The sequence below is a fragment of the Suillus fuscotomentosus genome, assembly GCF_016647785.1.
Source record: "Suillus fuscotomentosus strain FC203 chromosome Unknown F5891scaffold_65, whole genome shotgun sequence".
Lineage (NCBI taxonomy): Eukaryota > Fungi > Basidiomycota > Agaricomycetes > Boletales > Suillaceae > Suillus > Suillus fuscotomentosus.
The window spans coordinates 1-64709 of NW_024539577.1; the positions used below are offsets into that span (position 1 = coordinate 1).

The 64709-nt window shown below is 48.8% G+C and overlaps 17 protein-coding genes across 17 annotated transcripts in view; 10 read left to right on the forward strand and 7 right to left on the reverse strand.

Annotated features, from left to right (window-relative positions):
* Nucleotides 1-846: 846 nt before the first annotated feature.
* On the reverse strand, nt 847-2728 carry F5891DRAFT_1194025 (uncharacterized protein; the record flags this gene model as incomplete). The annotated part of the gene is made up of 6 exons (XM_041367869.1): nt 847-1580; nt 1631-1741; nt 1781-1804; nt 1860-1963; nt 2017-2435; nt 2501-2728. 6 exons carry the CDS (start codon nt 2726-2728, stop codon nt 847-849), a joined length of 1620 nt encoding a protein of 539 aa, XP_041221071.1.
* A 546-nt stretch (nt 2729-3274) lies between these two features.
* On the forward strand, nt 3275-5092 carry F5891DRAFT_895906 (uncharacterized protein; the record flags this gene model as incomplete). The annotated part of the gene is given in 4 exon segments (XM_041373365.1): nt 3275-3937; nt 3994-4172; nt 4217-4576; nt 4588-5092. Coding segments are annotated over 4 exon segments (1707 nt in total), but the record flags the coding sequence as incomplete, so codon positions are not given.
* Nucleotides 5093-5143: 51 nt separating this feature from the next.
* F5891DRAFT_1194026 (uncharacterized protein) lies at nt 5144-6394 on the forward strand (the record flags this gene model as incomplete). The annotated part of the gene is made up of 3 exons (XM_041367870.1): nt 5144-5174; nt 5227-6063; nt 6120-6394. The coding sequence occupies 3 exons, from the start codon at nt 5144-5146 to the stop codon at nt 6392-6394; spliced, it is 1143 nt and encodes a 380-aa protein (XP_041221073.1).
* A 171-nt stretch (nt 6395-6565) lies between these two features.
* F5891DRAFT_1194027 (uncharacterized protein) lies at nt 6566-7380 on the forward strand (the record flags this gene model as incomplete). The annotated part of the gene is made up of 3 exons (XM_041367871.1): nt 6566-6781; nt 6836-7132; nt 7180-7380. 3 exons carry the CDS (start codon nt 6566-6568, stop codon nt 7378-7380), a joined length of 714 nt encoding a protein of 237 aa, XP_041221074.1.
* A 19130-nt stretch (nt 7381-26510) lies between these two features.
* F5891DRAFT_1194033 (uncharacterized protein) lies at nt 26511-26978 on the forward strand (the record flags this gene model as incomplete). Its single annotated transcript, XM_041367872.1, has 1 exon — nt 26511-26978. The coding sequence occupies one exon, from the start codon at nt 26511-26513 to the stop codon at nt 26976-26978; it is 468 nt and encodes a 155-aa protein (XP_041221075.1).
* A 4765-nt stretch (nt 26979-31743) lies between these two features.
* Nucleotides 31744-35495, reverse strand: F5891DRAFT_1130548 (putative aminoadipate reductase; the record flags this gene model as incomplete). Its single annotated transcript, XM_041364548.1, has 14 exons — nt 31744-32205; nt 32257-32330; nt 32378-32454; nt 32503-32682; nt 32728-32765; nt 32816-33097; nt 33155-33329; nt 33391-33455; nt 33508-34038; nt 34090-34203; nt 34254-34426; nt 34489-34786; nt 34837-35039; nt 35279-35495. 14 exons carry the CDS (start codon nt 35493-35495, stop codon nt 31744-31746), a joined length of 2889 nt encoding a protein of 962 aa, XP_041221076.1.
* Nucleotides 35496-37490: 1995 nt separating this feature from the next.
* F5891DRAFT_1057796 (phospholipase B) lies at nt 37491-40416 on the forward strand. Its single transcript, XM_041362754.1, has 9 exons — nt 37491-37844; nt 37896-38095; nt 38160-38364; nt 38424-38664; nt 38717-38818; nt 39127-39305; nt 39354-39578; nt 39631-40008; nt 40058-40416. Exons 1-9 carry the CDS (start codon nt 37630-37632, stop codon nt 40185-40187), a joined length of 1875 nt encoding a protein of 624 aa, XP_041221077.1. The 5' UTR covers nt 37491-37629; the 3' UTR covers nt 40188-40416.
* Nucleotides 40417-42091: 1675 nt separating this feature from the next.
* Nucleotides 42092-43663, forward strand: F5891DRAFT_660516 (kinase-like domain-containing protein). Its single transcript, XM_041372676.1, has 6 exons — nt 42092-42541; nt 42600-42686; nt 42737-43042; nt 43092-43217; nt 43272-43380; nt 43433-43663. Exons 1-6 carry the CDS (start codon nt 42491-42493, stop codon nt 43573-43575), a joined length of 822 nt encoding a protein of 273 aa, XP_041221078.1. The 5' UTR covers nt 42092-42490; the 3' UTR covers nt 43576-43663.
* Nucleotides 43664-44642: 979 nt separating this feature from the next.
* On the reverse strand, nt 44643-45701 carry F5891DRAFT_660541 (uncharacterized protein). The gene is made up of 4 exons (XM_041372677.1): nt 45634-45701; nt 45319-45574; nt 44989-45260; nt 44643-44926 (listed from the first exon to the last, which is right to left on the reverse strand). The coding sequence occupies exons 3-4, from the start codon at nt 45217-45219 to the stop codon at nt 44684-44686; spliced, it is 474 nt and encodes a 157-aa protein (XP_041221079.1). The 5' UTR covers nt 45220-45260; nt 45319-45574; nt 45634-45701; the 3' UTR covers nt 44643-44683.
* A 3449-nt stretch (nt 45702-49150) lies between these two features.
* Nucleotides 49151-51395, reverse strand: F5891DRAFT_1057811 (HAD-like domain-containing protein). The gene is made up of 5 exons (XM_041362755.1): nt 50139-51395; nt 49979-50083; nt 49758-49907; nt 49602-49700; nt 49151-49553 (listed from the first exon to the last, which is right to left on the reverse strand). Exons 1-5 carry the CDS (start codon nt 51198-51200, stop codon nt 49347-49349), a joined length of 1623 nt encoding a protein of 540 aa, XP_041221080.1. The 5' UTR covers nt 51201-51395; the 3' UTR covers nt 49151-49346.
* Nucleotides 51396-51584: 189 nt separating this feature from the next.
* On the reverse strand, nt 51585-53339 carry F5891DRAFT_1057814 (uncharacterized protein). The gene is made up of 7 exons (XM_041362756.1): nt 53211-53339; nt 53066-53162; nt 52934-53013; nt 52552-52884; nt 52334-52501; nt 51947-52282; nt 51585-51893 (listed from the first exon to the last, which is right to left on the reverse strand). Exons 1-7 carry the CDS (start codon nt 53250-53252, stop codon nt 51771-51773), a joined length of 1179 nt encoding a protein of 392 aa, XP_041221081.1. The 5' UTR covers nt 53253-53339; the 3' UTR covers nt 51585-51770.
* An 89-nt stretch (nt 53340-53428) lies between these two features.
* Nucleotides 53429-55641, forward strand: F5891DRAFT_1057816 (leucine rich repeat domain-containing protein). Its single transcript, XM_041362757.1, has 2 exons — nt 53429-55149; nt 55201-55641. The coding sequence occupies exons 1-2, from the start codon at nt 53493-53495 to the stop codon at nt 55512-55514; spliced, it is 1971 nt and encodes a 656-aa protein (XP_041221082.1). The 5' UTR covers nt 53429-53492; the 3' UTR covers nt 55515-55641.
* A 200-nt stretch (nt 55642-55841) lies between these two features.
* Nucleotides 55842-57022, forward strand: F5891DRAFT_660683 (ADP-ribosylation factor family-domain-containing protein). The gene is made up of 6 exons (XM_041372678.1): nt 55842-55959; nt 56034-56099; nt 56149-56199; nt 56252-56503; nt 56553-56628; nt 56680-57022. Exons 1-6 carry the CDS (start codon nt 55932-55934, stop codon nt 56753-56755), a joined length of 549 nt encoding a protein of 182 aa, XP_041221083.1. The 5' UTR covers nt 55842-55931; the 3' UTR covers nt 56756-57022.
* A 266-nt stretch (nt 57023-57288) lies between these two features.
* F5891DRAFT_960033 (pyridoxal phosphate-dependent enzyme beta subunit) lies at nt 57289-58648 on the forward strand (the record flags this gene model as incomplete). The annotated part of the gene is made up of 6 exons (XM_041375697.1): nt 57289-57393; nt 57446-57576; nt 57631-57745; nt 57803-58202; nt 58260-58451; nt 58512-58648. 6 exons carry the CDS (start codon nt 57289-57291, stop codon nt 58646-58648), a joined length of 1080 nt encoding a protein of 359 aa, XP_041221084.1.
* A 711-nt stretch (nt 58649-59359) lies between these two features.
* On the reverse strand, nt 59360-60269 carry F5891DRAFT_660737 (uncharacterized protein). Its single transcript, XM_041372679.1, has 4 exons — nt 60182-60269; nt 59876-60129; nt 59652-59819; nt 59360-59587 (listed from the first exon to the last, which is right to left on the reverse strand). Exons 2-4 carry the CDS (start codon nt 60122-60124, stop codon nt 59444-59446), a joined length of 561 nt encoding a protein of 186 aa, XP_041221085.1. The 5' UTR covers nt 60125-60129; nt 60182-60269; the 3' UTR covers nt 59360-59443.
* Nucleotides 60270-61158: 889 nt separating this feature from the next.
* F5891DRAFT_1175555 (uncharacterized protein) lies at nt 61159-64123 on the forward strand. Its single transcript, XM_041365722.1, has 7 exons — nt 61159-61365; nt 61412-61515; nt 61567-61821; nt 61869-62058; nt 62109-62187; nt 62236-62298; nt 62360-64123. Exons 1-7 carry the CDS (start codon nt 61231-61233, stop codon nt 63961-63963), a joined length of 2430 nt encoding a protein of 809 aa, XP_041221086.1. The 5' UTR covers nt 61159-61230; the 3' UTR covers nt 63964-64123.
* A 62-nt stretch (nt 64124-64185) lies between these two features.
* F5891DRAFT_1151315 (uncharacterized protein) overlaps nt 64186-64709 on the reverse strand; it is a 1749-nt gene continuing 1225 nt past the window's right edge. The window contains exon 2 of the mRNA XM_041365146.1: nt 64186-64709. This exon is cut by the window's right edge and continues 919 nt beyond it. Coding sequence (XP_041221087.1) covers nt 64354-64709 — 356 coding nt within the window. The 3' untranslated portion in view covers nt 64186-64353.

Genomic DNA, 64709 nt, shown 5'->3' on the forward strand with positions numbered 1-64709 from the left:
GACTTCGGATAGATTCCGATAGTCTATATCCTCGGCTCTACCTTCGGGTAGTCTTTACTCTGTTAGTTTCTAGTTCGGATACGTCCGGATTAGCCTTATACGCGTTTCCGATATCCGGAAGACTTCCGGATATACTACGAGACCCGTCCGGACCTTCGGACGCGTTATCGTTAGTACTTTGAAATAAGGGACAGTACTTGGGAAAGGGGCACAGCGTACGAGCTGAGGCCGAAGTCCTTCGGATCCGATCTTACGAGAGTACGACCTTAACACATGGGCTGAAACATGCGACAAGCTGCGCAAAGCAGATGCTGACCTCCGGAGGATGCAAAGGGTAAGGGAGTCAACCTCCGAAATGCTGAAGGTATTGGATACCCTCATTGAGGCCTTTGAGGACTCAAGTAACATGTAAATATTGATCAATGTCTGATAGTAGACACATTGCAGTACTACTCAGTAGGTAGTCCTTGGTACTTGTATATTCTACCTACCCAGTACTCGCTGCCAGGTTTTCTGTGCTCGGTACTTGGGGCTCGGTACTCGGGGCTCGGTAGTGGGGGCTCGGCAGTCGGGGCTCGGTAGTCGGTGCTTGGTACTCGGGGCTCGGAATTCGGGCCTCGGAACTTGGGCCTAGGAACTCGGGCCTCGGGGCTCGGTACTCGGTGTTCGGTACTCGGGCCTTGGTACTCGGTGACCGGCGTTCGGGCTTCGGTATTCAGGGTTCGGTACTCGGGCCTTGGTACTCGAGATTTGGCATTTGGCAATTATAATTTGTTTGTTAGTACTTTGACATATACATAATAGCACTTATGACATTACACATGAGGGCAGGAAGATATATGTACATTAAGTGCGTCCCCGTGCTCTGGTTACTCTAGGTGTACTGTCTACTGGCATTTGCAACTTACTCCGGGTCGTCCTCGTGGATGGTTCAACAGTGACTCGAGTGCCCCTCCTCCTTTTCTGTGCCGGCGGTGTGATACTCTCTTCCATTTCGACATCATCTCTAACCTCGCCCGTCGCGTTGTCAGTTAACCCAGCGAGGAGGTCTCCCATTTGTGATGTCAGTAATGCACCTTTTTTGGCCGGCTTGGCCGGGCGAGGCTTTGGAATTGGACGTGGGACTGCCGGCCCTCTGGGTGTAGGACCTCCCGTCCTGGGCTTCTTCAGCGGAGGTCTCCCGTCAGCCAGGTCATCATCCACATTATGCTCCGTATGATGAGTGGCACTCTCCTTATCACTCTCGGCTTCTGTCGATGACTCCCGAGGCCTTCGGATGGTAACCCTCTGTTGCCTTCTCACTATACGAGTCTGAGGAGAGGGCGAGTTGCCAGATATGACAGATGGTACCATGTCCCCATCTTTGTTCTTCCATGCTTTGAACAGAAATGTGGGCCCTTCGCCTGTTTCTTGCCGAGCGAGCCAAAACTGGAGCAAGGTAGTGGTGTCCCAAATTTGCAGCTTCGAAGGTTCCTTCAAGTCAACATCCGCCGGAAGATACGTCTGGGCCACGAAGTCATCCTGACTTTGTACAATGGCACTCCATGGCACAACCGCCTTGTCCTTCCCGGAGCATATCCCTTTGTCCATGCATTGAACAATTTGTCAGGTGATGCGACGACAAACTCACGATAGTGCGATGTAAGAAAGGCCCTTACTATGGCCTTCTTCTCCTCAAGTTTGGTGTCGGTGATGTCCGGAAGGAGTGGCATACCCTCCCCGTCCATTTCGAGTTCGAAGGCTGGTTTTCGAATTCATTTTCGACCTCCATTGACCTGACGTCCTCCATCCTGTGCCCCGGCGCCTATCATTGTGATGCTCAATATGTTCAATCTGGTATACATGGTTCACACACTCACCGAACTGTTCCTGCGCGTACTCCTGCCACACTGGCTCAATGTCCTCCCAGTCCTTCGTCTTCATGAAGCTGTCCCCATCTCCTAAGGCCTCATTATCATCATGCCTGCATGAATATTTTGAGACGAAAAATCTCCATCTATGGATAAATGTACTCACATCCCGAACAGCACCTCGCCCTTTTCATTCTTCCAAGCTGACATCACGAACACTCTCATCCCACATTGCCTCCACATCTCGTTCGAAAAGTGCTCCATATATGCCGGACCCTTCTTACGAGCCACTTGTGCTTGTATCTCCGGAGGCGGACAGTTGTTGGACCACTCTTCGGCTGTTTCTTTAGCCTTCTCCAACTCATTGTCGTCCAATTCAGCCATGACTCTCTTCACCGCCGCCTGATAATGTTTGAACATACCAGGATCTCCTGGCTTTACCCCGGACTCGTCCTCAATCCTCTTCAGCACTTCTTCGCGTTTTTGCTGGTAGACCACCATCCTGGGAGTCCATTTCCTCCCATACTTGATCATGTCCTTCCTTTCCTTCTTTTTCTTGTTGTTGAACAACCAAGTCTTGTACACCTAAGAGTTGATGAAAGAATGTGACGTTAAAAATTTAGTTTTTCAACACAACAAAGAAGCCTCACCTGCTTCCTCTTTTTCCATTGTTTTTGGTCCAACTTCGGAGCAAACAACCTGGCCGCCCTTGCTATGGCAGTGAAAATCGCTCGCTTCTCACTCCTTTTGGCAGCAGTCCACTCAGGAAGGTAGTTCTTCAACTCCAAAATCTCCTTGTCCGTGAGCTTCTGAGACTGTGGTTGACGCATCCTGTGTCTTCCGGAAGTCGTGTTGGTGGAATGACCTGTTCTTGCCATAGTGAATCAAAATGCAGAAATGGCTAAGGATTTTCAAGGTGAAAGTATTAATGAATTGTGCGAAGTTGAACTTTGAGCAAAGCCTAATGATAGGTTAATCGGCCCATATTGGACCCTGAGCCATTAATGGAAATGAATTTGTAATAAGCCAACAGGACTGCACCGCATCATATTGCAATAACAATTCATTACACCTGAGCTGATGCCTTGCTTGCAACATTAATAAACAAGATGAAGATAGGTAGATGCACCCCAGTGCAAAAATCTCACAGGGTGGAAGCAAGGGGCAGCAAAGGTAGGAAGACTTGGGTCAAGGTCCCACTTGCAAGCACGAGGCGACATGCCTACAGGTCCATGCCTAACTCTCCCCCGGAATCACCAACAATTCAGCCTGTTGAGGCACCGCCTCCTTGGGAAGACTTTCCTGACAATACTTATGAGCAGGACCAAGGCTCATTTGAGCCTTTGCAACTCCCAAAAACCATGGCAAGTTCATGTACAATGTTGGAGTGTCATTCAAACTATGGCTAAGCATTCAAAATACAGAGTCAAAATGACTACCTCAGGCAATGGCTGCCAAGGCAGGAATCATATCTACATCACCTCCTCGATCGAGAAGCTCCACCCGAAGACAGGAGATGCATCATCTGCCAACAGGATGGGGTGTACAAATGTCAAGATTGTCTTGGCGAGCCACTTTATTGCACGGGCTGTTGCAGGAGTCAACATCGTAGCAATCCTTTCCACTGGATCAGTCAATGGAATGGGCGATTCTTTGAGCGGAGTTGTCTAGCTCATGTGGGACTCATTATATACCTTGGCCATGATGGCAAACAATGTCCGGCGGTCACCGATCGGTGGGATTTGTTTGAAGAAGATGAACCCGAAGACCTGCTCGAGCCTGAAGATCTGCCATTTGTGTCCGGACCCGAGTTCCAGCCAAAGGAAAACACCATGGTCATCGTGGACAAGTCCGGAGTTCATCGCCTGGAGGTTCGATGCTGTGAATGTCCGAATGCCATGAGTCCGGACATTCAAATGTTTCGACACAGATTTTTCCCTGCATCTTTTAACAGGCCAAAGACTGTGTTCACCTTCAGAGTGCTCAATGATTTTCTACTGGACAGCCTTGAATGCGGCACCTCGGCGATGAACTATTACAGCAAGCTCCGGCGAATGACCTCCAGCATGTTTCCACACCTTGTTCCGGTAATGCCTTACCCTCATGATATACTGGACATCATATTGACAAAGCACATTGCAAGGACCGATACAGAGAGCTCATGAGGGTCGCTCGACAGTGGAGGCAGTTGAAGACAATGAAATGGCATGGCTTCGGCCATCGTTCTGATAACCCGAGCACAGGAGAACTTGCATTATTTTGCCCGGCATGTCCTCAGCCTTGGATTAATGTGCTGTTGTCAGAGGATGAATCTCTTGATGAGTGAGTCCTATTCTCAACCTATGTGGCCTCCATAATAATACTAGGGATCCAAGCTGGAAATACACCCGGTCATTTGTGATGGACGGAAATTTCAAAGCCGAACATCTGCATCCCATTAAGCCATTCGATGAAGTTTGGCTGTCCGATGGGCTTGGATTCATGGTAGGAAATGACAGGTATAAAATGCACCTGGCAGAGGCTGCTGACACAGTGGAAAAATCAAGCTGCAACAATCACCGGGCAGTAAATCAAGCTAATGCTGCTCGGCACAAGCTGGAGTCCACCGGTATCGGGGGAGTTGCCTGTGCCAGACACGGTTGCTTTGTCCCTCACTCCATGGTGGATTTTCAGAAAGGCGAAAGGCAAGCCACATCCACCATTCCCCATTCACGAGTTAACCATGGGTCACTTGCAGACAAATGAACATGGACTATGCCCTTTGCGAGGCTTCCCGGCACAACATGGAAGGCATCACCAGGGCTGTCACCTTCTATGATATTAATTGTCAATACAACAAACACTTTCGGGTTCGGGTGGATCGAAGTCGATTTCTAGAAATGGCACCACAACTAACCATCATTCCCGGAATTGGGTTGTGGCACGTTCATGGCCATCAGGACAGCTGCTATGTCCGATATGCTTCTAACTTTATTGAAGGCATTGGTCGGATCGATGGAGAGATCATGGAGACGCTATGGGCACGGCTCAATTTGATCTCCCCTGCTGCTCGGGGAATGTCATCTCCCCACCGAAAGGAATGCCTTGATTATCAGATGAATGACTCCAATTTCTGCAAGATGATTCGCATGAAAAGGACTCTATGCCGGAAATACAAACTGGCTAGGAATGGTATCTTAGAAAGTGGAAAGGCATTCGACAGACTCGATGAAGCAGCACCCTCACATTTGAAGACAGAATGGTTAGCCAGGGAGAGGATAGCTTAGTCAAGCAGATTGAATGATCCTTCAGCCATGGATGAATATGAGATCAATATCAAAAAGGGTACGTTGAGTTCCATTGTCTCCGTCGAGGACTGAATTAATATTGCACTCAGCACCTAGCAAAAAGGAGATCGAGCTTAGATTGTTAGAGGAGGGTAACGCCCGCAATGCAGCACCCTCTCGCAGATCTGTGGCGACATGGATATCAACAGGGTTAGCAATTGAAGAGGCTCAGATTGCATTGCTCATTGAGGTCCGAAGGATCGGAAGAAGATCCACCGAGACACAGAGATTAGACATCGCCCGTCAAAGAGATCGGCTCCAAGGCCAGATAGATGGATTTGCTCGGTCTGCTCTAACACATCTCGGGGAGGGATTTGATGCAGATGATGAACCTGAAGACTTGGACGTAGACATTCTAGATGATCTCGATGATGACCTGGCGGATTTCACAGAGACATCTCACACATGGACAAACTCTCCCGAGCTAACTGTAATCCCATTGCCATCAAACCTGGGGGTTGACAGATGCAGACGATGCATGGCAGAGGATCTGATTCCCCTGGAGATGTCGCTTCGTGAAGGGCAGGCCAATGATGCCCTTCACAATCTCCGCATTTACCTTTGCAACAAGGCCATCCTGTTCCGAACAACCGTTAGGCAGGCCAATTCCCAGGCCCTGAAAACTCGAGCTTGGTCCCAGGTAACGTCGGTGCAGCAGGCAGTCTCCCTCCATGCCAGCATATATACAAAGACAAGGAAGCAAATGATGAAACTTGAGCCGGGGCAAGACCAGCTTCAGAAATACAAACCCCTGCTTCGCGAGCAACTCAAAATCAGCACTGCAGTGGGCGACCCAAATGCCCGAGGTCAACAAAATGAATCTTTGGCTTGGTTTTGGTCTGTTGAAGTCGACCTCGGGGGTCCTGATCAATCGTGGAATGAAGAATGTGAGTTCCCGCTTGCATGTCATATCCCGCGGTTACCTGACTGGACCCATGCCAAGTTTACCGAGTCCATTGGCTGAGGGCAAAGGCACTACGGGATCGATGGAGGGAAGAAATGCTATTGGTCACATTCGAGATGGATTGGACATGTAAGTTCTTTTTGTGGAAAACAACCATATGGGGCGAGCACATGCAGGAATCATTGGAGAAACGACTTCTGGGTCACGGATGCTACGCCGGAAGGCAATCCCACATGTATTCATTGCTGGCACAGGATGCGCAGGCAGCTTTTCAAGACCTACAAAATGTGTTGATAGAGGCTGGAGATGAATGAACATTGTTTTCTCATGAAGTCCCTTTTTCCACATACATAATTGACGCCCGGGAATTGTCCGGGTCAGCCCATGTCGGAGTTTGAATTTCGTATCCATCCATCAGTGATTCTTATCTTCACATCTTGACCATCTTTCACTTGTATTGCCAGCGCCATAGTCCTGTATTAGCCATGTCTGCATCTCATGCATCCACTTCTGGCACTCTGAATCCCGGAAGCCATTACCGACCTCTGAAGCTGAGCCTTGCAACTATTTCCTGCACATTGGCAATGGCTGGATCGCGCGTCCGTGCAATCATCTCTCAATATCGGACGGAAGCTGCCAACAATGGTCTATCTGCTGACCGGATCAAGTATTTTAAAGCCGGGCTGCAATGGGAGATGAATGTATGTCACCACTGCCCTGATGACTTTGTTGGTCAATGCTAAGAATTTGAGCAGACATTTGTCACACCACTCCTGCAGTACTCCGCTTCACAGAATATCGTGTCGGTTCTTCCGGTCCCTGTCGCTTATATCCTTAAGTTGTATCCCATGCTGACCTGGAACACTGTTCCGGACGACGTCTTTTCATTCCACCTCCTTTCATTTCATGATGAGCCAATTGCAGGACATCCGTCCCGGATTGTGTTCGCATATACATGTCCATGGTGGATGGGAAACACCACAATCCCTGATCAACCATGGCAGTGGGATGAAATAATGGCTTCCTGCGTCTCTCACTACCAGTATTGGGCGGTAAGATGTCAGCTGAATTACCTTGATTGATGACTTATCTGTTTCAGCTTAATGTTGAGGATGATGCTTTGGTACTTCCAGAGAAGTTGAAAAACACTTCGACTCCACCACTCATGGGACTGAGATTCATCAAAGAACGCATGGAAGCATTGCTGGAGGAGCAAGATCAGGGCATCGAAGCTAAGATGGGAGAGGTGAAGATGTACACTGACATGTTAGAGAAATTGAGGAAAGGCAAAGGAGTGTAGTCCCATTCACTCTTCATTGTATACAAGATGTAACATATTCTATGCATTCAAAAATCTCACATTTGAGTCCCAGACGCCCAGGTCCCGAGTCCCGAATTTCGGAGGTCGGAGGTCGGAGACCCGGAGCTCGGCAACTGTGTTGGCTGTCAGGGTATCCAGACCATTGGAGATAGCATGTGTGAGTATTTTGCGTTTCATGGTTTATGTTGGGTGAATATGGAATCGGGGATCAGGGACTCGGTATTCAGAACAGTGTCAAGTCCCAGGTCACGAGCTCCGAGTCCCGAGTACCGAACCCCGAGTCCCGAGTCCCGAATTTCGGAGGTCGGGGCTCGGAGACCCGGAGCTCAGCAACTGTGTTGGGTGTCAGGGTATCCAGACCATTGGAGATAGCATGTGTGAGTATTTTGCGTTTCATGGTTTATGTTGGGTGAATATGGAATTGGGGATCAGGGACTCGGTATTCAGAACAGTGTTGAGTCCCAGGTCATGAGCTCTGAGTCCCGAGTCCCGAAACCCACACCCAGCAGTTGCCGAGCTCCGGGTCGCCGAACCCCGACCTCCGAAATTCGGGACTCAGGGACTCGGGGTTCGGCACTCGGGACTCGGAGGTCGTGACCTGGGACTTGACACTGTTCTGAATACCGAGTCCCTGATCCCCAATTCCATATTCACCCAACATAAACCATGAAACGCAAAATACTCACACATGCTATCTCCAATGGTCTGGATACCCTGACACCCAACACAGTTGCCAAGCTCCGGGTCTCCGAGCCCCGACCTCCGAAATTCGGGACTCGGGACTCGGGGTTCGGTACTCGGGACTCGGAGCTCGTGACCTGGGACTTGACACTGTTCTGAATACCGAGTCCCTGATCCCCGATTCCATATTCACCCAACATAAACCATGAAACGCAAAATACTGACACATGCTATCTCCAATGGTCTGGATACCCTGACACCCAACACAGTTGCCGAGCTCCGGGTCTCCGAGCCCCGACCTCCGAAATTCAGGACTCGGGACCTGGGCGTCCGGAACTCGGTATTCAGAACAGTGTCGAGTCCGGAGTCCACAATGTCGGGGTTCAGGGTTTTGTTAAATGTGTATGGCAATAACAAATGTTAATTCGAGCGTATTTATACATCTTCCCCCAGTCTCAAATATCACTTGCTGAGGTCCGGGTGTCGGGACTAAGTACCCCGGCACTCAGGACTCCCATATGTCAAGTCCCGAGTTCCAATTATTGAATACCGAGGCTTGCATCCAAATTATTTAGTCCCACATATCACTTGGGAAATGCTCAAAATTGAGTATTGAGGTCCGGATCACAATTGGTACATGGTATTCATTTGTTGGAATGTATATAGGTCACAATGCTTGCTCTTTGTTTGATCTTTCACATGCTGTATGGACCATCCACACTAGCCCATCCACATGATGGAACACCAGCATAAATATGAACAGCATCCCTCATATACCATGCCCAAGCAATCCGATCCCCTTCCACATCATACACTCCATGTCTCACAATCTTTCCAGAAAACGCAATCATACAGCCGGAATTGTACTTGAACTCCAGCTGAAGGTTTGGCATTGTCATCCGAGCATTAGAATAGTCCCCCACGGTGGTGAGAATGTCGAAGCATTCAGCAATGGACATGTGGTCTCGATGATGGGGGGTTTCCCGATTGGAAATGATGGAGAGGGTGTTAAACACGGATGCCCAGTACTGCAGGGCCTCCGGCATCTGTGGCAGATCCTTGCTTACTGCTATATTTCCAAGGTTTGACAAGGTTCTCAACCCTGCCCAGTACTGCTCAGGATGCATGACTCTGAGTGCCGCGGACGCGATGGCTGCTGGCCTTGCAATGGCTTTGAGGATATTCTCGCAGGAAGGTCCCTTCAATGATGCAGATACCTCCGGATCGGACACATTCTTTGGGATTGGTAAGTATGACTGCCGGAATCACCATCTCATCAGATCCTACCTCGTGTCCCTGTTGAAACCATGCCGGAGATAGATTGATGCATCCGGGAGTTGCTCCAACATCTTCCGAGCCCCGGTTGAACAACCTTTGATTAGTTCGCCAATTGCCATCAGCCCTTACACTTTTTTCGAGGCTTGGAGAGAGCAAATAGGTGGCCTCCCTGATTTCCTTCTGTAGGTTCCATTAATATTCGATATCCATCGAGTAACAATGTATATTACACACCTGGGTGGTGTCTGTCAGGGCATCTGGGAGATACCATGCAATGATGGCACTGGATGCATCAAGAATTATTGCAGGTTCATCGACCAACCTTTTGCCTTCATGGCCAGGAGGACACCTCTCAAGCAACCTCGCCTCTTTATGTTCATTATGCCCGGTGTCCTTCGGGGAGATCAATTTGCTATATCTTGCAATATCCATCTGCATCTGAACTGTCATGCAGGAATTTGAATGATAAATAGAATTTTCCGAATCTGCAGGAAGACCCACTGGGATTTTTAGATGCCTTTATGAGTACATCAGCCAAGCGATCGCACGCCATCACCAGATCAGTGTCTAGGTTGGGGGAAGGTATGACTGGGCCTCCTCCAGTCTTCTCTGCCTTGAATTTCTGTTCGGTATATTCCCCTGCTTCATAAGTCACAGTCAGGGCCCAAGTGCGCCAGATGTTTATGCTATCAGGAGGGGAAGGGGAAGAACCGTTCATGCTGGATGTTAATCTTGGGAAATCAGACGCTGAATGCTGGATGTCCGGACTTTGGTGTTATAGGGGGTGGAGATAGAGAGGATCAGATAAGGGAGCGATGGATAATTTTGGCCGCTGTCAAAGATGTATTATTATCCATTGCTCAATGAAATACTACCTGATTGGAAGTGTGCTGGTCATCAGATATTCATTTGTCGACTCCCGGGTCCCGGTACTCGGAAGTCGGTACGGTTGACCCATATTTGAGTGGTCGGAATTTGGCGTCTCATAGGGCAACACAAGCTTCGTACTGCCATATCAGGAGATCACCTGCTGCTCCTGGAACTCGGTAACTGTGATTTATTACCTCCTCTGAGTAAGGTTGACTTGCTGGTCATCAGATATTCATTTGTCGACTCCCGGGTCCCGGAACTCGGAGGTCGGTACAGTTGACCCATATTTGGGTGGTCGGAATTTGGAGTCTCGTAGGGCAACACAAGCTTCGCACAGCCATGTCAGGAGATCACCTGCTGCTCCGGGAACTCGGTAACTTTGATTTATTACCTCCTCTGAGTACGGTTGACTCACATTTTGGCGGTCGGAACTTGGCTTCTCGTAGGGCAACACAAGCTTCGCACCGCGGATTCCATATTCTGCAAGACAACCTAAGCACCATCAGAGGCCATGTCAAGAGAGCACCTGCTGCTCTCTTTAGAAACATCTGAACTTCGGTTGGCCATTTAACACGGAAAGTATTAACTAAATTATGTGTTGAGTTCCGGGTCCCGGAACTCGGAACTCGGAACTCGGTACAGTTGACTCCAATTCTGGTGGTCGGAACTTGGCTTCTCGTAGGGCAACACAAGCTTCGCACCCCGGATTCCACATTCTGTAAGACAACCTGTGCACCATCAAAAAGTATTAACCAACTTATGTGGTGAGTTCCGGGTCCCGGAACTCGGAACTCGGTACAGTTGACTCAAATTCTGGTGGCCGGAACTTGGCGTCTCGTTGGGCAACACAAGCTTCGCACTGCCATGTCAGGAGATCACCTGATGCTCCGGGAACTTGGTAACTTTGATTTATTACCTCCTCTGATTTGGTTGATGTACAACTACCTCAGCTCCATCATGTCTACAATTATGATACACATGGGCCCACCCATCTATATTGTATACCACCCTCGGCCCACCGGTCTAATACAACATCCCATACAACACCCTCGGCCCACCGGTCTAATTAATATGCGTCTGGGCCCACCCGTATAATACAATATTTTATAATACCCTTGGCCCACCCGTCTAATTTAATATGTGTCTGGGCCCACCCGTGAATGTGATAACAAGTACCTACCCATCTATCTCATACCCATCTACCTTAATACACCCATCTGCATAATATCCAGCTACCTCGGCCCACCCGTCTACCTAATATTCATTTACATCAGCCCACTCATCTACTCTATATATTCCCTGCATGGGCCCACCCGCCTCCATCGGGAATAATTTGCCTCCCGGCCCATCCGTCATAGTCGAGAATATTTTTATCATGGGCCCATGGTCCGCTGGCCCGTATCATACGGGATATTATGCACGTCCGTTCCCTCGTATTATACGGAGATAGGTCACTGTAGTATGTGCCCCTTTAGGGTCGAATGCACTTGCCATCTCAAGTATCGCAGACTAGGCAACGCACGACCTACAACTTTTCAGATACAGTCAGGAGCATTTCTTTGTTCCTCTCAGTATTGTTGTTTCTACATCGGTAACCCAAATGACTGGAGTAGACAATGAGAGCATCGACGAACTAGAAGCGTATGAAACCGTAGAACCCAACGAAGACGAGCCAGAGCGCGCGCAAGACGATTAGCGCGCGCGACCATATTCCGCGCGCCCGCGCATCACCCAATCATATTCGCGCAAACGCGCATCCCTCAAAAACATAAAAACAAAAACACCAGATAATACGAAGAACACAAAAATATTCCATTGAGTACATACTCTCAGTTTTACCCCGGGTTTCATCCGGTGATATCTCTCATATCATTTGTTCATATAACGCGCATTGCCTGCACATAAACCCCACAGACTCTAGAATATATCAAATGCACCAAGAAACACGCTAATACCCCGCAAGTACATACTGATCACTACCTTAATTGTATAGCGCACGCATAATCACCTCATTAGACTTTCACTTTCTAACGCGCGCGCGGCGCCGCGCACTTTTTTTCTAACTTTCATTCAAGCGCGCGCACGTCATCGCCTCGGCGCGCGCGGCGCAACAAGGCAGGCATAGATGATGGAAGGCGCATGAAGAAGACAAGACGGGCGCGCACCCCGCAGAAAATTCAGTAAAGTCCATTGCATTACCTTGATCTCATCGCGCGCTTGTCACTTACTTACATACTTATAATTTTAATTTCTTAAGCCCAGTGAATCAGATGGGGACATGGACTTGGACATGGAACAAGACAACACAGGGATTATCATACAGGCACATTGGCGCTTAGAAGACAAGAAAAACAAAAGAGAGGTGCATCTACTTAAGGGAGTCATTGATCTGCCTCTCCAATTCAGCCCACGCGTTGGACATAGCGAAAAACTTGTTGGAATAGTTGAGGAGGTCCGCCTGTTGGGCGCATGCATACTGGCGCATCTGGAGAGTGGAAGTGCGCAAGTGTGCATTTTCCTCCTTCAAACGCGCGGATTCCACCCGCGCCTCTTTCAACTCCACCGCTGGATCCTTGAACTTGTCCTTTCCCTTAGGCGCAGAACCAGATGCCAAAGGACCAACGGCGCGCACAGGAATATCGCGCGAGGCGCGCATGACCTTCTCCTCCACAGAGCGCTCTCCAACAATCTCCACATCCATCTCAGACTCCTCAGATTCTTCTTCATCCTCAACAGCAGTGGAGGAAGCGGTCTCCTTTGCAGACTCAGCAATAGGGCGCTTAGGCATTGGTTTGCGCGGGCGCGCCTTAGGCGCATCAGTAATGTTGCGCTTAGCTAATCCACAGCAGTTAGTGGCGCGCGCCAACAATAGACAAGAGGCGCGACTTACAGAAAGTGCAAGCGCGCTTGGAAACATCACAAGGAGGGCACCGGCGTCCAGGCGCGCCTCCACAGTCTATGTCCTTGGCAATGCAGGCGCCACAGCGCCGCGCCTTGACCACAGACATGCGCCCGACATGCGGCTAGCGCAACCAGCCATGTTAATAGAGTGGCGCGCCAACAGGAAACAGAAGACGCACCTTCTTGCTGACATCAGTACCAGACGCGTCAGTGGTGCGCGCCTCGACTTCGGACGCGCCAGTGGCGCGCGCAGCTTGCATGGGAGGCGCCGGTGGAACTGAGGCAATCGCCTTCGCCTTCCAGTCCTTCACAACCGCCTCAATCTCCTTACAACTCTTCCGTCCCTGCTTTAACGACTCCGCGCTCTTGTCATCCATCTCCAGCACCAACGCCAACACACCCGCGCGCGTGGAACAACCGTTCAAGGTGGCCTAGGAATGTTAGTCCACAATAGACAAATACATGTAAGCGCACTCACCAGCACTGAATACCACTCACGCAACTACATCTCTTGATCCTCGAGGAGTTCCGGCTTGAGATCAGGCGCGGACATCACACATCCTTCCAAAGAGACCAGAATGGAGGCCCAAGCGACAAGGAGGCGGTCGGCATCGGATTCCGCGCTAGCATCACCCATAGGCGCATCCTCAGGAGGCCCTTGTGCCACTGGAACAGGCTCAGGGGAAGGAGTGGCATTCAACATAGCAACATTGAAAGTAGGCATGATGAGAGATTGATAAGGAAGAAGTCAAGAGATCGTGAGAACGCGTCCATCTTCTTATCAACATCTCCTCCGATTACATCATCGATGCTCGCGATCATCAAAGGACGACCCTACTCTCGCGATCACCTGATCCCTGTCTATCATCACCTCTCTAAGTCCAAGATCCCGCTGTAGAGACTAATATCTCTGTGGCCTTGCAGGGGTCTAAAATCCCATTCTTACTACCACTTCCTCACATAGCGCGACTCATACCTCACGCAGCGCGCCCTCGCGCTTTGTCGGCCGCTCGCAAGCGCCAGCGCTCCGGTCGCTTCTTAGTCGCGCATCGGCGCGCACATCCTTGGTTCCGTCGCACGTCCTCCGTCCATCCATTCCATGTCCGTTCGGTTCGTCGGTGCGTATTCCGATTCTATTTTCATTGATTTACCATATCTCCGGCGCTTATGGTCATATTTCGTATGTTTCCGTTATGAACCCTTATTACATATTATCTCGCGTCCGCTTCGCTTCTCGGCTCGCTTTAGCGCTTGACAGCGCTTATCATTACTTAGTATATATAGACGTACATAAACTGTGTAAGGGTATCTTTTCCTGCCCACACGTCGTTGGACTATAAGTCTAAAGTTATCCTCTAAAAACTAGAAAGGGTATCAAAGTACAATACGAGCGCCGTCGCCGTACTCTACTAGAAACTCTGTCAAATTAGTATTCTGACTCATTAAGAGTCGCTGCGCTCTATCACCCCCGCGCGCATCGCTTCTGCTTAAAGCGCGCGCTTCCGTATAAGTCGCGCGCCGATATCTGTCGTCGGCCGCTATCGCTCATCGGCGCCTCACGTCGCTTTCGTTCGCTCGCGCTTCGCTCATTGTCGCGCGCCTAACCAGGCTTGACCAAGCGCCCGGTTCAGTGTTTCCCTCCGTTTATACACCTAGAGGAACCTTCTCAGTAGCAATCCCCTTGGGCCGACGTATATCTCGCTCACCGAGGACTACTTGAGTTATCTCACACCACCTATTTTCACCCACTTCCCATTCCTCTTCTACAACTGGAGCCCACCGCGAGGGGATCATCTGAGAAAACCGGTAGGTTACTCAGGCCTACTAAAGAACGCGTCGCAAGAAACGAAGTCTTGGAAGAATTTCGAAGAGCGGTCGCCTCTTCGCGCTTATCCACCATTCAGGAAATTTTGACTCCGGTCAAATATAATCGGCCGCGAAACTTCTCGGAGCCAATGCGCCCCGATCTATCCCTATTAACACCAAACCCGTTTGCACCCGCATCGCCAGTAACGCCATCGCCCAGAGAATCAGTACACGGCGAATCCTCGGACGAATTCGAATCACACGACCATCCCCGCAACCTGCCGCCCGGCGCATTTGTTGAAACGCCTAAAAATCCCCTAGATCCGAACTTTATTCCTTCATCTCGGATACACGCGCCACCAGCAAGCGCAGCGCCTATCGTGAAAACAGAACAAACGGAACCCCTAATCGGGCCGAACTCTATTCGGAACCGCGCCGCCATATTTATCCCTCAGTTTGGTCATCCTGGACCTTCAAACGTCATACTTCCAACACCCATCATAGCCCAACCTCAACCTACCAAACCCCAATCCCAACCTATCCAAATGGCCGCAACTATCAGAATGCCGATTCGTGGTTCGGACAAAGCGCCGAAGTTCGACAGCACGGCGGAAAATCTTCTTGCATTTATCGAGGATTATGAAGCGTGCGCCGACGACGCGAACCTCGTCGGAGGCGATCGCATCAAGGGTATCATCCGCTACTTGCCTAACAGTGAGCGCGCGCTCTGGTCCGGAATGCCGGAGGCAAAGTTAAGCGACTATAACGCCTTTATTAAGGAGGTAAAGGAAATGTATCCCGGTTGTAAAGGCGAGAAGCGTTACGCAGTATCCGACCTACAGTCGGTAACGCGCAAACACGCGGCTCTACCAATGCCTTCGCTCACCGAGCTCGGCAATTACCGCCGCGCCTTCAGGGAGATTGCTGATTCCTTGATTGCGAAGGATCACATAGGTACGGCGGAACGGAACCGCATGTGGTTAGAAGGGTTTCCGAGCGATATCCAAGCGCTGCTTCGCACGCGCTTAATGATCAAATTCCCAGATCACCACCCGCGCGACCCTTACCCTTTTGCAGATGTAGATGCAGCCGCCAAATTCTTGATTCCAGGAATGGGAACAGTAAGCCCTGAAACCATAGGGACATCGGTATTGACGCCATATCCAAGCGCTACCGCACCGGCGGCAAAAGCACCGCAACAACCGGCGCAAGGTACCGTTGTCAAGCAGGAATACCAAGCCCGACGACCCGGTAGTGGTTCACCATCGAGCGGTTGTATGTTTTGCGGAAAGAACGACCATTTCCTCAGCCGCTGTCAAGAGAAGGACACCTACATTAGCGCCGGCAAGTGTAAGGTACACGAAACCTCGATGAAACTGGTATTAACCAGCGGAGATTGGATTCCCGGTCGCGCGAGCAACGGTACCCTAAAGGACCGACTAGATAGGTATCACTCCAACAAACAGGCAAACGAGGCGCTTCCAAGTTCTAGCGTTACCGCGGCGCTATATGTTCGCGCGGCGACGGATGTCGACGTCGTATTGGACATAGACCCGTCCGCGTTTATCCATACCGTCGCAGAATCTGAGTCTGATATAGACGAGGAGGACGTAGATGTGTTACGTGCCGCACAAGCACTCGCGCTGGCAACCGCCCGACGCGATACCAAGCATGGATCGGCGAAGGGCGAAGGTAAGGGGAAGACCGTCCGGTTTGACAGCGTAGAAATTGCTAGCGAGTATCGCGCCAAACCAGCGCCCGCATCTAGGCAAGCCACTGTAGCAGAGGAGATTGTCTCCCCCGCTGTCCAAGCTTCGTCAAGTAAAGGGAAAGCGCCGGAAGTCGCGAAAGCAATAACCGCGCCAGCAGCGGCCGAATCATCGGCAAACGCACACAGGACAAACACCGCTCCCGCAACTTCATCTTCATCCTCACCCATTATAACACACACTGACCTTACAGACTCGACAACAAACATGGCATCATCTTCGGCAAAAACGGCATCATACCGGTATTCGCACGGCTTAGAGGACAAGGACGCTGATAAGCGCATCCTCGAGCGCCTACTAGATACTCATATCAATATTTCGACACGGGAACTGTTCGCAATATCGCCTGACCTCCGCAAGCAATTCCGCGACCTCACCACCACAAAGCGCGTCACGGTCGGCACAGTATCAGTGAACGAACTTACAGGACACCCGGTTTCGGATGAATGGATGCGCGACTATGACGCCAAATGCTTGCGAAGCGACGATGGCCGAGTTGTAGCAGACCATTTTGCGCCGCTACGCTGCATTCGCGCAACTACCATCGGCGGCAGGGTGGTAACCTGTGTCCTAGATCAAGGCGCCGAAGTCGTGGTAATGCCAGCCGCAATTTGGAAAACGCTCGGTGTTGGTCTGCGGTCAGACCATCGCTTAAACATGGAATCGGTTAATACTAACAAGGACGCGACGCTCGGCGTCATCGAGAATGTGCCGCTAGATTTCGGCGGAGGACCGCTGTACTTCCAAGTACAAGTCATACCGCGCGCAAGTTTCGAAATTCTTCTCGGTCGCCCGTTCTTTAAGCTAACTACCTGTCGCACGTTTGATCTCCCTGACGGGGAACAGGATATTTTGGTTACTGACCCAAACATGCGCAAGGAGCTACGCATTCCAACGCTGCCTTGGGTAAAGCGCTGCGAGCGCTGTACAAGCGGTCATTCGTGTTCGGATCATCCGCCGAAAGTAAAGGAGGAAAAGGGTTTTTAATTTTCGATGATCTGCATTATTCGCGGGGAGACAATACCTCTCATATCCCCCGCTATCAGTATTTTCCTTCGTCATGTCTCATTCATTCTCGCATGCTTCCCGAAGCGCCGCAAAGCGTCCGCGCTTCGAGCGCCCGATTAACGCTCTTAAGGAGTATCCCCGTATCGTTTCCCAATTCTGCGCAAAGTTCTGTTTCTTCATTCTCTCATCGCATCGTTTCCGAACCGTCCGCGCATTATGCGCATTTATCGTCCACCCGATCCGTTATTGATAAAGCGTCTATCGACGCTTTCAATTCTTACTATTATTATGATCGCGCACTTCACGCGCTGGTATATAAGCCAGTCGCGAAGAAAGTACGAACGGTGCCTACCACTATGCCGCCAGAGTATAGGATAGTGCGCAAGTTACCCGAAGACCCGCTCGCCGGGTTACCCGATTTACCAACTCACCCCCCAGAGTTTACACCAGGTACCCGCTTTACGCGCGAGCGCGCAGAAAAGCTAGATTTAGATCCGGCCAATTGGCTGTGGCCCGAAGAGCTCAAGTTGATGACTTGGCTAGTTAAAACTCACGAACTCGCATTCGCTTGGGGCGCCTCTGAACGGGGGCGCCTCGATGAAACATATTTTCCGCCCTATAAGATTCCGACAGTACCGCACACTCCATGGTCGCAGCGCAATATCCCGATTCCACCCGCAATTACCGGCGAAGTCGTTCGCATTATCAAAGAAAAGATTTCATCAGGAGTATACGAGCCGTCAACAGCCGCCTATCGCTCGCGCTGGTTTTGTGTCGTGAAAAAGGACGGCCATTCGCTGCGCTTAGTTCACGACCTACAGCCGCTGAACGAAGTCACCATTCGCGATGCGTCAGTTCCGCCGTTTCCAGATTTCTTGGCCGAAATGTTTGCCGGATACGCAGTATATGCGATGTTGGATTTGTACGCCGGGTATGATCAGCGCGCACTGCACGTAGACTCGCACGACATGACTACCTTCGGAACGCCCCTAGGACCACACCGCTTAACCACGCTCCCACAAGGACATGCTAACGCCGTTCAAGTGTATCAAGGCGACACGGCCTTTATTTTACAGGACGAAATTCCCAAGTACACGTCGCCGTTCATCGACGATGTACCGATCAAATCAGTCAATACTCGGTATCAGCGCGAGGATGGCTCTTACGAGACCATACCCGAAAACCCCGGTATCAGGCGCTTCATCTGGGAACACTGTATAGTGGTCAATCGCATATTACAGCGCCTAGAAAATGTCGGCACGACAGTATCGGCGACCAAGTTTGTATTAGCCGCGCCATCCGCGACCATCGTCGGTCACAAGTGTACCTTCGAAGGGAGGATACCCGACGAATCCAAAGTACAAAAGATTCGTGATTGGCCTGAACCTAAGAACCAGTCACAAGTGTGTGGGTTCCTAGGTACATGCGGCGTCTTGCGCATTTTCATCCGCAATTTCTCGCGCATTGCGCGGCCGCTGATTAACCTAACCAAGAAAGATGTTCCATTCGAGTTTGGCGAGGAGCAACGTCGAGCGATGCAAACATTCAAGGACTCCGTTCTTGACTCGCCCGCGCTTAGGCGGATAGATTACGAAAGCGGCCGGGAGGTCATCCTAGCGGTTGATACCTCTTGCGTCGCGATCGGGTATATTCTGCTACAAGTTGGCGAAGATGGCAAGCGATATCCAAATTGGTTCGGATCAATCGCGCTCAACGAAGTCGAGAGCCGCTACTCCCAAGCGAAACTCGAGCTATACGGCTTGTATCGCGCGCTGCGCGCAGTGCGCGTATATATATTCGGCGTCGTCAACTTAACGGTCGAAGTTGACGCGAAGTATATTAAAGGTATGATCAATAATCCCGATCTGCAACCCAACGCGACCATCAATCGATGGATCGCGGGTATTCTTCTATTTCAATTTAATCTCGTTCATGTGCCCGCCGCGAAACACGCTGGCGTAGACGGTCTCTCAAGGAGACCGCGCACCGACGATGATCCAGAAGAAGATGACGATCACGAGGATTGGATTGACCGCGCTTACTCATTTGGGTTCGCGATCCTGAACGATAGGACGCTCCAAGTAGAGTCGGCCGGCGCCAAATATGATTTAACCGCACATATGATGCCGTTCACGCAGTTACCGAGGAGCCTACCTGTCTTACGAACCTTCCTTGATGTTGCAGAGCCACTACAAGATGACCCGCAGATTCCGCGATCCGAGAAAGCGCAAGCGCTCGATAGGCACATGGTATTGATAGAACGTTTCCTACTCAATCGCAACAAACCCGCTGAATTTACAGATGATGCTTTCACCATGTTCGTTCACCACGCGGCGCGCTTCTTTGTTCTGGAAGATAACCTTTGGCGCCGCGAGGCGAACGGCAAGCACCAGATCGTGGTAAGGCCGCATAAGCGCTACCAAATTTTGAAGCAAGCGCACGACGATCTAGGGCACAAAGGAATATACGCCGTTCGCTCGCGGTTGCTACTGCGTTTTTGGTGGCCGCACATAGATGACGACATTAAATGGTACACGCGCACATGCCACGAGTGCCAGACCAGGCAATCGCTCAAGCTTCATGTCCCGCCGATGGTACCGACGCCAGGAGGATTGTTCCGCAGGGTGCACATTGACACAATGAAAATGCCCAAAGCGGGAGGATATGAGTATCTAGTTCAAGCGCGTTGCGCACTTACGTCATATCCGGAATGGCGCATGTTGCGCAAGGAGAATACGAAATCGCTTATGGCCTTCATATATGAAGAACTCCTATGTCGATGGGGCCCTATCACGGAGATTATTACTGACAACGCGCCCGCTTATAGATTAGCCGCTGATATGCTCGCAGAGCGGTACGATATCCACCCAATCCGCATATCGCCTTATAATTCGCAAGCGAATGGTATAGTAGAGCGCCGACATCGTGATGTCCGGGAGGCCATCATTAAAACTTGCGATGGAGATGATACTCATTGGTATCAAGTCGTTCACTCGGTATTTTGGGCCGAGCGCGTCACCATACATCGCGCAACGGGTTTATCACCGTATTTTATGGTGCATGGCGTAGAGCCGATCTTCCCTTTTGACCTAACAGAAGCAACGTTCTTAGTGCCAACACCAGCGCGCGCGGCGTTTAGTACCACAGAACTCATTGCATGGCGCGCACGCCAGTTACAGAAGCGCATTGAGGATCTCACGGCTATTAGAGACAAGGTAATGAAGGCGCGCTTCGCGTCGGTTCGCGACTTCGAAAAACGCTTCCGTGCGACTATCCGCGACTATGATCACGCGCCCGGCACCTTAGTGCTGGTGCGCAATTCGAAGGTTGAGTACGAGCTCAGCAAGAAGACAAAGCCGCGATACTTGGGACCAATGATAATAGTGCGCCGCACGAAGGGAGGCTCATATCTGCTGGCCGAGTTGGACGGCGCTATCTCTAAATTGCGCTACGCAGCGTTCCGCGTCATTCCCTATTTTCCGCGCAGCAATGAGCGCATTATGGTGACAAGCATCACCGGTAAAGACGACGAAACCCTTGATCACTTAGCCGACGAAGATGTCGAAGAACCCGACGAAGATGAACCCGAGCGCGCATTCGACGCATAGCGCTTATCCACTTCCCGCATATTAACCAACACTCTCACGCACATATCCGCACAAAACCGCTATTACCCCGCTCAACACATCAACAAAAACAACATATAACCCAAAAACAACCGCAAAAACATACCATAGATTTCACTTCTCTCCGTTTTACCCCGGGCTTCGGCCGGCGACCTCAGTTTCCCTTATCATGTCTCATAACACGCGCATTGCATTGAACATACAACCAACAGACTCTATCCTATGCAAAGCCGATCGGCCGATAATCAACCCCATATATATATATATATATTCAAAAGATAAGTTATCATAGAAGCGCGCGCATAACCACCCATAGACCTTCTCTTTCGAACGCGCGCCGCCGCGCCGCGCACATTTACGTTTATAATGTTATATGCCAACAGCACCTAATACCCAGGCAACGCACAGGGATAACGAAGGAATAGACGCGACAGGACGTCCGATGAAGAAAAGACAAGCGCGCAGCTTGCGCGACCGCCGTATTTTCTTATGACTCTATATTATTTCATGCGCTTACTCAGAATTTCCTTACTTCATTAGGCTGGCGAACTGAATCAGACATGGAAATGGAATTGGATTGGAATCGGACCGGATGCGACAGGATACTAATATTAAGACGCACCAGGCGCCGCTCTGCGGGGAGACTCTATAGTACAGGTGCGCTGGCGCCAACAGGGACTCTATACTAAGAAGAAAACATTCTAGCTATCACTCCTTCTTCTCCTCTAGCATTTCCACAATCTCCTTCTCCCAAGCACCCCAATCGCGCCCCATGCTGTAAATGCGATTGCTCATCGCCAATACCTCCGCCTCCTGCATACGGCTATGCTGCCGCATGTCAACAACTACCCCCTTCCACTTCGCCACCTCGGCCTCCAGCTCAGCGTTTCGAATGCGCAGTTGAGCGGCCTCGATACGAGACTCGTCCAACTGCGCCGCCAAGTCAAGGCGAGGGCGCTTAGGCGCCGGCGCAGGACGGGAAGCGAGAGGACGCTTCGCACGTTGAACGACAATCGTCTTGCCGCCAACGGCGGCATCCTCATCAACGGTCGACTCACCGACGATTTCCACGTCCGATGAACCAACATTAGGGACGGTATCGGTAACCGAACCCGGCGCCGGCCCAGCAACAGGAGGAGGCGTTTTGCCTTAGGGGCAGGCGCAGGAACAGGCGTCTTCGCCTTAGGCGCAGCGGTCGACGCGGCCACCTTGGGTTTCGGCGCAGCCGGCGTGCGCTCCTTTGCCTTGTCGCCAACTGAAAGAAGATAGTTAGTAAAAAGATGAAAGAAGGAAAAGAGGAAACATACCAAAGGAACAGCCCTTCTTGGCCTTGGTGCATCCCTTGCAGCGCAGGTTGCCATCGACCAGCACGCAAGGGATCTCAGCAGTCGCGCATCGCGCGCACGGGACGTCCGGATGCGTAATCACCAGAGTCGTGGTAATACGACCGCCGAGACGCTAGTAAGAACAAGTTAGCAAAAAAAAAAGGAGACATAAAAGAAAGAAACTTACCGGGCGACTCATGTCAGTCACCTCCGATGAGGCCGCCTTCTCAGCCGTCGGCGCAGATTCCAGCGCCTTCTCTTTCTCCAAACGCACCTGACGCGCCGTCGGCGCGGACTCCACAGCCTTCTCCTTCCAAGCCTTAACGGTCTTGTAAAGGGCCTTAGCGGCGACCTTGCCAGCGGCAAGATCGACCGCTTCCGCATCGCTGAGGGACAGATGTACCTCAGCGGCGCGCGCCTGGTCAAACAGCGAACTCATGTCGCTCTAAGAAAAGTTATATTAGTGATCAGTAAGCGACACATCAATCATACAAACTCACTATAGTCCGTTCCCAAGCGCGGAGCCAAGTCTCCTGATCTTCGAGGAGCTCTGGTTTCGCAGGAGGACTGGTCTTCACCGAGACACGCATCATGCCTAGTGTCACCGCCCAAGACCGACGGATCCAGTCGGCAACGGTTTCCTGCGGCTCCTTCGGAGTCGCGTCGTCGAGGGTGGCGTCGTCAACGGACGCGTTACCTTCATCTTGAGGGCGCTCCTCAGGTTCGGGTGAAGGGGAGGGAGACGCAGTAAGCATAGCAGGGTTAAAAGGAATGGAGGACATGATGGTATAGCGATGAAGAGATTATCGCGAAGACGCGATGGATAATTGAATTGAAGAAGAGAAGCGCGACGCGAGGCCGGTTCTTTTATGCCCGAAACGAACCACATTATGTCAGCACAATAGCGCTCGCAGTCCACAAGCTCGCAAAACGCTGGTGGACCGTTCCACATACGCTTTCAACGCGTCCTACCCACGGTCACGTGACTTTCCTCGTCGAAATTTTACCAAGTCTCTCCGCCCCTATATACACTGACTGGGGACAGTCAGAAGCTAAGTTCCTATGAGATGTAGAGACTAATATCTCTGTGGCCTTGCAGGGGTCTAAAATCCCATTCTTACTACCACTTCCTCACATAGCGCGACTCATACCTCACGCAGCGCGCCCTCGCGCTTTGTCGGCCGCTCGCAAGCGCCAGCGCTCCGGTCGCTTCTTAGTCGCGCATCGGCGCGCACATCCTTGGTTCCGTCGCACGTCCTCCGTCCATCCATTCCATGTCCGTTCGGTTCGTCGGTGCGTATTCCGATTCTATTTTCATTGATTTAACATATCTCCGGCGCTTATGGTCATATTTCGTATGTTTCCGTTATGAACCCTTATTACATATTATCTCGCGTCCGCTTCGCTTCTCGGCTCGCTTTAGCGCTTGACAGCGCTTATCATTACTTAGTATATATAGACGTACATAAACTGTGTAAGGGTATCTTTTCCTGCCCACACGTCATTGGACTATAAGTCTAAAGTTATCCTCTAAAAACTAGAAAGGGTATCAAAGTACAATACGAGCGCTGTCGCCGTACTCTACTAGAAACTCTGTCAAATTAGTATTCTGACTCATTAAGAGTCGCTGCGCTCTATCACCCCCGCGCGCATCGCTTCTGCTTAAAGCGCGCGCTTCCGTATAAGTCGCGCGCCGATATCTGTCGTCGGCCGCTATCGCTCATCGGCGCCTCACGTCGCTTTCGTTCGCTCGCGCTTCGCTCATTGTCGCGCGCCTAACCAGGCTTGACCAAGCGCCCGGTTCAGTGTTTCCCTCCGTTTATACACCTAGAGGAACCTTCTCAGTAGCAATCCCCTTGGGCCGACGTATATCTCGCTCACCGAGGACTACTTGAGTTATCTCACACCACCTATTTTCACCCACTTCCCATTCCTCTTCTACACCGCGCTATAGCACTGAGTGGGGACACTCAGAATGTAAGTCCCCAAGAGATGTAGAGACTCGCGCGTCTCAATGCCAGATATCCGGTCTTTACCCATACATTCCTATATGCGACAGCTCTAATCCTAAGGACCAGTCTCGCGCGCACTCGCGCGCTGTAGAGAATTATGCCTCTCATGGCGTGATATGGTGCTTTACACTAGGAAGTACATAGCACGAACTTGTAGCGTCACTCTGTGCACTACCCACAGCTATCTCTATATGACGCGCAGCTTTCCCGCGCAACGCGCGCCATGCGCGCACCATTCCCGCGCTTCACGATGTATACGCGCGCGCGCGTTCCCGCGCTTGCGCGCCCTATGGCGCCAGCCATCCAGAAGCATCCATCCACTGTCCACCAAGCTCCCTAGTGCGTATATTTCCATTTCCTTTATTAGCATAGTTCCACCTTTATTTTTATCATGCATTCTCACTCATATATATATTTACATACCTACTCGGTAGCGCTTCAGCTCCGCATGACCGCGCTTAGGCGCGCTATATAAGCGCCAGCAGTACATACTATTACTTACTTACTTTTCCTATCACTTACTACTTAGCAGAATATAGTAGAAATCTATTTGTCCACATCTTGCACTCTCTTCTCTTATCTTGCTTTATATCACTACTTAAGCTTAGTTTCTCATTTCCGCATACGCGCGCGCACTTTCCCGCGCTTCGCGCTAATACGCGCGCGCGTTCCCGCGCCTTTGTACCTTGCGCGCTCCTGCGCTTTCTCGCGCTTCGCTTAAGCGCACACTTCTAGATCCTTGCTGCACTCACTTCCCCTATAGGGTCGAACGCACTTGCTTCTCAAGTAACGCAGACTAGGCAGCGCGCGACCTTACAACTTTTACAGATACAGTCAGGAGCTTCTTTTGTTCCTCATTGTATTGTTGTTTCTACAGCGCGCCTTATCCATACTCGCGCACACTTAGGCGCACCTTACCTACGCATGCGCAATATGCGCGCTTCGCGCGCCTCCTCATAGGTCTTCGCGCTATCGTCCGTCCATCCGTCCCATGTCCTTACTGATTCGCTGGTGCGTTATTTCTATCTTATCCATTGAACTAATAAAATCTTTGGTCCGATGTCCGCGCTACTTATAGAAAGTTTATTTAAACTTAGTTATAATTAGAGTTGATATGGTTACTCGGTTCGGGAGCGCGCTCGGAAGCGCGCCATCTCCATTCTTAAATACAGAAGGGTTTCCTTTGGTTCTGGTACTTACTTTCCCCTTATCTTTGTGTACTGGAAAGTGTATAGATCACCTCCTCACTTGTTATAAGATCTGATTCTCCTGTCAATCATCCATCTGGGCATTCACTCCTCAATAGGACCTTTCCCTTAATGCTCAAGGCGCGCCTTCGCTTCGCGCGCGTGCATTCTCGAACCTCCTACTCACGCGCGCATCTCGCGCGCCTTTGCCTCGTGTACGCGCGCGTTATCTTCTCGCGCCTGTTAGCGCCCGCCTAGCTCATAGAGTTTCCCTCCACTTTATTTCGAGGAACTTCTCTCAGTGGTTGTCCCTTGGGTCGAGTCGTTGTCTCGTATCCCGGTCTTGCTGTTGAGCACCCTTTTGTTTTAAGTGTTTTCACGTCTAGTCAAGATTCCTCATCTACAACGGGAAGAGTGCGCACATGGCGCGCGTTGCGCGGGAAAGCTGCGCCTCATATAGAGATAGCTGTGGGTAGCACTCAGAGTGATGCTACAAGTTCGTGCTGTATACTCCCTAGTAAAGACTGCCATATCATGCAATGAGAGGCATGAGTCTCTACACCGCACCAATGACAATGACTACGACCCACAGATTTGTCGACATCTAGATCGAGATGAGAAGTTGCAACATTTTGCAATTGCCACAATGCTGAAGGGTCATCATGCATATCATGATCCCAATGACAGACCCAGAGAAGTCCCTGAGGACAAGGATGAGGATGAGGAGGATGAGGACAAGCAGGAGGAGGAGGCAATCGATCCTGACAAGCAGGAACCTGATGATCCACAGACTGCACTTCTAGAAAAAATGAATCACACGCGTGTCACCACAGACTACTTCAGTAAAGCAAGGCAGATCATAACTGCGAGGGATGGAGCTATTCCTCACCCTCCTCGAATGTTTATCGCTGGTGGTACTGCCATTCACCTCAACTACACTCCTTCTCGCACTGGAGTTGGTGTTGATGATGTTGCTACTGATTTCAATATACTGGATTTGCATGTAGTGCTTTCAGAATTTTTGCTATGTGACACAAGGGAGAGGAGCAGTTTATATGGTGGGGGGTCCAAGAAGAAGGCCGTTGATCGACCGTCCTCCCATCCTTCCATTTGACCGTTGTAGGGATTCATTTCTGGCTGGGCTTGTAGAGACTGTTTTTACCTTACCTTATGTTGGCACTTTTGTAGCTTACATAATCAAGCAATCTTTTCACCAGTTACCAGTATGAGTCAGAGTCCTCAGTAGTTTTTATGATATTTCCTCTCCTCTGAGCCTTAAGCCTAGTCCAGAAACCCTTTAGGGTCGAATAGCAGCTAGGTTCTGCAAGACCCAACACATTGTTCAGACTCACCATCTGAATTGTTGTACCTTCACTGTTGTAGAGAATCATGCCTCTCATGGCATGATATGGCAGTTTCCACTAGGGAGTATACAGCACAAACTCGCAGCACCACTCTGTGTACTGTCCACAGCTATTCCTATATGAGGCGCAGCTTTCCTGTGCAACGCGCTGTAGAGACTCGTGCATCTCATAGTGTGATATGGCGCTTTACACTAGGGAGTATACAGCACCAACTCGCAGCATCACTCTGTGTACCATCCACAGTGATTCCTATATGACGCGCAGCTTTCCCGCGCAACGCGCGCCATGCGCGCACCATTCCCGCGCTTCACGATGTATACGCGCGCGCGCGTTCCCGCGCTTGCGCGCCCTATGGCGCCAGCCATCCAGAAGCATCCATCCACTGTCCACCAAGCTCCCTAGTGCGTATATTTCCATTTCCTTTATTAGCATAGTTCCACCTTTATTTTTATCATGCATTCTCACTCATATATATATTTACATACCTACTCGGTAGCGCTTCGGCTCCGCTTGACCGCGCTTAGGCGCGCTATATAAGCGCCAGCAGTACATACTATTACTTACCTTACTTTTCCCTTGAACTTACTAGTTATCACCCACTATTTACTTAGCAGTACATAGTAGAAGTCTATTGGTCTACACTTTGCATCTATCTTTTCTTATATTGCTTTATATCATCACTTAAGCTTAGTCTCTTTTATTTCCGCTTACGCGCGCGCGCTTTCCCGCGCTTCGCGCTAATACGCGCGCGCGTTCCCGCGCCTTCGTACCTTGCGCGCACTTGCGCTTTCTCACGCTTCGCTGAAGCGCGTACCTCTAGATCTTCGCAGCACTCGCTTCCCCTAGGGTCGAACGCACTTGTCTCCTCAAGAATAGCAGACTAGGTAACGCGCGACCTCACAACATTTTATAGATACAGTTAGGAGCATCCTTGTTCCTCATTGTATTGTTGTTTCTACAGCGCGCGCGCTTTCCCGCGCTTGAGCGCCCTATGGCGCCAGCCATCCAGAAGCATCCATCCACTGTCCACCAAGCTCCCTAGTGCGTATATTTCCATTTCCTTTATTAGCATATTGTTCCCCCTTTATTTTTATCATGGATTCTCACTCATATATATCTTTACATACCTACTCGGTAGTGCTTCAGCTCCGCATGACCGCGCTTAGGCGCGCTATATAAGCGCCAGCAGTACATACTATTACTTACTTACTTTTCCTATCACTTACTACTTAGCAGAATATAGTAGAAATCTATTTGTCCACATCTTGCACTCTCTTCTCTTATCTTGCATTATATTATCACTTAAGTCTAGACTCTCTATCGTTTCCGTATACGCGCGTGCGCTTTCCCGCGCCTTGCGTGCACCTGCGCTTTCTCGTGCTGTAACGGGAAGGACTGCAAGGGGAACCAAGGCCAAACCTCTATAGCGGGAGGCTACAGCTCTATCTATCGAGGACAGACTACGACACACGTGAGGACTACCGACTACGAGCCAGGACTCCTGCCACTCCCGACCTGCCACACCAGAGCGCCCTGCTACAGTGCTTCACTTTGGCGCACACCTCTAGATCCTTGCTGCACTCACTTCCCCTTTAGGGTCGAACGCGCTTGTCATCTCAAGCATAGCAGATTAGGCAAACGCACGACCTTCAACATTTATAGATACAGTCAGGAGCATCATTTGTTCCTCTCAGTATTGTTGTTTCTACACCGTTGTAGAAACAACAATACAGAGAGGTGCAAACAAATGCTCCTAGCTGTATCTATAAATATTGTGAGGTCGTGCATTGCCTAGTCTGCTATACTTGAGGAGACAAGTGCGTTCGACCCTAAAGGGGAAGCAGGTGCAGCGAAGATATAGAGGTACGCGCCGAAGTGAAGCGCGAGAAAGCGCAGGTGTGCGCAAGGCGCGGGAACACACGCGGGTATTAGCGCGAAGCGCGGGAAAGCGCATGTGCGTATGCAGAAATGATAGATAGACTAGACTTAAGTGATAATATGATGCAAGAGATGTGAGAGTGCGAGATGTAAAGGAATAGAGTTCTATTGCAACTTTCTAGGTAGTAAGTACTAGGTAAAGTGAGAGGTGAAAGTAAAAGTAAAGTAAAGTGAAAGGTAGGAAAAGTATCTACTGCTGGTGCTTATATAGCGCACCTAAGCGCGGTCATGCGGAGCCGAAGCGCTACCGAGTAGGTATGTAAAGATATATATAAGTGAGAATCCATGATAAAAATAAAGACGGAACAATATGCAATGAGAGAAATAGAAATATACGCACTAGAGAACTTGGTGGACGGTGGATGGATGCATCTGGATGGCTGGTGCTATAGGGCGCTCAAGCGCGGGAACACGCGCGCGCATATACATCGTGAAGCACGGGAAGTGTGCGTGCATTGCATGGGAAAGCTGCGCCTCATATAGGAATAGCTGCGGATAGCACACTGAGTGATGCTACAAGTTCATGCTATGTACTCCCTAGTGAAAACTGTCATATCAGACCATGAGACACACGAGTCTCTACACCGTGTTCAACTATGGTACACTGTCTGCCTTCAGCAAACGTCTTTCCACAATTCTAGGGTCGCATTGCCAGCTCAAACCATACATGCATCTCCTCCTGGCTGTTAAGGTTGTACTCTCATAGGGTCGGATCCGAAGGACTTCGGCCTCAGCTCATATGCTGTGCCCCTTTCCCAAGTACTCTCCCTTATTTCAAAGTACTAACGATAACGTGTCCGAAGGTCCGGACGGGTCTCGTAGTATATCCGGATGTCTTCCAGATATCGGAAACGCGTATAAGGCTAATCCGGACGTATCTGAACTAGAAACTAACAGAGTAAAGACTACCCAAAGGTAGAGCCGAGGATATAGACTATCGGAATCTATCCAAAGTCTCAGAGGATGACAAGAGTAAGAAGGACTCAAGTCCAGAGGACAGAAAGAGGACAAAGTAAGATGATATTCGAACTGAGGTACTACAGGACATATACACGAGTTTATATACTATGAGGATAATGGAAGGATCAGTAAGCAAAGGTCCGAGGCTATGTATGAAGCATGTGCAAAGGTTATCAAACACGAGTCGGAAATGAAACATAGGTTAACGGATCAGTAAGCATACCGGTAATAAGTATAACCGAAACACCGGGAAGAGGAAATACCGAATAGGCTGTGTTTAATGTTATATGAACAGGAAATGAATTAGAAAGCTTATCGTAAATCGGATTGGAAGCGGATCTATGCATCGGACCGGATCAGATCTAAGGGTCCGAAGTCCGGAAGAGAAGCGTGAATATATGGGATATGACACTGGCCCTGGGTGGCCGAAAGGCCGAAAGGATGCTGTCCTTGTCAATGTCAAAGAAGGGTTTGTTTGGCCCAAGTCAGGTCTGACAGGTCAGAATTCTTTTTATTGATTTGAACACATATGAACTTTGATGCTTAAGGTCACATGATATGTGAATTGTGTCTCATCATGCGTCCAATTTGTCAAAGAGGTGCTCGCATCACTTGGAGAGATCAATATCTGTGTTATGTGTGGGGTCTGACCATTGGCTCGGTCAATCCTGCCACTCAAATGGATACTCTGAAATGTACTAAGTATGCTGATGGCACACCTGTTGGTAATATCATTCCCCTGCATCAACTTCGTTCATTTATCAATGTCATCCCTCGGCTAGGGGATGCAGCTGATGCTTGATTCACGAAGGCAACATCTATGTACTATTCCGAATCATTTCTTTTAAACAGGTACTTCGATCAAGACTTCTATTATGCCCTCTATTATGCTTCACGTCGGCAGTAGTGTATGTACATTGTTTTGGTTACATACTTCTTTGTGTACTTGTCTGGCTTTGTATCACATTGTCAAGTTTGTGAGCCTTGTTACCTTGTGTGTTTGTGTGGTTTGTAATATTGTATGGCTTTGTTATTGTTGTGGTACCTTGTCACCAAATTGTTACTTTGCTGATGTATGCCACACTGCCTATGCTGAACTACTTCTAATGCACTGATTCATGTAAATGTCCCCATTACAGGCTTCAGTTCTCCTTCTTCCTTACTTTTTCTTTCCTTTTCACACATCTTATCATCCACTTATTCTACTTTTGTTGACAATATCATACATTTAAAATATGCATTTTAAGCAGGCTCATAAAAATGAGTTGGAAAATAAGTTGGATAAGGACATGAAAAGCTCAGAATGAGTACAGAGGATCTACTTAAATAAGTTGGTTCCAACTTTTCAATGTTGGTTGGGCTGGGTGGGAAAAAAGGGCTATAAGTGGTCAAAAGGAAAACCCAGAATTTACTGATGCGTGCATGCTGGGTCAACTGTACAGCCACAATATGCAGCCATCATGTTTGCTTCAAGAACTATAAGTACGTATCTAAGCGTACGATATCTAAATCTCTATCTGATGATCGACTGACGACTCGTGGTATATCAGTAATGCAAGGGTGAGGTGTTTATAAGGAGGTTCATTACTAGCATTCACGAGCTTGAACCAACTGCTCTCAAGCCAAAAAACCTGTCTCTCTCCAAGCAGCTACCCATTTCCCCACCAGTCCATCATCAGCAATAGGTGCGCTCCTGAGACTCTTACTTGCTTTCTCACTTTGCACCGTCAGTAATGGGTACCGCGTAGCCAGTTCCTCTTGTCCGTATTTGTTCTCAAAAAAGGTCAACAGCTTCCGGCTCGGGTTATTCACTTCATCAATAGGGCTAGCGCGCAAAGCCTTGATCCACTCATGCCTCGGGAGGGCTTTAAATTTCAGGCCGGCGTGTTGGAGAGACGAGAGGACGGACGTCCACGGCACAAGCTTTGGGTGAATCACGTTCCAAACAGGGCACTCTCCCAAGGGAAAACGTTGAGGGGGAACATTGACCAGGTCGATGATAGCCTTTGCTGCGTAGTCCACTGGGAGCCACGAAACTGACTCGTCGAGATTGGGAAGAATTCCGATTGTATCTGTGCACTGCCACGGAATATAACAATCACATATATCATCGATAACGGGTTTTCATACCTTGATGATGAGTGAGATAGCCTCCGTCTCGTTCCACACGCCATTCTGAGAGTCTCCCACCATTTGGCCAATTCCTGCACGCGCTTCAGTGACTATTTCACCTATAGCGAACATGTCTCACGCAGCACGCCCGCCCGAATAGGTGTCTGCTGAGAGGCAACTTGGCAGAGCTTTTCAGTGATCCACTTCGATTGCGCACTAACTGAAGTCAGAAATCTGAGCGTGTGCGAGGTACGAGCCGCTCACTATCCCAACCCCTGAGCGACAGAGGGATCGTCCGTAATGGCTTCTGGGATTGAGTCTGGTCCATGCCATGCCGCGACGGCACTGATCGAAGATGCGAAGTAAAAGTCTGCTGGTCGGGGATGAGGCGATGCAAGTGCCAGATTGATCAAATTGACGGCTCCACGGATGTGAGGTTCGAAGCTATTGCTCTGTTAGTCAATATTCATCGAGTCGAAGTGGACTTGCCTAGAAATGCCAAGGTTGAAGTTGACCGCCCAAGCGTTCTGCACACAAGATTGACGAGAATGAACCAAGTAGTGTCTTTGATGCTTACGTGAATGATCAGCGTTGCCCGTGTTGCGATCTCGTTGTACATGTCTGTCTGAAGTCCGAGCTTGTCGGTAGACAGGTCGGAAGCGAGAGCTTTGACACGCGTTTGAACCTGTTCATAGCGAGATAATAGCTTCCTTGTCTTCATGGAAGCTGTTATGCGACTGAACGCATCAGCATCGTCCTCTGCTCTGCACAGACAGTAAACGGTGGCCACAGAAGGGTCCGAAAGTAGTTCATCCAGAATATATGCTCCCAGAGACCCAGTCGCGCCAGTCAACACAACCTACATCAATATCGCAATCAGGCGTAGAATTTTTGGAAAGTGCAACAGGGAGCTTACTACGCGAGGGGTAACCGAGTTGCTTGCGGTTCCATTTGTTCCGTTGGCATGAGCCTGTTGCGTATAAGCGAAAGAGCTGTACTTCTCAACAAGTTCCAGCACGATCTCGAGCGAGCTTCGTTGTGCTAGAGCACCTTCATTGCCAGAGGACATTGCAATCAAGAGTCGAGCGATCCTGTATGTTTACTTTAGCCAAGGCTATATACAGCTTCATGCACATGAAGGGATAAACATACTGCGTGATGGAAGGATGTTCGAAAACAGTGTTGGGAGCCAGCTTCTTGCCACCTAGGTAGATCTCCTGCGCCGTTATTCAGCTCACAAGCAGCAATCAGCAGAACGTTTGAGCTGACTCTCTGAATGGTGTTTCGTATTCTGCTAGACTGCAACGAGTCTAACCCGAAATCGAAGAGGTCAGTATCATCTTCTAGGCTGTCGATAGGTCGATCGACCGTCTTGCCGATTACATCTCTAATGGCCGTCCTAGCATCTGCCTCATCGGTCAGTCGTCTCTTCCCATCCTCGTCGATGTCACCCTCTAGTCGTTTATAGACCTCATTGATAATGCCTTCGAACTCCTTGTACACCCGTGGTCTGATGATACTGCCCTTATCAGCACGAGGAATCACTGTGCCATGAGGGAGAAATACAAGTGCTTCGGACGCAAGCTGCGAATGCGAGGGAGCCTCAGCATTGGCGAGGGCGATGATAGGCGCGACAAGCTTAGCGAGCTCTGAAGAAGAGCAGTCTTTTGCAATTTCGGTTGGAAGAATCAGAGCTCCAATTTGAATGCGTCCGGCACCGAAGATGATGGCATCCGCAATATAGGGAGATGAACGAAGTGTGAGCTCCATCGGGACAGGATTCGTCTTCTCGCCGTTAACCTGGGCATGTTGTTAAATAAAAATCATCTTGATTTGGTTTGATATCCATACCATGACCAGGGTGTCGTCAATTCGCCCCATGAACTTGTATGCATCTGGGATAGTGGGATGCTTGATAAATAGATCTTTCGTTGCGTACGACCCATCGGGTCGGTTGCTCATAACCTTCACCGGTAATTAAGACAATATAATCCAATGATAGTATATATACTTGCCTTGTGGGGCCAGCCATCCAAAAGGAGCAGCTCATAGGTATCCCCGCCCAGAGGTTCGAATCGCAGGTAGTCGTTCACATTCGTATTTACATGTGGCCCCTTAGCGCGCGTCCAATTCCAGCCCTTATCGGTCTCGAAGTCCCGGAAAGACGTCATGAGCTGACCCGTTTCAGCTGCATTGAAAAGAGGTATGCTGAATGTCAAATTGCTCTGAACCTGTCAGCATATCACTCACTAGCGCCATAATGGCCTACCAGGCGGACACCCTCGTTGACAAGGAAGTCGCCGAGCTCGTCAGGACATGGACTACCGCCGAACATGACAAGCTTAAGGCTCTTGAGCACCTGTAGACCTTCAGTGGTCTCAGCGAGGAGTTTCAATGCTAGAGGAACGCCAAATAGTGCCTCCACGTCCAGAGCTTGCTTGAGAAGCTTGATAACGTTGGTAGACGTCAATGGAATTGATCCAGTTGGGAAGAGGTACAGTGGTTTTGCAGCACAGATTGCACGATAAAGATTGGCGTGGCCGTGCGCCTGTTCAAGGCAAAATAAGTGAATTCTGGTAAGAAATACATACAACATACATGATACAATGGCAAAGTCGTTAAACTTGCAAGACCAAAATTTATGAAGGAGTTGCCGACGGCCGCTTTGTTGGTTGCAGTAATCGGCTTTGGGAAACCAGTGGACCCGCTCGAGTGAATGACCGTTACTGGAAGAAGATATTCATCCTCCCACTTTAATGCAGGGTCCCATCGCGTCTTCTCTGGGTGCAAAGAACGAGCGGCTGAGCCGAAGACGTCAGATGAAGGCTGGTTGATGATCGTCACAGAACTGGGGTTGCTGAGATGTGTAAGAGCTGCTGTCGCGGAAGGTAATAGCGCGTCTTGCACTATCACGTGGGTTGCATTTGTCACAGTCAACAGGTGAGCAATTGCGGAAGGAGAGTTATTCGGCGATAAGAAAAGCACGCCTGTAGAAAGATTGGCAAAGTCAGAGCAAGACTTCCGTGTGTTGTTTACTAACAGTAGCCCATTCGATAAAGTGCCATCTCGGTGACTACATAACTGATGTTGCTAATGCCTAGAAGTCCAACGGTCATCCTACTGGTAATATCCCCTTTGGAACGTCCATTCAACAGTCCATTGTCCCGTAGGTGGTGGGCAAACAAGGACGCTGAAGCATCAAGGTCGGCTAGAGTATACTTGACATACTTCACGGCTGCTGTGAGTTTCACAAACATAATTTAAACAGTACATCGTACTTACATTGAGGTTCTTGTCTGGTATGCCTAAGATCTCAAGGTTTGGGTAATTGCGAGTGCGTTCAGCTATGAGGTGATTGAACGAATATATCGTGGACATGATACTCAGGTTTTTCGGTCACTGCTAAAGGGTATCTGAAGAGTATCGCCGTTATTGCGGCAACTTCAGATCTGTTTTAAAGAGTCAGCTCAGTAAATTGATTGTGCAGTATTTGAACCGACGATTTCCGGTATCGCGGACATGTCACATGGCGGCCGTGATGGGGGCCGGGCTGGCGGTCCGGCCAGGCGACCACACCTACTAGCACTTGACCCACAACCACCTAGTTTAGTCCTCTCAAGGTCCTCTAACATTTTCCGAGCGTTATGCGCTCTCACGACAGCAGTCAAGATGTCAAAAATTGTGCGTCTATGGTCTATCATGATGGAAGACCAGGCACTCGTACAAAGCTTCGCTATACCTCAGAGGTACCGGCATGCGTCCACTCCTCTCAGTCGACGAGAATTCGTGGTACGACAACGGCTTGGTGAACACAACGCACGTTTGAGTTAGTCTAGGCTGGTCATAGTATACAAACTCACTTATTCAGTGTGATTGCTTGAGTGCTGCATTGGATTTGATCTGACTTATAAATAATTGGCCAATAGTCTCCTGGCATTCGACATTGAAGTTGACAAGTTCCTCCTTTTTGAATAGCGGGTGCCTAATAAACTGACAAAGGTGAACGGAGGACTTCCGATTGGACGTAAAGAAGTGAACTATCAGCAACCCGCAACTTGGATTGGTGAAACAATTCGATAGATGGGCTATTTCCACATCCTGCGGGAGAAATGCTGGAGAGTTATCCATGGCGCTCGATTCTATCACCTGGCGCCATTTAAGCACGGGGCGGTACGTTTTGGATCGTCGGAGTGAGCCGTCGTGGGACGAACTAAATAGATCTGATAAAGTCTCGTATCAGTCGGATTTGTCTAGACTCGAGGATCAGCAATTGCTGGTCAATAGACAATGGTCATTTGGAAGAGAATTGGAGGGGGATGGATGTGACATACAAGTTGCTGTCTTGGCACGCTAGACAGCAGTGTCCCTGTCAGATAGAGCGTCGGTAGCTGTCGCAGTCATGGACTTGAAGGCATCAGTTGAACTTTTGGAAGTAGTGGCCCCAAGTTACTAAGCAACTAGTGGCAGCCACTAGTATAGAATGTCATTAGTCAGTAGCTTTCAATCGGTAGTCCAAGGATCTGAGAGCTCTTCCGGGCCCTGGCTGCCAGATGCCCTCATGATCATTGTTGTATCAACAGTCAAGTCTCGGGACAAAAGACCGTCGGAGAGTCCTCGGTTCCCAAAAGTTGCGTCACTTTAAGGTACGCGACTATCTCCTTCAAACATATTCAATTCCCGAGTTCAATGAAAATTTCGTGTAAGTAGTCCTTCTCGAAGCGCTCACTGGCACCAGCTGCCAGGGGTCACACCGTTGGCATAGGCCCTCCACTCATTTATCCCTTCGGCTTTAAACATATGAACACCTCGACGCTGCCCTGTCGACCGTCATCAAAATATCGTATTACATAACATATCACACGTGTATAACGTCGGGGCCAAGTACGGTATCCATGATCATGATGCAACACGCATGTATCATTCTACCGCGGTACGATTAGCGAGTCATGGTGGATTCAAGCCTGATGTGTGCACCCGTCTCCCCTTCGGACAATTACAGGATGGTGTGGTTATCGAAATAGGTCTCTGTGTGAGTATCTGGGACTGGGTGTAAGCACACTGACCTACTAGAGTTCCCATAATCTACATAGTTAGTTGTCCGGCCGAGTGATACTTAAGCACACAACTTGGTATCACTGTGTAACAATTAAGCCTCAGACTCGGAAGTCGCCTGTCGTGAAGTGTCGGGGGTTATTGTACACGCAGCGCAGCTTAAGCGGCGATTGCTCGCGAAGTGAAACAATTAATTGCAGGGAACCGACGACGTGAAGATTGCATCGCTTCGAGTGCATAGGCTACATGCAGTAACACAGCCGGTCACTTCACATCTAACACCGCTTTCTTTCAGATAACTTTAGCATTCTCGACAACAGCGATGCAGTGTAAACCTCCATGACTTATCCTGACATATTCATATCTCTCCAGCTCGCTCTGCATATCATATTATCCTGTATCCTAAGTTTCACTGTCGCCCAGAACCCAGTCGATGCATATGCTCCGACAGTCAATGTCAATTGTCCAGACACACCTAACTCGCTCGTGCGGACCTTCACATCACAGACTCAGGTTCTGAACACATCAGAAACGGATTATATTGCGTCCAGGGAGTCCCTATATAATCTCAAACGCGTGGTCTAACTGGCTTGGCAACGCGTCAGATATTGGATACTCGAAGGTTGGGTCAACCATTGGGAGGCAAATTTCCCAGAATTGGCATCGCCAGTCGGAGGCGAGGGATACCGCACGGCACAATATGGCGCAGCAGTATTGTCAGGGTTGGATTGGAGAAACACCACCGCCAGAGAGGCGGGGACCGGAGGACTGCTGCAAGTCGCGTCTTACCTCTCGGCTTCGTCTGGTAAGTATCCTATCGGACAAATGCTCATTGCCAGCTTTGATGATGCTCACCACCGTTATCTTAGGCGGTTCATGGCTACTCGGGTCACTTCTGATGAACGATTGGCCCTCAATCAACGAACTAGTTTATGGGAATGGAGAAAATCTTTCGTCATGGATAGTAGACCTTGACTTAATTGTGCCATCATCGCCATCAGTCAGCGATGGAAAGAACCAAGAGTATTGGGGCAGTATCCTGGCGAGTGTCGAATCAAAGGCAAATAATGGACTGTACGTTACTTCACGGGAACATTGTACACCAATCATCACGCTGATACTTGCCTTTTCAGTCCTACCAGTGCGACTGACCTATGGGGTCGGATGATTTCATATCACTTCTTAAACGAAACTACGCGAGAAAACTTCTATACCAATCAGACTGGCCACGGCGCTGGTCAACTATGGTCCCAAATGTCTCTCCTACCGAATTTTCAAAATTACACAATGCCATTCCCGATAGTAGCCACTGACTCACGCAAAGCGGGCTCAGGGATAACCACGAATGTCCCCCTGAATTCAACTGTTTATGAGGTCAGTACTTAACACATAAGCGCAGGAACGCATCTAGACATGAACGGTGTAGATTACACCTTTTGAGTTCGGGTCGTGGGATCCAAGTCTTTCAGCCATGCTACAGCTGAAATATGCTGGGACTTATTTGACAAACTGGTCTTCCGGCGAACCCGTCAGCTTGCGTTGCTGGTTTTGATCAGGCGAGCTTTGTTATGGGTACAAGTTCTAGTTTCTTCAACGTATGTTATGTTATTACCTGGGAATTCCTCTGTTCTCGACCTGACTTACTGTTGCAGGCGGTCTTGAATGTTACCTGACGGTAACTTTGGGTTTGATACCTCTGACGGAGATGAACAAGGCATGAACTTTATTTTCAAGCAGTCGTTATCGCATACGCCTCCAATGTCATGAATGCAGCCAATTGGCCTAACGTTCGTATCATGATCTCGACTCGCAACATCCACCTGACTGTATCTACAGCCATTCAAGGGTGTCAATCCTGGTACTTTTCAAGACTCATCTGCAGACCAGCTCGAACTTCTTGACGGAGGTTCAAACTACGAGAAAGTTCCCCTTAGCAGCCTACTTGTTAAGGCTAGGGGACTGGATGTAGTAGTCGTCGTTGACGGTAGTGCGGATGATCAATACCATTGGCCAAAGTGAGACCTGCTGGCAATGTACGATGAATAAATACTAACTCCTGCTAGTGGTACATCACTGCTAACTACCTTCGAGCGGATATCATCAGTGCTCTCGTCTTCGCATCAACCGATGCCACCCATACCTGGAACTGCTGCTCAGTTTGTTTCCACAGGCGTCAATATGCGCCCAACGTTTTTTGGCTGTAATCTCACTCAAGGTCAACCCGATTACCCCATCATCATATATCTCCCTAATGCGCCTCCGTTGGATGGAAAGGCGCCAGCCACGAAGTACGCCGCACGTCTTACATCGTTCAAAGATAATGCTGATATCATCTTGCAGCACTGATGATATCCAATTTTCCTACACATCCAAGTTCACGGCCGTGTTCATAAATCAAGCGTTCTGGAATACCTTGGGTGGCTTCAAACCAAACACAACTTCCTCTGATCCGAATTGGGGGCGATGCTTGCAATGTGCCGCAATTGATCGCGCAGTTACACCACGATCAGATATCTGTTCGCAATGCTTTGCGCAGTATTGCTACGATCCAAACAATCTTACAAGCCTATCAGAACTCCCAGGTAGAACATTCATATTCGAGGACCCTGATCCGAGCGGTCTGGAGAAAGTTGCACAATGGTTAGAAGGCGATAAGAGTTTATTGGCAGGGTCCATTGTTGGCATCATAGTGGGTATTGCAGGGATTGTCGGTTTCATGTGAGTGATCACAACTATCTGAACTTGATGACTTAGTGATTGTACGTAGTTTCTGGTGGCGGCGGAGGAGAGCACGCTTGTCTAGGTATTCTCGTGTCGACGAGCTCCGAGAGGATGACGAACCTTGGAAGTACTATGGTAACTCGTTGGAATTGACGCGTCGAATGTCGATAACATGATGCTCTGAGGTTATCACTGCACATATTTCCTGCATCACATACTATGTTTCATGTTGTACTACTGGACACTGGTACTGTTGTCATTATATACCCCAGAGTCGCACTAATAACACGTTAATTAACATGCTTGGTAACTCGATGCTGCCGTCTATATAGTACACATCGTAGACAAATCTACGCCGTGATCGATTGAACCTGATGTTGATGAGATCGATGGAGGGCGACGCACTTCGGCGGCCTTCCGACTCCGTGAGAACTGTATTTATTCAGTTATATATGCACTAGCTACGTTGGCCTCACATTGCAAGTGCTATTTGCATATCAATTATCAATTTTGGCCGCCATCACGCGTCCCGCTTGACTCTTGCCTTCCAACGCCGTCATTCCGTCGTGCGGCTGTCAAGAGTCGTTCGAAGGTACACCACTCTGAGCTCGGAGTTAACGTGAAGCACCTTCCGCTCAACATAAATTACACACTACCTCGAGCTGTGAACCGCGGATGGTTGGGGGACTATCACCAGCAACCAACTTTACAGCTAGGACATCAACTTGAAATCCATGAAATTTGAGGATCCAAAAAGATTACATAGGACCTTCCGAAGACACCCTTTGCAAGCCCTTACTCTGCACCGACAACAGCAGCTTGGAGCCCCCTGTGTGGAAAAGGAGGGGAGAAATAGCAAATGTACCGTTGAACTTCGATATCACAGGATAAATTGATGGTGGCTGGCTTATTACCTACTAGTGAGTGTGAAGTTTCTCCTTCTCCCCGTCCTGAGTCCTCATCATTGCATTGCGTTTACCTGTGAAACAGGTAGACCATCCACATGGTAACCTATGGTGACCGCCGCAAGCAGATTGAGATACAATATTCATTCTCAAACTTCAAGGCCGTTTTGACCCCATAGTTCGACAACAATAATGATATTGTCCACTTAGGTGAAACAAGATCTGAACATGGTTTCACAGGCATACTTATAGTAAAGCTACGGAGCAAATTCCTTTCTGCATGAAATTACATTCGCTCGCCCCCGGTATCAACCTCCCCGAGAGTTTCGCTATGGCATCTCGTTGAATTTTCTTTTCTCTTTCGTGTCCTCTAATTCATATTCGGCCACGTTGCACTTGCCCCTATAAAAATACAGGCGATGGAAGTTAGAACTTGCACCTGGAGCAATGACCGAACTCGTACACAAATCGGGAGTCGCCGACTCGGAGGACCATCGCCATTATCGCTGCACGGCTCTTGTCACAGGAGTACCTATTCTGAAAGGCCCGCGGCACGAATGAAGAAAAAAACAGAAGTCAAATACCTGTAACAGCCGCCATGCCTGACAACACTCAGTACTCGACCAGATAGTCATGCTATCGGTACTGAGAGCACTTACATTCTTTCGGATATGTTTCTGCAGCATCATGTTGTTTTGGCGGCGTAAATCTCATGGGACGCCTTGGAGCTGGTGAGGTGTGCCAATTTGCCGTCACACAATACGCTGATACTCAGTTGGGGTGGTGAACTATTCATTTGTGTGCCGATAATTGGCATCTAACTGTGGTAACAACGTGCTTTGATTGTTCCACATTGTACGCTTCCACAGATTACCCCCTCATACTAGTCACCCTCGTGATTGACACCACATGCCATGGTACAATTTGACCACCGCGACCACACTGGGTGCTTTAAGACAATCAGCCCATCCACATTTCAACATTTCAAGATGCGCTGTGGTCCTGCCAGACAACTCTTTAAGTAGCGCGTCTGCTCAATCCCTTCTTCCCATCGTTTCACCCTTCTCCTCATAACTAGTCCAAGCTGCTTGGCTATTATTCCTGTCTAGGCTCAAAGGTCGCTCTGAATTTGATTACTCCTTCATCTCTATCAGCACCCCAATTATCGAGTGCTTTGCCCGAAGTGCCAGACGTCATGTCTCTCCCCGTGCCTCTCATCTCTCAGATCGTGGGGGGAATCAACATCAACGCGGCATATTTGACTTCAGATCCTCTTCACCCTCCTTCTCACTTCGAGCTAGGCCAATCCTCCAGGCGCAGAGGCATCCATCCCGCAACTCCCTCTACTGCCATACGTGAACGGTCCCTTTCGTATCTGGCGCCTTCTGTCAGCGGGAGGTTTTGCCAGAGCTATCGGAGCTGAAGACATAGCATCAGGTCGCTTGCTGTGCCTCAAGGTTTTTGCGAAGGACACACTCAAGTACCATGGTACAGGAAAGGGTCTCCTGAAAGAGTTGGAGGTTTACAAGCGTATTGCGTCCTCGAGGCAGCGCTGTCCTGCAACGATATTCTTGATGGAATTAGAGATGTCCTTTCAGACAAAGAAAAACGTTTGTTTCGTCATGGTATGTGCTTCTCCCCTGTGCGCCATTTGAGCTGTTTTAATCCGTTGCAAATACTTAGGATCTAATGGCGAATGATCTAACATATTATATGGACATCGAGTCTGCACATTGCGTCAAGAATGCTCGCAGGTGGAGCGCACAACTAGTAAGTAGCTGTTGTTCTTGGTTTTCAATATCTCACCACTCCCCCTGAAGGCGCTTGGCATCAATGCTTTACACAGCATGGGCATCATCCATCGTGATATCAAGGCAGAAAATGTTCTGATCGATATACGACAGAACGTGCGCATTGCTGACTTCGGGCTCAGTTATATCGGCGAGCCAAAGCCTCTGATTCCATGGTGGGATTATTCATCCAGCGTCAAGGGTACTGAACATTGTATGGCACCTGAAATCCTGCACAACATGGAAGAACCGGATTCTATGAAATACGGGATGCCTGTGGACTGGTGGGCATTCGGATGTGTCCTGTACCAGCTTGTTTTGCCGCCGGCCCATAAGGTACGTGTTGTGTCTTGCTTAGTCGCCATCTTACTGATATAACCCCCAGGAGCTCTTTGACGGGAAGGACTCCATAATGAAGTATGTTGCTTGGCACGCTGAGCATTACGGAACATTCGACTTGTTCCCCGCGTTTCATCAACTTGATTCCCTTGTGGCGGATTTGCTCGTAGGGGTAAGCTTTTGACTGTCTATGTTATAATGCTGTCACTTACCTATACCGTGATAGTTGCTCCATCCCCTTCCCATATTGCGGTACGGGTTCCAACAGATTACTAGTCACTGGTATTTCTTAAACGAAGATGGCACATCGGAATTTCACGGGGCCTGCTCTCGCGGTAGGTTCAATTTGATTCATCTGCGGAACATCGTACTTATAACTTATTGCAGCTCTCCAGCGCGCAGAAGAGCCAGAGATGTTACCGCACTTGTGGGATGAAGAGACTAGTGCCCAACCAGCAAACATCTGGTGCGCCGAACCTCCTGGGATGTTTATGCTTCCAAATGTGGATTGGAGAAAGCCCAGGCCGTGAATCGTTTCTTTCCTATGATGCTTCCAGTTTGTAACGATTTCATCACGACTTTCTCTATATCAAGCTCTCCATTCTACTGTGCCTCCCTTCTTGCTACAAGCAATTCACATTCATTTATGTACCGTAGTTTCTATGTTTCTGTTTGCATACATCTTCAACACTCTTTATTCTATTGTTTATTTCTTATCCCAAGGGGTCGGCGGACTGAAGGTTTTACTCTCTAACGATAGCTGATTTGGAAGATTGACTAAGATACAGGAGTAAAGCCGGGCGCGCATGATATTGCCAGAGTACGATGCTTCACTCAGGATGTATCCCTATTCTAGAAGGTGTGTTGACCGTGGCCAGAATATTCATGTTAGGCAATTTCCTCTATGGCGGCAGTAATGACCCCCGCATTGATAAAATAGATACCATCAGGCTTACGCACTGCGTGTTATCAAAAAAATTCGACAGTAGATACCTGGCTGGAATGTGAGACCAGGGTCAAGTTTTAGCCATTTCTGGACCTATGGTATAAACCGGCTTCCAGACGGTTGATTTTCCGGATTTCAATCACCTCGGAGACATGGTTTTGCCATCAAACTTTCAAGTTCGAGCCAGCTGCTACCATAGGTCCAAAACGACACCATACGTGTATCTAACATTTTTAACATATATAAGCACGGCGTACGGAGCGAAACTTTGATCCCGCGGAACCAACCCGCGTCTACCCCACGTGCGCGCTCCACTTCAAGGAGCCCCTTTGAGGCACCACTGAACACCACCAATCGTTCGAGCGCTCCAGATGATTCTGCAGTGTCCCTCTACTCTCCTTTCGGGCATTCGATTTAATCTTTGCTAATGTCTGTCACGGTCGTCCAAGAGCTTCACTTGCACTTACCGTTGTTCGAGTGCTCCTGCATTCCAGTGTCGAAGTTCGACGCCCATAGACCTCGTATGTCCATCATGTCTCCGGAGACGCATCCGAGCAAACTCCCAGCTACCTTGCGATGTTGCAAGCCACACGTCATACTGCCTTTATAATATAGTACATATACATCCGATACCGATACATCCCGTAACACAATCACTTTCTGGGCATGGAAGCAGAAGTACGCCATCCAATTTAGAGTACACGGATCTTCCATTCGTCTTTCGTGGTGCAACCTTCTGTGATGGTCTGTGGAGCGGTTGCAGACTGGAACCCGACCCTGAGCATGGTCTCATTGTGAACGAACCGGCCTTGCGCATACAAGCAGGTGCTGTTCTCAACAGCGGTGCCAATGGTCGCGCCTTTCTGCCAACCATGGCGCTTGAAATAACAAATCTCTTGCACACGGCTGTCCACGGTGATGTAAAAAACGCGGATCTGTAATAGTGAGATGAGAATGAGACTACAAGGCACGGAACGGTTAGTCTCAAAACACACACCTCTTCTAAGTCGTTACTCGCCACGGCTGCGATGGGCGTGTTGATACGAGCAGCAGGTATGTTGCTGTTCGTGAGTTTGAGCAGGGTATAGGCCGTGCTCTTCGGGTCGTTCAACGACATTTCGTAGATTTGGTAGTCTTTGTTTTGAAAGTAGACGCGGAATTTACCCTCATCATTTTGCACTGCGTTCATCGTGGTCCCGACGAAGTGGGTGGGCAGAAGGTCGGACATATTCGTGGACTGCGAGACAGCTGCTGGTGCGGATATGGTTGCTGCAACGTGCGAGAATGAACGTGAGAAGCCATAGACGTGCTGCTAACTGTGACTCACTTTTGTAGAAGGTTGTTGAAGCGATGAAAGTCAAGTATCGAACGAGTCTTGCTTTTAAACCTCTGGGAAACCCCTATCCGGAGAATAGTGCGGACACTAATAGTTTTTTGCTGGGAAGAAAATGAAATAGCATGGAGCCATCGTGGTGTCTGGGCACAGATATGACCGTCATCCACAGAATCTGGAACAGAAGATGGGGTCAGCGTAGGCGCTCAGGGTGATATGCGCACCCAGGCCCGTAATCCAACAGCCTTGACTACATAGTCAGATGATAGTCAGTCACTTTGTTCACAGGGCGGTGCGTCACGGACATACCTCTAGATCAGAAGTGCTGAACATACAATGATAGCGAATCTCGCCTCGGCGGCAGAGCAAAGTGGATTGCTAATTCAGAAAACCGCTGTAAAATAAAGGCCACTTCATGAGTAGCTAGGCTTGCATGCGATCCGGTGACCATGACTACATAGTCAGATGATAGACAATTGACTCATAGGACAGTGTATAGTACCCTTCCGAGTCTGGGTAAAAAGTGCTGAATGTGGATATTGTTAATTCAGAACAGGGGCTGATTCTGCAGTCTTTCCATAGAGTCAACAGCTGTTAGATAGGAACAACGGCCATGTCGTAGATAGCCAAGACATACAAGCATATACTAGTATGCAAGGCATACGCCGTTGTATCGATATCGGTTGCAAAGTAGGAAGGACAGGGAGAGACCGTGCCTGAACGTTGAACCCCCCGTCATTCTCCTAGGCGTGTCGCTCTCGGTCTCCAACACATTTGAATACGAATGAGAAGAAGTCTCCGCGGTGTCTGGGCACAGAATTGCAAATGCGCAATCCAGAAAATCTGACCAGGGGGCCAAGATGCGGACATTATGTGCCATGAAATAAATGTGATTTCATGCATAGCACGCAGGCCTGATCGTACTGACGCAGGGACTATGACGACACAATCAGATGACGAGTCCTAATCAATCCATCCATACGAGTGACTTCAGAAGTGCCGAACCTGCAATAACAACGAACTTTGCATGGCACAGCTACTAATATTGCGAATTTGGGAAGGCGAGGCTGATTCATGAAGCCCGCATCCTGACTGTTGCAATTGTCGAACAGAGTTGAGAGACTATCATACGGACCCTACTATGTGTAAACGTCACTTTTTCAAGTTGGTGTTTGTCATGAAGAAGGAAATACAGACTCGCCGGAGCCAGAGTGAGGCTACACACTCAAGTCGTTCTCGGTCCTTGATACGTTCGAGTATTAGAGCTCAGCGTTGTAGATGTCGAGGTTGTGTGCATCCGACTGCGTTGATCATATCGTCCTGTGATGACATGCTGAATTTAGGATATCGCCCAGCATCGAAAAGCTATAAGAGATGAGCTGCTCCCTTTCATTTTCCTCATTCATAGGTCCCTTCCGCCTCAAGCTGACTCTCTCTCCTCCACAGTCGCTTCCCCATAGTATCACATGGTATAAAATGTTGATGCCACTTGATCGCTACAGCTCTGGCAGCCTGACTATATACTAGACGCATGCACGCACGCACTGGCGAGGGAGGGGCTACACGAGGTATTCGTCGGTGGTCGAGATAAAAATCAACGGAAGCTAGACTTACAGAGAAATGATAGACATTGTTGGCTTCTGTCAAGATTGGTTTCTCGCTGTTCTGTATTATGGCTTGCGTTGGTGCTGGCAAATTCGGAGTAGATGAGAGTCGCTCACATTGATATTGACGGAGGTCGGAGCACTGATGACCTGCCCATTCTCGACCTAGGCTCTGAAGCAAGCAAGCCTATACAATATATAAGCAACTTTCAAGACTATTGATCTTTGTCGGTCATCTTACTGGGCCGTGTAGGTTGCGGTTGCCCAGTATGGACCTAGAAAGAGGGCTCATATGCAAGTCGGCAACTTGGCAGCAAGAGAATAGGAACACCCAGCGAATTTGCTGACCCTGAAACAATGGCAATGTTTTAGAAGAAGTCCTCATAGAGGCCGTCCAGGCGAGCATGATCGTAACCTCCTTGCCGAGGTCATTGACTCATTGCTGCGAAACGTTGGGTGAAAATTTTGTGCAAAGCGAGATCACAGACACATCGGGGTGAACGATATTTAAAAGAGGTTTATATGTTGTACAAAATGTGAAGACAATATTTAATATTTAAACTAACATAAAGATGGGTGCACAACTTCAAATTTTGGTGGTGTTTTGTGTGTAATCCAAAATATCAAATATTCACAACCATATTCCCACAGACAATATGTCAACAAACATAAGAAATATAGTCAGATTTTTCATGTCTGCTTCAACTTAAAGTTCAATTTCCATGTAAAACTTTGGAGAAAACTTGAAGTTTTACAGATGACATGACATTAAAACTCGATTTAAATGTCAAGCTTTGGCAAAACTTCAAGTTTTCTCCAAAGTTTTATGTAAGAATCAAACTTTAAATTGAAGCAGACATGGAAAATCTGATTATATTTATTATATTTGTTGACATATTGTCTGTGGGAATATGGTTGTGAATATTTGATATTTTGGATGACACACAAAACACCACCAAAATTTGAAGTTGTGCACCCATCTTTATGTTAGTTTAAATATCAAATATTGTTTTCACATTTTGTACAACATATAAACCTCTTTTAAATATTGTTCACCCCGATGTGAGATACTCACAACTGGAAGGTCAAATTCACGGGGTGCGAAAGGAGAATGCGGAGATCGAAATGAAAAGGAGCCTCATGAAGTTGTTGCCAAGAGCGCAATTCACGCGCGCACATGGTAGTCACACGAGTAGTTGAAGATGTGTTGACTGTTGCGACATGGAACTGCATAAGCCTTGGATATCGTATTCTTGCAATACTGAGTATGCTGTAGTGCTCAAGTCGTAGACAGATTGTTCACCATATATGCACAACTTTAATTTCCATCGATCTAGGTCTACCGACTACTCCAAACTTACGGATTCGTCAATCTCCGTGCTATTACATACCCCCATGGATGATCGATTCGATGGTCGACGATCAATAAACGCGTCTCGAGTCCTCATGTGATAAAAACCAGTCACTAGTCGCGTCGCATGACTTCAATAGAACAGAGAAAATATAATATATAATCGTGGATATGTAACATGATCATAGAAGTTCGTCAGGATATCGTGCTTTTCTGTGTAAGGGAGATAGAAAGAAGGCTCAGGAGAAAAAGAAAGAGAGGGAAGGAAGGAAGGAAAGTGGTGCGTCGCCGAGTGCAATAAACATTCAATAAAACAAGGAAAATGCTAAGCTACAGCGACGCGAGTAAAAAAAATGAGGTGTATGTATGGCGATACTTTTAGCCGCAAGATGGAGATTGCCAGTGACGATCGACGTGTATGAATGCATCCATGAATGGGAGAAAAACCGCCTGTAGATGGTCAGATACTTGGTCGAGGTCTGAGATCAACAAAGGGACACACCATAAAGGCATGCGACCATACCGGGGAGGAATGGACAGGGAAGAGTACGAAAAGATGCGAGTAGCTGCTTCATATAGAACCAGCCACAGAGCAAGAAATAATAGAATGAGGCAATAATGTCAAATGGTAACACAGAAGCGATTACGTGGAAGAGTTTCGATGCAAGAACATACGTGGAGTGAGATGGAAGAAAGGGGTATCGTCATCAAAGTTTTGCCAATACACTTGGGCATTGAAAGTCATGTTAGATATGTAGGGTATATTGGGCATGGGAAATCGTAACAGATGCAGGATGGGTGAAAGGGGTCATGATGAGGGCAATGCGGAGAGGGCGGAAAGAGAAAAGATCGCATAATCGGCCAAAGGCGCCATCGAGACGTAGAGCAAGGATGCGATAGAACTTGTGTGATAGTGCACAACATTGGGATGTGAAGTGTGTTGCATTGACCTGTAATAAAAAACAGGAGAGCTTGACCAGCATCACAACACTCAAAGAATTTGTGCTCGCGAGCCTACTGCTCTCCTGTAATGTTCCTCTTCCTCGTATCCCATGTACCCACTACCCCTACAGACCGCCATCCAAGACACCCCGAACATCTCTCACTTCAGCAAGGTCCGAAAGGAAAGGACAAAGATCGGTGAGTTCCGTGTCATGTGGGTCATTGAACCACGATGAGACAGGGACCGCATTGTTAGGGTGAAAAATGTATGATGCTGGAGAGTTGTCCAGAATGATGGTATCCGCAATAGGACGGCCCAATTGAGAAAGATCCTACATAGAGTAAGTTAGCGACGAAACATACAAATATGCTTCTATTACCTTGACATAGTTCCCCTTGTGATTATAACAACTCTCTCTGAATAGTCGATGTGACACCACTTGATGAATGTCCAGCTTATCTAAAACTGGGTCTGCATACTACACACGATAAAAATCAGTCGATAATATCAAGGAAATAAAAATGACCCCTCGAACCTTGCTTAAGCTAGCAGTAAAGACCACCACCTCGTAAATTTCGCCCATCTTCTTCAGGAAATTGTCGACCCCCGGGCGCTTGATCACGTACACATTGTGCCAATGATACTCGATTTCCACTGGAACAACGTAATCCGCGTGTTGAATGGACTGTAGAGCGGCCGAAAAAACGTGTCAGAAGCAGCACTAGATCGAGAAGCCGGAGAAGCCGAAAAATCCACCTTAAAACTACTGTGTACAAGGGTCTCGTCCAAGTCAAGAACGAGGCACTTGCGCCCCACGTGGTGGGGGGCTATCGGTGGCAGGAGCGGGCGCAGTTCGCCATCCTTATTTTGAAACCAAATCAGTGCTAGCGTCATCAAGAGGAATTAAAAAACTCACAGGCCCTATCGGAATACCTGCACCTCCATTGAGAATCAGAGCATCTTCGTCGTCTTCCTCCATCGGTTCCCCTTCTTCCACTTCGGGCTCCTCCGGTTCCCCGTGACCCTCTTCGTCCGTGAAGCTACCCTCTGAATCGGTCGCTGTATGCGAGGTATCTCCAGCATGTGATGGGGTACTTGCAGATGGTGTGTGTGATACATCTACAGGAGTTGATAGTGAGGGGGAGAAAATGTCTGCACCAGTCGATCCTGGAGGTTGGACTGCTCCGCTGGTCACCCCCTCTGTTTCAGATATTGGGAGGAGAGTCTTGGTTGGCGTGGGGGGTACAATAACCTCGATTTCTACGGAGTCGGTTTCCATTGCAGGAGGGGATACCTCTACCACAAGATTTGGCTTTTCCCGTTCCTGTTCCTTCACTTCAACCTGCTTTTCGCTGGGCGCACTGGTATCGGCTACGGGCGCTGAGGCACCGTTGACCACGTCAGTGGCCTTGGGTCGCGTGGCGTCGTCGACATCGACCTCAATCGCATGTGTACGATCATTGGGAGCGACACATGGCACGAGTTTGCGCACGAGTTTGGCTATGAATGATTCCTTTTTCTGAGAACCTCTGACAGACTTATTTTCGTCTCTGGTATGATTATTGGAAGTAGTCTTCTCGCGTGCAGAGCTAGACGAAGCAGTTGAAGATTTAGTAGTTTTTGACGCAGGTTTGACCTTTCTGGAAAATCGACGAGCGGTGCTAGACGTAGCGCTGGTAGAAGTTGTATTGGGGTGGGTCTGGGTTGTCGTAGCTAAAGAACCCTTGTCCTTGTCTTTCTCCTTTTCACTGGGCTTCACGTTTTCGCGTTCGCCTGGTAAACCAAAGGTAGAAACGGTGTTAGAAGGGTTTGGGTTAATATCCTTGTCCGCTTCCGAAGACGATGTGGGTGACTGCTCGTGCACTTGCGCACTAGTGTCTACGCCTGTAGAGCCATTCCCGATGGCTGGCGTTTGAGACGCCTGCTCGCGCGTCTGAACGTCCTTGTCGTCCGCTAGTGGCGAGTCTTGGGATGCCATGGGATGGAAGACTAGAACAAGCTGTGAAAATAATTGGTAACTTTTCAAACCTAATAGCAGTAATGATGCTTGCGGTATTGAAAAAGCTTTTGGGTATGCTGGGGAAAAGGAAAGAGAGGAAGGATGAAGGACGAGAAGACGGCCAAGCAACACACCACAACAACATGCGGATACTGTCTGCTTGTACGTTATAACATTCACACGCGGTAAAACACACGCTGTCTATACGATGTTTGCATTCAAATTTTGATAGACTCCGCGGGCTGCAATATATAATGCTCTCACTGAACTTTCATAGGTAAGGCCAGGGTACTTCGGTTATACGAGAAACGCTTATTGATGACCTCTCTCCGATCACCTCGCGAGCATGTCAGGTCACGCAACTTGAGTCTAAGCCAAGGTGAGGTATTTCAATAATAAATAAATCACAAACTAATCTTGGATCGACTATACACCGCTTTTCATTTTGATGCAGCTCCATCCAGTCGTAGCTTAGGTAGCTTGAGTCAGCTTTGAATTACTACATGAACCATAACAATGCAAAGAACTCCACAAACACGTCACAGCCCATCATTGGTCCTCCTCGTCATCAAAACCTGTCTCAAACAAGTAATTGGCTGCCAGTTCCTCATTCTTATCACACGCCAGATATGCCTCAGCAGCTTTCTGGCGCGAGAAACCCAAAGCCTCCAACTATAGCCACGTACAATAAGTGCAAGTTCAGGACGCGTGTGGAGGGAACTTACCCGACCAATCGCAGCCTGCTCCTCCGGCGTAACATGTATTACTTGTGCCCCGGGTGGCACAGCACCATCGCCTTCACCATCTTCACCCCCATTCAGCAAATGCATTAATGCTTCAGGGTTACTTTCCAATAGTTGTCCAAGATGTGGATTTTGCTCCATAATTTGCTGAACCAACGGCGCAAGCAGATTTGGGTTGGTTTGGACTAGCTGGCGCAATTGCTGAACCTGGGGATGGTTTCGAAGGGCCTCTAGATCAATTTCACCAGCTCCAACTCCCGCACCGGCGGTTGCTGTACCTCTACCACCAGGCTGTTGCTGTTGCTGTTGCTGCGCAAGCTACGTTTGCGTTGATGAGAGTCCGATTGAAAAATAAATCAAGGTACTAACCTGAAACAAATTCTGGGGTTGACCAGTTGGGGCTGCTGGGACAGGTTGGGCTGCAGGTGCGGTGGGTGCAGGTGCAGGTGCGGCGGGAGTAGTAGGTGCTACACCCCCCGTCTGCGCTGGTCGCGCAGCAGGGCCTGCTGCTTCATGCATGAGATGCGCAGGAATGCCCTGTGGTTTGAATGAGTATCAGACAAATAAAATGAGTTATATTGAACTACCGTCATCAAGTATTCGACAGCACGATCAGGGTTGTTAAAACTGGCTCTCAGAGCGCGAATGACTTGTTCACGTTCAAAGCCCATCTCAACCATATTACTGATTGTCGACTGGAGCGCTTCTCCAGTCAAAAAGCTGCCGTCAGCCGTTATAGGTGCTGCCGCGGGAGCAGCAGGAGGGGCAGATGGCGCAACAGGTGCTGGTGCTGCTGGTACTGGTGTTGCAGGGGCTGGCGCTAGAACCTGAGGTGCTACTGGGGCAGGTGCGGCAGCCTCGGGCTGTGGCGTCGATGTCGAGGCAATTACCGGGGGAGGTTGAGCTGGCGTAGGTTTAGACTACGATCACGGTGAACTTGACATCTGACAGGTGGAAACTATTGCAAACCTTCGAAACCATCAATACCAAAAAGTCCTTTTCCTTGATCTCGCATGATGCAACTGTCTTGTCATCTGTAAGAATCTTGCCTGCGATGCCGGATGAACACTGTGATGCTGTGAAATGACTGTAAGGCCGTACCAGAAAAGATGAGCTTTTGGCTTTCTACAGAATGGCCCTGTGTGTTTGATATCTTCTGCTTCAAATCCGCGATGGTTTCTGACCCCTCGGCTTCGAGCTTTATTCGCATAAGGGATTGTTGAAGACAATAGGTAACGTTACGCACCTGGAACATCTTCTGCTGGAGCGTCTTTATCGTTAACTTCATGATGGGCAATTAATGATCTGATACGACTACAATCAAGATTTGGTCTTTGAGCTTGTCGATGTCTTACTGATGATGATGAGCTTCAAGAGCAGACTGACGCGTTTTAATCTTGTCACGATATGTTGTCACGACGTTATGTCACAGAATGGGGTATGCGGGGTCCTACTTAGACAGGTTTCCGCTCGGCTGCCTGGCTGCCTGCTGGTCATAAGGCCTATCTTTCTATTCACCGTAGTCATCATGGAACCACAGCCAGGCGACGATTATCTGCGCAGAATCGCAACATTCATCAGAAACAATGAGATGGGACTAGCAGAAGCCGGCTTTGTCCGACGAAGGCGTATACAGCGTCCCCCTGCCAATAACACCTCTGTCTTCAATCTCGCTGGTTGGTTTTCTTATGATTCACAAGTGCCATCACCTGTTCCTCCGAAACCTGTTTCGTTCAATATCGACACGCACAGGCTATTTTACATTCTTATGCGCTTAGAGGCGCTTGGAATTGACATTGGCACATTGGATGTGAGAGTCGACAATCCCTCAAAGCCCATGCATTACACGCACATCGATCTGTACCCTGATTCTGACAATTCCGACACACTGTCTCTCGCGTCATTTCGCTCGTCCCTTTCAGCCGTATCTGGTTTGTCGCTTGGAGTAGGGTGGTGGGGAAGACAGGAGCCGCAAACCATAGATGCAGAGCTCAAGTATATTTACAGCTCTTTTACAAAGCTCCCTGCTCTATCCATCAGGGCACCGGGCCCGAAAGTCATCGCTGAGCTTGCAGATGAACCACCCAATCAGAATGCGCTCCCACTTGACGCATTCAAGAATATTCAGACCTTGGAGTGCATTGATATAGACCCACGGACATTACTTGGGTGGGATAGGCTGGCGGAAAGTCTACGGAGTTTAACAGTTCAGCGCAGTGGCCTGGAGGACGTCACTGATATCTTTATTGGTGCCGTGTTGGATGACCAGGCTCGAAGAGATGGTACCGCGAGCGACTTGAGAAGCAGACGCATACCTCGTTCACAACGCTCTTTCCAGAGTACTCGCCTACCCGAGTCCGTTCCCGAAGATGATGAAGACGATTTAACACCTCCTGTGCCTTCACCTGCTGCTCCCCTCTCGCCCTATAAATGGTCATTATTGAAGCACTTATCGCTGGCAGATAATGCTCTCGCTTTTCTTCCCACTGACCCCTTACCATACCTCACCTCGCTTAGCTATCTCGACCTATCGTCTAACCTCCTCGTGTCCGTACCGCATGGTCTTGCCACATTGCACAACCTCGTCTCTCTCAACCTCTCCGATAACATGATTGATTCAGTCCTTGGTATTTACACGCACCTTGGCCAAGTTCTCAACATCAATCTCTCCCGCAACCGGCTTGAATCTATTTGTGGCTTAGAGCGTCTAATGGCACTTGAGCGCGTCGACTTGCGCTCAAACCACATAGAGGAGAGCGCTGAGATTGGGCGACTGGCAACATTACCTAACATCATGGAGGTATGGATTGAAGGGAATCCGCTCACCGAGTACGAGGACAACTATCGCACCGCATGCTTTGATCTTTTCCTGACGGAGAAAAAGGACATCAAGCTCGATGGGGCATCACCAGGGTTTTATGAGAAGCGCAGTCTCAGTGCATCACTGTCTGACCAGCCGTTATCAGTAAACACGGTTGAGACTCTCCCCTCTCCACCTGTCGTACCAGTAGGCAGTCCGAAGGCGATGACACCCTCTTGTACAGGGACGCATAGTGCCATGGACACTCCGCTATCTGGACCCTCGTCACCGTCTCATGGTTCTCCTCTGCTAACAGGTGCTGTTGCAGGGAAGAGAAAGCGGAAAGTCAAGCGCATCGTCGACCTGGCCCCCGTGCATGGAACAGGTGAGTCACTTCTTTGAATATTTAGCATTCACCAGACTTACCGTGTTTTAGCTGGTCAGCCCCATTCCTCGAATAAAGGAGGTACTGTAGCGCCGCCAGGGATCTCTGTTGGCCCTGCGAGCTCGCTGCGCTCACCGTCTGCCACTGTTCGTATACTACGTCCACATTCCCCGAATGGCAAATCAGGCTACCAAAGAGCGAGCACGGTATTTGATTTACCAGACGAGGGTCAGAGTCAGAGTCAGATACGAGATGCAGAGCTCTATCGAGCGCGGATGCAAGCCCTGCGTTCTGACATGGGAGATGGGTGGCTAAAGGTGTTCAGCCAGAGTCAGACGCCATCACCAGGAGTTGCTGCGGGTTAGATTTCTTATCATGCTGGTAATTTAGTAGGATATACCCATCTTGCATGTATCCATCGGTCTGGACTCTTCCATTAATATTGTACTATCGATAATCTCATTACATATCACTACACTGGCCGTGGTCCTATCCCTGCTTGACTCTTATTTTAAGTTCTTCCGCATTTCCGGCGAGGAAGCATGAATGAAACTAGCAATATAGCGGGTATCAGAAGCGGGTTTTCATTTCATCACTGGAAGCTGCTCGAAGCGATGGTCGTACATGGAAGGCATTGCAAGGAGGTGTTCGGGGTCTGAAATGGCGTGTGTTTACTTCCAGTGTTTCTTTTCCTGGTTTACCTGCTTTCAGTCTTTCGATACCATTGCTTGTGGCACCAAACCCGCCTCTGTCGCTCTTTACCTTTGAATCTATATATCATCATGGGAGCTAACTTGTCAAAGGCACTGGGTGAGTGTTTTGTCTTGGGCGTGGTCGAAATTATGCCTATCGTGTGTCATTCCGCTGAACGGCATGTCTAACAGGCAGATTATTCGGCAACAAGGAGATGAGGTTGCTGATGCTTGGCCTTGACGCTGCGGGGAAGACAAGTGAGCTGACTTTGTTTGTTCTCTTGCCGTGTTGAACATTTTGCCGCAGCTATTCTTTACAAACTCAAGTTGAACCAGTCCGTGACCACCATACCTACGGGTAAGTACCCGTGTAGTATGGGTCAGCTTGAAAGCTTATGATGCGCATTTAGTTGGCTTCAACGTGGAGACCGTCACCTACAAGAATGTGAAGTTCAATGTCTGGGATGTCGGAGGCCAGGACAAGATCCGACCGCTGTGGAGACATTATTACACAGGCACCCAAGGGCTTGTGTTCGTCGTCGACAGCCAAGACCGAGAGAGAATCGATGAAGCAAAGCAGGAACTGCATCGCATCTTGAGTGATAGAGAGATGAAGGAATGTCTATTGCTCGTGTTTTCGAACAAACAGGACCTTCCCGGAGGTACAGCGACCTTTTTGTACCATTGGATAAAGGCTCATTTCTTCTCTAGCTATGTCTCCTGCAGAGGTAACAGAAAAATTGGGCCTCCACCGCATGCGGGATCGCTCGTGGTATGTCCACCCAAGGTCAGTATTTCGTTCGTTCCGGGAGAACGTTGCTTACTCCATGTGCCGCAGTTGTGCCACGACGGGTGAAGGATTGTTTGAAGGCCTTCAGTGGCTGAACCAGAACGTGAAGAAACGCCAGCCATGAACGATACAGCAGAATACGCAAGACTTTGATACCCTCGTCCATACCACCTACTTCGATTCAGCTGTGTCTTCGCCTCGTTGACACCCACGTTATGCTCTCTATTATGGCCTGCACGACTCTGCATGTATGACAGACTACCTATTCTATGTCTGAGCTTGTCTTCTTCATTCAGCCCTGCCCTTTTTTCTTGCTCTGTTCTAGACTCATCTGAGCGCTTTTCTGTTCTTCGGGTGTCTTTATCTCTACATCTTAATGGATAGTTTTGCTCTTTGATGTGACGATATATTCCTCTTCATACATGATTACCGTATAATTCGCCATATGGGCATAGCGAGCAATGAGGATATCGATAACCCGCATTATAATTGAATTCACTTGCCAAGTCTCACTGTAAATTATTTTACCCGGGAATATCGACACATGATGCATCGATGACCTCTAAATGCCGTGCTCGTGTCAGGCCCGCTCCATTCTCATGGATGACTACTAGTGTGCGCCACCTCTTGCATAATTGTTTCTCTCTCTGAATTATCATGCTATCAGCTTTGCGACCGGCTATTATACAACAAACTAGAGGATTTGCGACCAACAACATCGCTGTTGACGGTTTTACTGGTGCAGTGGGAAATACACCATTGGTGAGGAATCACCGCGCAACGACAGTGGAATCCTTTCTAACACCATGATCAGATCTATCTCAAGACGCTCTCGGAGCAAACGGGAAGCAAGATATATGGAAAGGCCGAATTCCAAAATCCTGGAGGCAGCATTAAAGACCGTGCCGCTGTTGGTATAGTTCTGGATGCGGAGGAGAAGGGTCGGTGAGTGGGAGTAGCATGTAGCATGATAAGTACTAACATCAAAGATGTACGCAGCATAAAGCCCGGTGGAACCGTTGTCGAAGGTACCGCAGGCAACACTGGTATTGGTCTTGCCCATGTCTGTAGAGCCAGAGGTTACAAATGTGTGATATTCATGCCTAACACTCAGGTGAAGTACAGCCGACTACCTGGTTACTATCTCCTTTACTGATGCTTTGGCACTCAGAGCCAAGAGAAAATTGACCTTCTCAGCATGCTCGGCGCCGAAGTGCACCCAGTACCTGCGGTGCCCTACGAGAATCCATTGAACTATAACCACCAGGCGAAGGAGTATGCTGAAAAGCTGGAGAATACCATATGGACAGACCAATTTGACAATACCGCCAATACGTATGCACACTATATCTCTACTGGACCCGAAATATGGGAACAGACGAAGGGCGACATCGACGGTTTTGTATGCTCAACCGGTACTGGTGGCACTCTGGCTGGAGTTGGCAAGTATCTGAAGCAAAAGAACCCCAAGACGCAGATATGGCTCGCCGATCCGCCTGGCAGTGTCTTATACAAATATATCTCTAGCGGTGGAAAACTCGTTGAGCGTGGCGGAAGTTCCATCACAGAAGGTGAGACTTTTTCTATCTAGTCGTCATGGCTGAACATTCTATTCTGCAACCACACAGGTATTGGTCAAGGCCGTGTCACAAATAACCTGGGCACATTTGTCAATGACCTGTCGGGAGCTCTGCACATATCGGATGAGAAGTCAATATCCATGGTGTACCAGCTTCTTGATAGCGAAGGTTTATACCTAGGTGCTTCCTCGGCCCTGAATGTCGTTGCAGCTGTTGAACTTGCTCAAAAGTTAGGCAAGGGTAAGTACAGAGCTCAACTACTTCTCATTGCCCATGTTAAAGCTCGATTCTATCTATCAGGTTCCAAAGTTGTGACTGTACTGTGCGATGGCGCATATCGATACCAGAGTCGTTTGTTCTCCAAGAAGTGGCTAGAGTCGAAAGGGCTAGGAGATGCTATACCAGAATATCTGAGGAAGTACGCAGTTCTAGATTGATCAAATTGTTGTTATTACATTGATCTATCATGTTCTTGGAACTCTGGCATACCGGTCTGAACTCTGCTGAGGGGCTGAGAGATAAGTAACAAGGCCACTCCGTATCAGTTCATTTATGAGGTCTTTATCGCGAAAGGTTGTCGATGCAGTATTCACCTCACGTTCCCACCTAACTCCGCAACCATAATGGATACAGGCCATGTATTCACTGGCAGGCAGTATGAAATTGCTAGTAGGTACAGAAGTATACAACATTGCTTGATTGTATTCATGTTCACTCCCACTTGAGCAATTTTTACGAAGGGACAGCGGGGGTCAGCCTTGAGGCTTTGAAAGCCATGAGCTTATGCATGGCAATTGACCCCCTTATTTCTCGCGTTTCCTCGGGACTGGTCGGTTTTATAGCGCGGCAAATACTGTCAGATAACGTTGCACATTATACCGTTGCACTCTGGATGACTTCTTCCATCTGATATCTGTGGAAAGGACAACCTATGATTAAAATTCCGTCGTTCACGATTGGTACTCGTGTCTTGAGGAATCTGCGATCCATCAGCCGCAAACGCCCCACCTGTCGCTCATTTGTTGGCGTTTTCAGGGCGCACTTTCCAGCGTAGGTTACATCCATTTTGTCACCTGACAACGATACGCACCGCAAGAAGCACCAGTGACTGGTGGAAAAAAACCCCTTTTGAGTTGGGCACGCAGAAAATAACACAGTCTGATCTAATTTGCGTTGTGATATGTCAACACCATGGTTGAAAGAACGGCCAGACTTCGCATAGGTTGCCGGTACTACCCGGCCGTACCATGCACCCTCTGTGTTAGATACCTTCCCTTGTTGGGTTCATAATTTCTTGGCGAGTAATCTCTGAGATTTGAGAAGTGGACCGCTACCTCATCCCCAGACGTCGTGTTGATATCTTCAAGCGAAAGTCCCTTCATTCATTTCAGTGTCGTCAAGAAGTTCAGCGATTAGGAAATTCGAGCGCGTTAGGCTTACCTCTAGGAAATGATGTTGCCATAAATCGTGACATGAACCGTCCAACGAAATCCATGACAAAGGATGCGAGGAATGTCGCCATTGTTGCAGCCATAACATATAGTGCACTGAGGATCTAAACCAATACCCCGTTAAAGTCCAAGTCGTTATACAAATTAACCATGTAGTCTGTTCCGGGTTTATCAGTGTGTCGACAAGACAGAAAAGCATGTATACGACACGACCATTACACCAAGTAGCTTGGGGAGATTATTGGTGAAAAACCCAATCATCATCCTTTTACAGTACGATGCCTTGCTATACATCTGGCGGGCGTCACCTATAGCGATCCATGCATGCAAGCACATTTCTACGTGTTTGACCATTTGATGGAGATCTTTTTGGGCATATGAAACCTTGTCGGCGTCCGCAATATTTCCGTCGACATGAAGGCGGGAGATAATATCCTGACTTTCTGCATGGCACCTTTGCATGAGTGCTTCATGAATTCATCAACTGAGGAATCCTAAATACACAATAATCCAACTTACGCCAACGCAGGGACTCAGAAATCGACAGACTGCAGCAAAATAAGCCAAAGAGAAAGATACATAGAGAGCAAGACGGAAGTGCCACTGAAAGCTGAGTGCGGAGGAAAAGAAATTCCGCACACTCATCTAGCTTGCAATCACATACCCGAAAACGATCCAAGCCCCTTGTATTGTATCATGGTCAGATCATTGGTTCGGGTAATAAAACAACAAATGCCATGTTGGTTAATGAGAAGGCCATGAGAGGAGAGATTTCTTCCTGGAAAATAGGTATGAGAAAAACGATCATTCCAATCCCACATCCAGTGATGAAACGTGCCACGAGAAGCATGGCAACATTAATTGAGTCTGCTTGAAGGGCTCCGCCACTGATACAAATCAGAGCAGCACTAGTGTTCATAGTAATCTTACGACTGTGTTTGTCGTACGTGTAACCAACTACGAGGGCTGCAAGAATGTCTCCAGCAGAAGATAAGTCGCTTATTGGGCCTTTATCAGCGAGATTGAAGTGCCGAAGAAACCAGGCTATGCGGATGTATTGAAGATAGCACTGAAGTGTAGCCGTATGCGAGACTTCCGAGGGTCAAAACCAAAATAATCCGGATATTGATAGTGACCATCGTGCATGCCAGTGAATGTGGGCCGATGAAGGCAATCCGAATCACTCACGGTGACAAACTTCTTATGTTTCATTAAAATGCCATTTTATGACATGCCAGTAGAGCCAATCAGGGTCAGCTGAACAGCGGTGAAAGGTATTCTTGAAATGTTAAACGCTCGGAAAGGAGGAATGTCCGAGTTACTGACCGCTGCTGCCTTCATGCCACTATGAATGTCAATGTTATACAGATGTCATCCCGTAGACTCGTAACCAGTCTGACTATGCGTCACCACGGTAGTATACGCCAGGCTGGTCACGAGCCTAGTCATCACTGTCGTTGTGACAAAATCACAACCGTGACAACACGCGTGACATCCCGCGTTGTGTTTGTTCAGTCAATTAGGCCTTAGGAGCTCAAAGGACGCCCGCTTTCACGTTTCGCGTCGTGATGTCCGAGTCCATTCCTGTCCAATGGATATCGCAGTATATCATAAAAGTTGCTGAAACCTGTGGAAAGTCATTTACTGATGTCCCTCTCGAAGCCATATCACCTAGCAAGAAGAAGAGAGTTCAAATACTCGAAGTACGTGCTTCTACTCATTTTATGCTCTTAGCACTGACTGTTGCAGTTTTTAACATACAATCCAGACGCAGCAATATGGGGGAGAGTGTCCGATAAGGAATACAGTATTCCCGTGTGTTTCACTAAAGACGCCGTGTTGCAATATATGAAGTGAGTTGCATACTTGCCTCTTGTCAACTTCTATTTGACGTATTGCTACAGGGATTTGCAAGGTCGAAGGCTCACAGAGGCAAAGCATGCCGTCTTTGTCATCGGGCAATTTCGCCCCATCTTCGTACGAATTCCTGTTGGAAACAATCGTTCGAATTTTAGCGAGGTCCCTCATATAGCTCTAGAAGCTGGTGTTGTTAAATTTGTTGGCTCTGGTTTGGGCGTTTTCGGTTCGCCGCAGGACGTTGAAATGAACTCTCGAGTGAAGGCATGGGTCCGCGGACTCCGACAAGGCGGTAATGGCGGGTGAGTATCAATAAATCTTCGCATGAGCACTTTCTAAACTGCAACAGGGATGTCCTAAAGCGTGTTCAACAAAACGCAGGAGATTCACAACCCAAGGAAATCTGTCCAGCCATCAACCATGTGGAAGCACCTCCCATGCTTCAGGCTCGGGAACCAGAACGCAATTCACCCCATATCTCGCCAGAACGTCCTCTCCGAACGGCCGATCTGATGAGGGAATATCGCAAGCGCTGGGCAGTAAGTTTGTAGAATTCGTGAGAATTCGTTCGTTGAACCGTGTTTATCAGCATATCGAGAACTTGGAAGATATCTGGACAGCTACAATAGATCCTTGTGATGGTGACGAAATGCAAACGCTCGCTGGTGGTACGTGTGCAATTTAATACATACATCATAAGCTTGATTCACGTGTAGTACAACCTCAAATGGGCCAGCTTCCTGTCGAAGAGTGTGTACCTCCTGATACTGTGGTCGTTGGTAAGCCCCATGTCACAACCACAATGTATCAGCGGGAGCGTTGACTATAACCGAAATACAGTCGCAAGATCTCAACCTTGTACCCCACCGCGCACATGTACACGTACACCTGAGCAAGACATAGATGAGCAGACCACACCCAGAACCTCAGAATGGCCTTCATCTGCTCCCGGAAGCCCTACTGGAGTGCTGCCATCTCCAGCTCGTGATGGAGACGACGATCTTCCAAATCACTGTGTGAACGCAGGAGCTTCGCCGGAGGAGAATGATTCCTTACACGAACCATCCATACCCCCTGCTACTTCGCCCCTTCGCCCGCCCACACCCGCGCAGCGCATTAGACGGCCAAGTCTTCATCCATCCCCTTCAGATTCGTCCCCCATACCTGCACCACCTTCCTCATTTACTACCCACATTCGTAGAAACATAAAGCGAAGAGTTCCTCACCCTGGTGTACCGCTGTTACCAGCCGATCACTCAGGTCCAACTCAGATTCTCGTCCCCAATTCTGATACTTCGGGAACTCAATCTCAGTCTCAATCTCAACCACAGTCCGAACCTTCATCACAACTGTTCTCCCAATCACAGTCACATCGACCCGCGTTTCCATCCCAGCTGACGCAAGAATTCAAGCCAGGACCAACGTCGACACCCGCTGCTGTCAAACAGAGCCTCTCAGGCACAGATCGTGGAGCTTCGTTAATGCCTCCAGGTGACCAACTCGGTCATTGGGGCGGTGATCGTGCTTCTTCTCCGGGTGTCATCAACTGGGACGTTCATGAGAGTCCTGGCCACGGCGATCATCGACCATCCGACACCAACCCAGATGCACATCAAGTCCTACAACAATCGACGACTGAAGATCCTGATACGATGGATGTTGACCCGGTCGATGGCATTGAGATTCCCGCTGCTGTGCATACCACTCCCTCACAAGCACCCGGAGACCCATTGGACAGACACAAACCCATGAGGGACACCTCACCGCAACCCTCCGATTCGTCTATGCATTCATTGTTCTCTGGTTCCCCTAGCTTTTCACTATCCCAGTCCGAAGTCATACCCTCCATTGTACCCCGAACAATCTCAGGCGAACCAACAAGCCAGGCCCCTTCACACAATGCAGAAGCTTGGAAGGCACCCAGTTTCATGAGCTCTCGGAAGGGTAAAGGTAAGGCTATAGAAGTGCTTGACAAGACATCCGGGATATACAAAAGAAGACGGGCGTCGCCCACATTTTCGTCTCCACTCGCTTCTCACAAGCGCGGAAAAAATGTGGTGGATGAAACGGAACCTGGGCCCGCAAGACCTGTCAATGAAGACGAAAGAGCGATATCCACCGTCAAGAGCAACCACGCCGTCACATTGGATATTAGGCAGTCACACGAAGAGACTCCGAACATCAGGCAATCATCTTCACGTAGGATATCCAAAGATTTAAGCCAAGTACGGGACGCGTTACTCTCCCAGAGCATCGACAAGAAGCGCAGGATACGTTTGATGGGCTACCAGGTCGACTTTGAGAATATTCCTGTCAAAGCTGAATCTTCCAGTCCAATGTTGAGCCTGGGACGTTTGCATTCCATCTTGCTACGAACCGGAAGAGTACGGACGCTTGGTGACGTGGTGACCAGAGATGGGAGTATATTTATGAAGTCTGATTAGTTTGATGTCCTGTTCAAAATCCACGTTGATTAGTAGGCAATACATGTTCTGCTTCAATTACTCTTCACGTATTATCGAGTACGGACAGACGTATGCACAGTACTTGGCTTAATCTCTGCAACCCAGTAGTGAACTTCAGCATACCGTCTGATATCATCTGATGTCAAGACCCTTCTAGGAGCCACTGGACTGATGCAGCTGATGCGGCTGCACACATCGTTATATTGTTTGTTCTGTGGTGGCAGAAACAGTGGGTTTATTAGTCAACGTTAACAATCATATAATCATACTTGACATATGAGCGAATCGTTATGTACTTCGGTGCAAGGTAAAACATAGCGCATCTGGGGCAAAAGACAATCGGAATTCCCGAATGAGTAAATCCCACACTCAGGACTTCGCAACTGTTCCTGTGATATCGCCACCAACAACTGCAGAAGATTTAAGATATCCGAGATGCCTGTTGACCTCGGCCCATTTCTTGTAGAAGCCTACGGGGGCGTTCCAACAGTCTCGCTGGGTTGGAATTCGGTCGATGCAAGGGAAGACGGAAAAAATGATGCGAGCGACAGTTTCAGCATCCTCTATATCAGACTGGGACAAGTCCAAATTATGTAGGGTGGTATGCTGAAATGACTCGGCTGCAGGATCGATATCGATATTCACGGTGTCCATTAATATATGCAGCGTATGCAGGTGGGGACATAGATGGAGCGCTGCGAATAGTCCGCGGAATGTGACTGTAG

Coding starts and splice junctions, on each gene's coding strand:
- F5891DRAFT_1057814 (XM_041362756.1), bottom strand. CDS start 53,252: ATGAAGTTAACGATAAAGACGCTCCAGCAGAAGATGTTCCAG. Junction 53,163..53,210: donor TCCAGCAGAAGATGTTCCAG/GTGCGTAACGTT, acceptor ATGCGAATAAAG/CTCGAAGCCGAGGGGTCAGA. Junction 51,894..51,946: donor AGCAGGCTGCGATTGGTCGG/GTAAGTTCCCTC, acceptor ACGTGGCTATAG/TTGGAGGCTTTGGGTTTCTC.
- F5891DRAFT_660737 (XM_041372679.1), bottom strand. CDS start 60,124: ATGCAAAGGTGCCATGCAGAAAGTCAGGATATTATCTCCCGCCTTCAT. Junction 59,820..59,875: donor CCAAGCTACTTGGTGTAATG/GTCGTGTCGTAT, acceptor AACCCGGAACAG/ACTACATGGTTAATTTGTAT. Junction 59,588..59,651: donor GGCAACATCATTTCCTAGAG/GTAAGCCTAACG, acceptor AAATGAATGAAG/GGACTTTCGCTTGAAGATAT.
- F5891DRAFT_1175555 (XM_041365722.1), top strand. CDS start 61,231: ATGTCCGAGTCCATTCCTGTCCAATGGATATCGCAGTATATCATAAAA. Junction 62,188..62,235: donor AATGCAAACGCTCGCTGGTG/GTACGTGTGCAA, acceptor ATTCACGTGTAG/TACAACCTCAAATGGGCCAG. Junction 62,299..62,359: donor TCCTGATACTGTGGTCGTTG/GTAAGCCCCATG, acceptor ACCGAAATACAG/TCGCAAGATCTCAACCTTGT.
- F5891DRAFT_1057816 (XM_041362757.1), top strand. CDS start 53,493: ATGGAACCACAGCCAGGCGACGATTATCTGCGCAGAATCGCAACATTC. Junction 55,150..55,200: donor GGCCCCCGTGCATGGAACAG/GTGAGTCACTTC, acceptor ACCGTGTTTTAG/CTGGTCAGCCCCATTCCTCG.
- F5891DRAFT_1057796 (XM_041362754.1), top strand. CDS start 37,630: ATGACTTATCCTGACATATTCATATCTCTCCAGCTCGCTCTGCATATC. Junction 37,845..37,895: donor GATTATATTGCGTCCAGGGA/GTCCCTATATAA, acceptor GCAACGCGTCAG/ATATTGGATACTCGAAGGTT. Junction 38,665..38,716: donor TGAATTCAACTGTTTATGAG/GTCAGTACTTAA, acceptor TGAACGGTGTAG/ATTACACCTTTTGAGTTCGG.
- F5891DRAFT_660516 (XM_041372676.1), top strand. CDS start 42,491: ATGGAATTAGAGATGTCCTTTCAGACAAAGAAAAACGTTTGTTTCGTC. Junction 42,542..42,599: donor AAAACGTTTGTTTCGTCATG/GTATGTGCTTCT, acceptor GCAAATACTTAG/GATCTAATGGCGAATGATCT. Junction 43,218..43,271: donor TGGCGGATTTGCTCGTAGGG/GTAAGCTTTTGA, acceptor ATACCGTGATAG/TTGCTCCATCCCCTTCCCAT.
- F5891DRAFT_1057811 (XM_041362755.1), bottom strand. CDS start 51,200: ATGGCATCCCAAGACTCGCCACTAGCGGACGACAAGGACGTTCAGACG. Junction 49,701..49,757: donor TTACTGCTAGCTTAAGCAAG/GTTCGAGGGGTC, acceptor TATCGTGTGTAG/TATGCAGACCCAGTTTTAGA. Junction 49,554..49,601: donor ACAAGGGGAACTATGTCAAG/GTAATAGAAGCA, acceptor TACTCTATGTAG/GATCTTTCTCAATTGGGCCG.
- F5891DRAFT_660541 (XM_041372677.1), bottom strand. CDS start 45,219: ATGTCCGACCTTCTGCCCACCCACTTCGTCGGGACCACGATGAACGCA. Junction 44,927..44,988: donor CGAGTAACGACTTAGAAGAG/GTGTGTGTTTTG, acceptor TCACTATTACAG/ATCCGCGTTTTTTACATCAC.
- F5891DRAFT_660683 (XM_041372678.1), top strand. CDS start 55,932: ATGGGAGCTAACTTGTCAAAGGCACTGG. Junction 55,960..56,033: donor TAACTTGTCAAAGGCACTGG/GTGAGTGTTTTG, acceptor CATGTCTAACAG/GCAGATTATTCGGCAACAAG. Junction 56,504..56,552: donor CAAACAGGACCTTCCCGGAG/GTACAGCGACCT, acceptor TTTCTTCTCTAG/CTATGTCTCCTGCAGAGGTA.